This window comes from Leopardus geoffroyi, chromosome A3 (assembly GCF_018350155.1).
Source record: "Leopardus geoffroyi isolate Oge1 chromosome A3, O.geoffroyi_Oge1_pat1.0, whole genome shotgun sequence".
NCBI classification, from domain to species: Eukaryota; Metazoa; Chordata; class Mammalia; order Carnivora; family Felidae; genus Leopardus; species Leopardus geoffroyi.
In genome coordinates this window covers 84,814,401-84,886,489 of record NC_059336.1, presented here as the reverse complement: position 1 = coordinate 84,886,489, position 72,089 = coordinate 84,814,401, and the positions used below count along the sequence as shown (strand labels likewise).

Sequence of the window (72,089 nt, the reverse complement as noted above, 5' to 3'; positions counted from 1 at the left end):
CTGATCTCTGGTGAGTCAACTAAAGAAAAGACAGCTTGCACAAGAGGTCAGAAACAAATGAGATGAAAATTCAGCAGAAGCCAAAAACTAGAACAAGAAACGTTTCAGAGGCTCCTCAAAGAGACACACTGTGGTACACACTCAGTTTCCCACCGTAGGGAGATAGAGACTCACATTACTTGAATTTAATGGTGAAACTCATAAGGCTAGAAGACTGAGGCTTATCTCTGAGTTATATTGCATACATCAAAAAATTGTTTAATCTGTTCCTCGTTGTTTAAGATAGCTTGAAAGGGAAACAAATCCCCAACAATAGATGATTAAGAAAAAAATGATAATCATCTGCTAGATGGAAAATTATGTAATCAATAAAATAATATTTACAAAGGATTTAAAATAAAATGAAAAGTTTTGGTATGTTGTTTAAGATGAAAATAAATATGTAGTATTATTGGAACTCTGCATTACCTAAATTCATCCTAGGAATACAGAGGTGACTTGATTCTAAGAAATTTATTAATATACTTCCACCAGTTAGTAGATCAAAGGAGGAAAATGCATTCATCTTCATAGATACTAAAAATACAACATCCATTCTTGATTTTTATAGTTCATTAGCATAATAATAGATGGATACGTCCTTACCATGATTTTCTATCTAAAGCCAAAGCTAGAATAGGCTAGAAAACTAGTGCGTATATATGTGTGTGTGTGTGTGTGTGTGTGTGTGTGTGTATGTAGTATATGTATATATACTAATGTATTATTATGTATGTATTATGTATTCCATTGATACATATGTATGTATGTATGTGTGTGTGTGTATATATATATATGTACATGTACATATATATACATACAGGAGAACATACATTGTGTACATATGTATATACATATATATACATATATGTGTGTATATATATATATATATATATATATATATATACACACACACATATACACATACAGTAGAATACCAGAAGCTATCTACAAATAAAAGCTATAAAATATTTAAAACATTGTATATAGCATGCTTCTATCTGTATAAGGAAAAAAAAGCAAGTTTGTATATACACAGACTGTTTAGAAAAGGAAGTTTGAAAAATAAGGGGAAGAGTTGGAATCTGGAGGTCTGAGATGGGAAGGAAATTTTTCATATAAACCCTTTTTTACTATTTGGATTTTTGATTTGTAAGTATTATTTTACAACTAAAAGAAATTAAGAATTAAAAGAAAAAACTTCAAAGATAAAAAATGACAGAAAATTAAATGTTTAATAATAGTTGCTTAAATAAAGTATGATAAAGGTACTTGGATTTAAGGCAGGCATTAAAAATTATATGTATGGAATTAAAGTTAAATGAGAACATATGCCATATTGCTCAATGAATATTTGTTGAATGAATGAAATGATGAATCCCAAATGGGAGGAGAAAATAGGATAAAAATTATGGATACTGAATAATCATAATTATATAACACCATAAATAAATAAATAAATATATATATTTACAGAGATAGAGAGAGAGAGAGAGAAATGTAAAAAGGAAAGAAAGAAGGGGTGCCTGGGTGACTCAGTCAGTTAAGGATCTGACTTCGGTTCAGGTCACGGTCTCATGATTTATGAGTTCGAGCGCCACATCAGGCTCTGTGCTGACAGCTCAGGGCCTGTAGCCTGCTTTGGATTCTGTGTCTCCTTCTCTCTCTCTGCCCCTCCTCCACTCATGCTCGCTCTCTCTCAATAAATAAATAAATAAATAAATAAATAAACATCAAAAAAATTTTTTAAAAAGAAGGAAAGAAAGAAAAATGTAATAGTGATATCTTCTGCTTGGTGGTATTATAGTGTACAATTAAAAACATTCCTTCTATTTTTCTGATATTTCAGAAATTTATGTAATAAATGTGCATTGTTTTAAAATGAAAAAGACTTTTAATTTAGAAAGCAAGATGCTCTATCTGCTTTTCTGAAGAAATGTGGAAAATAGCAAATAGATTACTCCCTACAGGCGGTTCATGCAGACCCTACAGTGTGGGCACAACTTCCTTAATGCTCACCCTGAACTACACTGTTGATTTTGAGTTGTACTTACAAAATAAACAGTGGGCCAAAAGTAAAAACACTGATACAATTGAACGTGATCTGATTTATTCTAAAATCACAGACTTGCCTGAGGCACAATTCTTTAGGAAAACATTCCAACAGCTAAAAGAAGCTTGTACTTAAAGCAGGTAAAGTTTCATTCATAAAATTATTTCCTGCTCCTATTACAGCATTGCAAAAAAATTAGAAACTGCTGCTCCTGGACTTTAAATTTAGTATGTATATATACTATATATACACACTTTATTTATTTATTTATTTATTAAATTTAGTATATATATATATATATATATATATACACACACACACACTTTGAAATAAGTGGTTATGTGAAAAATGTCTAAAGCACTCAGATGATGTTTGTTAATGATGGTAAGTTTTAATAAATTTATTTGAAGTCCGATGGAATCACTATTGGAAATCAAGTCTTGGTAAAGTAAGGGATTTTCTTATCTCTGTAATACATATTTAGATATTTTTAGATTAAGGACCAAGCTATTGGTCTATGGTATATAAATTTATTCTTTGCTTCAGCGTTTACCAGTAATTGATAAAAGTTACCTCATATACCAAATCTCCTAGTCTACCCAAACCCTTTGCCCACTTAAACATTTTTTTATAAGAGTGGTGCTCATCTTTTTTAATACGAGACATAAACTAATTTTTCTTTTGCTAATTTATAAACAAAATATTTTCTTTCCTTGCATTTGAATTACCATGTTTTTAAAAATATGTTTCCAAAATTTTGAAAGGAGAAATAAAAGCTCAGTGGTTCCGTATTCCCTTTCACATTAAGAGTTTAGTAAATTTTTCAATAACCTCAATAATCTGTGTTCCCCCCAACACACGCATATTTCCTAGGCAACATAGTTGTGTGTAGCCAGAATAGTCCGTTGGAATCATTACCATTTCAGATCCACTTCATTCCTTTGCTCATTTTGTTCTTGCCAAAGTCTTGTCTTCTATCCTTGGCCTGAACTGTTCTGCTTCAAGGTGACTCAGGAGGTGGCAGTCAAGCTGTCGGCTGATGCTGCTTGATTGCTGTTAAAGACTTGACTGGAGTTAAAGAATCTTCTTTCAGCTCACTCACATGGTTGTTGTCTGTTAGCCAGCACCTCCATTTCTCCCCACACGGACTTCCGCATAAGCTGTCACTACTGGCATCCTCCAGGGTTATTAATAAGAGGGAAGGAGAACAAGAGGAAAGCCACAGGATATGAATACCAGGAGTGGGGAGTATTGGAAGTCATGTTGGAGGCTGGCTACCCTCAGAACTACTACACTTAGAAGCCCAGATGAGGGGCAGCTGGGTGGCTCACTTGGTTAAGCAGCCAACTTCGGCTCAGGTCATGATCTCCCGGTTCGTGATTTCAAGCCCCACGCTGGGCTCTGTGCTGACAGCTCAGAGCCTGGAGCCTGCTTCGGATTCTCTCTCTCTCTCTCTCTGCCCCTCTCCTGCTCTGTCTCTGTCTCTCTCTCAAAAATAAATAAACATTAAAAAAAAAAAAAAAAAAGAAAGCCCAGACGAAGTCCCAGCTTCTCTTGGAAGCTTTCTTTAATTGCTACACCTCTATGATTTCTTTCTTCTCAGAACACTTTTAGAAGCAATTCTCTACCATAGTTGGGTCTTAATGTCATTTAAAAAAAATTTTAAGTTTATTCATTTATTTTGAGAGAGAGCACAGGGGAAGGGCAGAGAGAGGAGAGAGAATCCCTAGCATGCTCTGCACTAGCAGTGTGGAGCCCCATGCGGTCTCCAACTCATGAACCATGAGATCACGACCTGAGCTGAAATCAAAAGTTAGATGCTTTGGGGTGCCTGGGTGGCTCGGTCAGCATCCAGTTAAGCATCGGTTAAGCATCCGACTTCGGCTCAGGTAATGATCTCACGGTCTGTGAGTTCGAGCCCCGCGTCGGGCTCTGTGCTGACCACTCAGAGCCTGGAGCCTGTTTCAGATTCTGTGTCTCCCTCTCTCTCTGCCCCTCCCCTGTTCACGCTCTGTCTCTCTCTGTCTCAAAAATAAATAAACGTTAAAAAAAAAAAAAAAAGAGAGAGATGCTTTACCCACTGAGCCACCCAGGTGCCCCTCATTTTTGAAATTTTTTACGTGTTTCATTTTAAGTAATTCTTCCCAGTGCAGTGTAAATTCCTTAACTACAGTAAGACTCAATATATTTGATAATTACTATCTCAATTTCAGCAATATTGGGCTTAGTCAATATTGGGATGAGTCTATTTGAGGATAGTGGTACTGAACACCGCATGCTGATTAAAATGGCCTACAGAGCTTTTAAAAAATACCAATTCCTAGGTGATATCCCCAGATGGGCACTGGTATTTACTTAGATGCTTCCCAGGTGATTACAGTGAGCAGCCAGTAGCTTGGAATATTTCCTGCCTTGGTCATAAAATTAAGAGGAACCTATTTTGAATTGTTTGTTGTTGTTTATCATCTTACAATTCCACCAAACAAAACATTTGCTATTTTTGATACAGTTCTCTTAATTAAAAATATTGGGAGACTGATCAAGTAACCATAACTCCATTAGTGAATCTAGTTTTTATACATATATAGTTTTTGCTTCATACTCTGTCCAAAATAGAAATATACATAATTGCTTTTCCAAAATGTGCAATTATCATGTCCTCTAATAGAAAAATTAAATCACTGAATATAATAAAAAATTGCCCAGGAGTCATGACAATCAGCTGAAATGGTTACAACTGCAGGTCATAAAATTACTTCCAATAGATAAAATTTATAGTCTGAAGATTGTTTTCCACCCAGCCATTTAAGATCTGTCAGGAAAGGAAGTGTCTGTTTCACTTGATGTCCTTAAATCTTTTCCCTTCTTTTACATTGTCCATGAGATTTTTAAATTCCTTACCAGCTCTGTTTCCAAAGGTTCCCCACTATCCCACCTCACCCCCACCCTTCACCCCTGCCCCCAACCACAATCCACAATCCTGAAAAGGATGGAGTGAAAAAAGGCCTTTCTGATACAAAAGAGTTTTTCAAATACATGGCTTTCATGACTTGAGATGTCACAAGGGAAAGAGATTGTTTACTGCCTGATTAGAAAAATCAACTGTTTTCAATTGCTTATTTAATGGTATTAGCCTTAGTTCTTTTGCCACTCTAATTCCCATCCTCTAATTTGAAGAAATAAGTAGTGAGCTCATTTACCTCTTAAGAATAAGATGCTTCTGTGGTAGGAGAAGCTCTTTTTGAAAAGGTTAGTTAACTAATTCAAATCAGAGACTAAAGTTTAGGACAATGATTCTCAAATGTGGTACACATCCTTTACATTTTTTTGTAAAGTACTTATTTGGGACCTACACCAGACCTAATCAGCGTCTTACAATGTAAAATTTGCACTGATGAACACTGAATGAAACAAAGACCATTAAGCTTTGCTCCTATTTCTGAGACCCTTCTCTCTGTCCAGCATAAGTAGATTAGACTAACAAAAAAGTACATGACTGTTGAAAGTAAAACAAGGGAAGGTAAAATTGCAACATTTAAAGACAAAATAGAAATTATGATTATCATTGAGGTTCCTGATTAATAGATGAAATAATGCAGAATTATAGAGGGCTTATAACAGTGCTTAATAGTAGACCAAAACGGAACAAACCCAGAACGTTTTTCCCTACCGTCACAAAGAAAAAGAAATCAGAGCCCCATGATAAAAAGTTTAAAAGCCAAATTTCTACCCCAAATTTCACCCATTTCTGAGTGAAAATAACAGGACTTCACAACATACACTTTGTATCCTAACCTTACCCCTGGCTCAGTATCAAACTGTGTTGCAGTTTCCTCTTATATTAGGCCAGATTGTTTTGGTTGCAAGTTATAGTTTAATTTTTAAAAAACGACTCTATACACTTCCTCTAAATGCATATTTTAGCAATTTCATTCTTTTTCTTCCCACTTAATTTATAAAATAGAAAAATATGCAATAAATTGTTTACATAATTGTTCAAATATTGTTGCACAAGATGGCAATGAAATCCAAATAAAACTATAGCCTGCAAAACAGGTCCAGAAAGCAAGTGCTCTAATTGTCCATTCAACTGTTAAATGAAAATATGAGTTGGGCAATAGAGTTCTAGGAGTAGTGATGCAAAATATAGCAAAGTACGTACTTTCAACCTGTACCCTGAAAAGAGGTTTTTCCCCAAATAGTTGAAATATAACTTCCTATAATTAAACATAACTAACACTTTACCTAAATTTATTTACTGTGTATTTTAGGTCTAAACATTTCACTGGTTAAGAAAACTTAAAGGAAACAATTGTGACTTAAATAGTGAGAAGTCAGAGATATGACTGAGAGTTTCTTCAAAGGCAAAAAAGCAAATGAATAACTCAAATGAAGTTGTGTTTGAAAACTATATCTCCTGAAGTACGCTTTAATAATTTCTGTAAATTGGAACAAGCCAAGGGAGATAACCTCTATAGTGTTGAATATAATATCTCAAATGAACTGGCATCAAAGATGAAGATGATGTTATAAAGTCAACATTTCCCCCATTTTCTTCCTGGATATCACCCAAAGCAGCACAGAGAAAGAGATAAAATAACACAAACTCCTCTTTTTTTTTTTTTTTTTTTTTTCAGAACGAGTACTAAACGATAAACTAAAAACTAAGTGTAGAGTTCCGGATAAGGGTGCAGGGATGCCTGTGCCAGAAGAACAAGGGGGAAAATACGGATTCAGATTTAAGAATGATTCAGCAAAACACACTTCTTAACAATGAGGGATACCCTCTGAGATGCCAAATCCAATGCCTTGTTTGCAACAATGGAAATAGGCTGCATGTGCTAGAGGCAGGAACTACTCTGGATCTGGCTTACTTCTGGGAATCAAAAGGATGGCAACAAACAAGGAATCATACAGATCGGCTGTATTTGCAGGGAGTATTTGCAGAAAGTGAGTGCAGAGATCTGGCATTGTGAGTAACTTCCTATCCTTATTGACTTGGGAAAGTTGTAGAGAGACAAACTGATCCACAGAATTCTGGATCCTCAAGATAATTCCAGCTAACCTGGAATATAGCCATCAACTTTCCCAAACATAAGACTCCTGAAAATAACTGACCTTGGGGAAATTCATTTGCTTTGAAGATGAGTAATGGAAAAAAAGGAAGTATCACCAGAGATACACGAATATACTGCGAGAAGGAAACAAATACGAGTATCTTACCAAGAATATTAAGCAGAAATTTTATGGGTCGCCTGGGTGGCTCAGTGGGTTAAGCGTCCGACTTCAGCTCAGGTCATAATCTCACAGTCTGTGAGTTCCGGCCCCGTGTCGGGCTCTGTGCTGACATTCCAGAGCCTGGAGCCTGCTTCAGATTCTGTGTCTCCCTCTCTCTCTGCCCCTCCCCTGCTCATGCTCTGTCTCTCTGTGTCTCAAAAATAAATAAAAACATTAAAAAAAATTTGTAAACAATTTTTTTTCTATTGTATCAGATAAATTGGGGCCAAATTTTTCAACAGAATTTAAAAACCTCAATCAAGCAATACTTCCTATGAAGAAAGAACATGGAAAAGATATTTTAAAGCTCAAGGAAGAGTTAAGACAGTAGGAAGAGATAAATTATAAGTTCAACTATAAAGTGAAAGAAAAAAATGACAAAACCATCCCTCAAATAAAGGTGAAATAGAAAGAAGCACAATGGAGAAAAGATTGCAGAAAACAATAAAATATAGATATAAGAAAAGTAAGGAAATGAAATAAAGAGGTAAAAGGGAATAGGGGCAAATTGACTCAAGATTCGCATAGAGTCCAAAAAGAAAAAAAATGAAAAAGAACAAGTAATTTACAATATAGTTCAAGTTTATTTCCCTGAAATAAAAGATTTGGATTTACATAGTAAAAGAAAAACTCTGTCAAAGAAAGGTGTATTCAAAATAAGGAACAATAAAACATTCCCTAGGAAATTTTTTGAGGAGTTCAGTGAAAAAGAAACAAGTATTTGGGTAATCAGGCAAAAAGCTCAAGTTACTTTGAAGGTATGGGGTGTGGGTGGGGGATGAAGTTGGTCCCAGACTTTTCTATAGAAAAATTCAAAGCCAGAGGGGCTCCTGGGTGGCTCAGTTAGTTGAGCTTCCGACTTCAGCTCAGGTCATGATCTTGCGTCCATGGGTTCCAGACCTGTGTCAGGTTCTGTGCTGACAGCTTAGAGTCTGGAGCCTGCTTTGAATTCTGTGTCTCCCTCTGTCTCTGCCCCTCCCCCGCTCATTTTCTGTCTCTGTCTCTCAAAAATGAATAAACGTTAAAAAAAATAAAAAAAATTAATTCTATGTGATGTGATGTTCTTATTAAAAAGGTATTCATTAGAATGAAAACAAAAATCTAATTATCAGGAAAAAATGAAAAATATATGCATGGGAGGGGATAAGGCTAATTTGAAAGGCTTTTTTAACAAGTGTAAAAAAAAGCAAAACATAATATGATGCTGACACCAAATATATTTATCGTCATAATAAATATAAATAAATTATCTCAACCATTAAGAGAAAGTGAAGCCTAACTCTGTATAAAAGACATAACTGAAACAAAGTGATTCAGAAGGGAAAATAGAAGGATGGGCAAAATTGTACTAAGCAAATACAAGTAGAAAGGGAAGGTCATAATTTTAATACCAGACAAGATTGTATTCAGGCTCCAAATCACTAAATGATACAAAAAAGTTTACTTTCTAAAACAAGATGATAAAATTGAAAGTGAAAATATACTAGTTATGAATCTATATTGTATACCATATAACTTGGATACACTGTTCAAAGACAAAAACTATTGAAAAAGATTCCTGCTTTTCGTTTGGATACAGGAAGTGACAAGAGAATGTTCCTTCCCTCCTAAAAATGAGATACAGCTGGATAACCTAATAACAACAACAATAACACTTTTCTTGAACCTATCAGAGAGTTGAGTTGCAAGGCAACCTATTGAACTGAATTTTAAAAAATCACAAGTTCCTCTAAAGAGATGGAACACATGAAATGCTTCACCTTTGGAGAGAATGAGAGGAAGATGTGACTTCCATTAAAGCAGGTAAGAAAACAGTGCTCTATTTGTGTCATCCGTTCTTTATGGTTGTTTTTCCTTACCTGCCTTGTTTTGGATATTTTAATAATGTTAAGCTACCTAATTCCTTATTGGCTTGTTTTCCCTTTCTTACTTTTACTTGTTCTTCCAGGTTTTGCAATGTATATCTTTAACATCACATTTTACCTATATAACTTTGTGTCCACTTGTGTATGCTGTAAGAAATTTGTAACATTTCATACTGTATATAATTATTGCATTATATTTTAATTCTCCATATTTTGTAATCCCTACATCTTGTTACCATTTTGCTTGAGACGTTCAATGATCTTTTCGTGAATTTTTCTACAACTACCTAAGAAAGAAAATCTAAATGACCAATTATCATAAAATAAATATAATTGTCAAATAGCTATTCCTCCATAGTACGAGACTGTGAGGGTTTCAGAAATTAATTCTAAAAGAAATAGATAAATCTATATTACCTAACTTATTCTAGAATATGGTAAAAAAAAAAAAAAGGCACTCTTCTAAATCCTTTTTATAAGCTGACCATGTCATTGATCCAATGTATGAAACAGATTTCACACCCACACAAAAGAAAACTAACAATGTACTTCACTGAAAAAATCCTAAACAAAATGTTAGCAAATGGAATCCATCAGTACATTCCAAGAATTGTACAAGAATATAACTGAGTGGGGCTGGATTATTTTAGTACTACAAGGATGAGTTAAGATTAGGAAAACCAGTAATTTAATATAAGATTGAAAACAAAAACAAGAGAGAAAACTCACAGGGTTACTTTATTAATTAGGCAACACATTCATTGGCTATAAGAAAGTGTTCAAATAACAGTGGTTTAACGAAATGAAAGTTTACTTCTCTTTCCTGGAATAGATTGAGCATAAGCAATTTAGAAATGATACAGTGATACCCTAATGTTAGGGACCTTATGGCCCCAACTAACATTAGAGAATTAATAATGAAGAAAGGGGGAATAGATATTGGGCAATATAAAGTAGTGTCTCCCAGGGGCGCCTTGGTGACTCAGTTGGTTAAGCATCCAACTTCAGCTCAGGTCATGCTCTCTCTGTTCATGAGTTTGAACCTTGTGTCGGGCTCTGTGCTCACAGCACAGAGCCTGGAGCCTGCTTTTGATTCTGTGCCTCCCTCTCTCTCTACCCCTCTCCTGCTCATGCTCTGTCTTCCTCTTTCAGGAATGAATAAACCTTAAAAAAAGCTTAATAAAAAAGAATAAAAACATAAAGTAGTATCTCCCATAGCCATCACCACTAATGATGATAATAAGATTTTTTTTAAGCAGAAATCCTTGATTTAAAAAAATAAGATAAATCATAGGATAAAAATAATAAAAAACTATTAGCAAGATATGTGTCTCATTCTAAAAGTCTGAAATGTAGATAATAAAAAAACATACTGGAAGCATTCTTATTAAAATCAGGGGTAAGATGGGATACCCTCAATGATGACAATTATTCAACAATGTTCTTGCAGATATTAGCCATTACAAATAAAAGTATATGAATGAGAGAAATAAAATTTGTAAAGGATGAAAAGAATGTATTGGTTGTGTTAGTTATCTGTTGATGCATACAACCTACACCTAAAAATCAGGGACTTAAATAATAACATTTACTATCTCCCATGATTATGTGAGTTAATTAGGCAGCTCCTTTTTTTTTTTCTTTCTAATTTATTTATTTAAATTAAAGTTAGTCAACATACAGTGTAGTATTGGATGCAGGAGTAGAACCCAGTGATTCATCACTTACATATGACACCCAGTGCTCATCACAGCAAGTGCACTCCTTCATGCCCATCACCCATTTAGCCCACCCCCACCATGTACCTCCCCTCCAGCAACACTCAGTTTGTTCTCTGTATTTGTCTCTTATAGGAGGAGAGAGAGGGGGGTGGAGAGAGAGAGAGAGATTGAGAAGGAGAGAGAAACCAAGAAACAGACTCCTAACTATACAGAACAAACTAATGGTTACAAAGGAGAGTGCATGGGTGAAATAGGTGATGGGGATTAGGAGGGCATTTGTTGTGATGAGCACCCGGTTATGTATGGAAGGGTTGAATCACTAAATTGTACACCTGAAACTAATATGACACTGTATGTTAACTAACTGGAATTAAAATAAAAACTTAAAAAAAAAGGATAAATAAATAAATAAATAAATAAATAAATAAGAAAATAGGGGCACCTGGGTGGCTTAGTTGGTTAAGCATCCGACTCTTGATTTCAGCTCAGGTCACTATCTTGCAGTTCATGGGTTCAAGCCCCGCATCAGGCTTTGTGCTGACAGCATGGAGCCTGCTTGGGATTCTCTCTCCCCCTCTCTCTCTGCCCCTCTCCTCCTCACTCTCTCTCTCTCTTAAAATAAATAAATAAACCTGAAAAACATTAAAGAAAATAAGATCTAGTTTTTCTGGTATAAATATGGCTACTCCGGCTTTCTTTTGACATCTGTTAGCTTCATAGATGGTTCTCTATCTCCTCATTTTCAATCTGCAGGTCTCTTTAGGTCTAAAATGAGTCTCTTGTAGGCAGCATATAGATGGATCTTTTTTTTTTTTTTTTAATCTATTCTTACACCCTGTGCCTTTTGATTGGAGCATTTAGTCCATTTACATTGAGTGATTATTTGAAAGATATGAATTTGGTGCCATTGTGTTACCTGTAGAGTTGGTATTTCTGGCAATATTCTCTGGTCCTTTGTAGTCTTTGTTGCTTTGGTCTTCTGGGTTTTTTGTTTTGTTTTGTTTTGTTTTCTTTTGTTTTTCCTCTTCTCAGAAAGTCCCCCTTAAAATTTCTTGCAGGACTGGTTTAGTGCTCACAAACCCCTTTAGTTTTGGTTTGTCTGGTAAGCTCTTTATCTCTCCTTCCATTCTGAATGACAGCTTTGCTGGACAAAGAATTCTTGCCTGCGTATTTTTCTCATTTAGGACATTTGATATTTCTTGCCACTCCCTTCTGGCCTGCCAAGTTACGATGGACAGGTCTGCTGGTAACCTTATGTGTCTACCCTAGTAAGTTAAGGAACTTTTTCCCTAGCTGCTTTCAGAATTCTCTTTATCTTTGTATTTTGAAGTTTCACTCTGATGTGTCATGGTGTTAACATATTTTTGTTGATTTTGAGGGAGTTCTCTGGGCCTCTTGGACTTGAATGCTTGTTTCCTTCCCCAGGTTAGGGAAGTTCTCAGCTATAATTTGTTCGAATAACCTTCTGCTCCTTTTTCCTGCTCTTCTTCTGGGACTCCTATGATACAGATATTATTTTGTTTTATAGAATCACTAAGTTCTCTAATTCTCCCCTTGTGATCTAATACATTCCTTTCCCTCTTCTTTTCAGCTTTATTTTCCAGAATTTTATCTTCTGTGTCACTCATTCTCTCCTCTGCTTCTTCAGTCATCTTTATGACTGTATCCAGTCAGTTTTGCATCTCAGTTAATAGCATTTTTTATTTCAGCCTGACTAGTTTTTCGTCCTTTGCAGCAAGGGTTTCTCTTTTGCCTTATATGCTTTTTTTCCAAGCCCAGTTTTGTTCTAAATTCTTGTCCAGATATATTGTTTATATCTGTTTTGAGCAAGTCCCTGGCTGTGATTTCTTCTTGACCTTTCTTTTGGGGAGAACTCCTCCATCTTGAGATGTTGGCTAAGTTTCTGTCTTTTGCATGTTTTAAAAGCTTGTTTTGTCTCCTGCACCTAAGAGTCCTGCTATATTAAAAAGGGGTCATACACTGTCCAGAGCCTGGCACTTTAGGAAGTGTTTCTGGTGCATGCTGTATGCATGCTGCTGTTGGATTTTGGCTGCCCTTTCCCACTGATCAGACCTCTGCCGAGCTCTTCCTTGCAGTGGGAAGTGTCTGGACGTTTAATTAGGTGTACTTTGATACGTTTGTTGAAGTAAGCCTGGAAAAAGGGAGGAGGGGAGAGCCTAATCGCCAAACAAGAGAAAAGAAAAAGAACAACAACAACAAAACAGAGAATCAAAAACTATAAAGCCAATTACAAAGAAAATAAAAAAGAGAAAAAGAAAAAAGAAAGAAAATCAATAAAAAAAGTCTGATCCAAAAAAAAAAGAGAAAAAAGGAAGTGAAAAAAAACAAACAAGAAACTATGATCATGTTTCTAAAAGAGAAAAAAAAAAAAAAGAGGAAGAGGAAGAAAAAGGGAAACAGAGTGAGAGAGCATGAGCAGGGGAGGGGTAGAGAGAGGGGGAGACACAGAATCCGAAGCAGGCTCCAGGCTCTGAGCTGTCAGCACAGAGCCCAATGCGGGGCTCGAACCCATGGACCATGGGATCATGACCTGAGCCAAAGTCGGACATTTAACTGACTGAGCCACCCAGACACCCCTAGAATGTATTTAAAATGATTAGCCATATCTCTTATAACCTCTTTTCACCTAAGTAAACACAAAATGGTAATTTTGAAAATTTTACTTGAAAAATTTCTTTTAATTTAACTTCAAAATTTTTAGTTCTTTTAATATATGTATTAATTAAAATGATACAGGTGCTTTATTATCTAGTTAACAACAAAAATTATCTACTTGTAAAAGTCAGTAACTCTATACAACAAAGCTTATAGGTTATGCTACCTCAAATCATAGCAATAAATTATATGGTTATTTCTAATATTTCTAACTCAAAGCATGTAATCAGTTTGTGTGTGTGTGTGTGTGTGTGTGTGTGTGTGTGTGTGTGTGTGAATATACATCTATACAAAAGTTAAATTAGGAAGTGATTGTTTTAACAAAAACTGTCATAACAAAAGAATAATCCACACAGTTCCTATAAATGACAGTCATCTACTATATACTCTAAATATTATATAGTATTAATTTATATATACTCTTTCCAGGAACTATCTATTATATAAAGTTATATAATTAAAACGTCCTGATTAAAATTATGATTTTCAAAATATGTTAACAATAATAGCACACAAACATAAAACCTATTCAAACCTATTTCTTTTAGAAATACAGAACCTTGAGGATCTTAGATATCTAAATTAATTCCTTCATTTTCATAGTGGGTATAACAGATATCCAGAGAAATTTAGTTGGCAATTAATTATTGACAAAAACAAGAATTAATGACAAAAACAAAACAATAATTAATGACAAAAAATTCTGGCTAGTTCAGAAGTTAAAATATGGATTTCTGTATCTAAATATTTTGTGTTATTTTGGGGCTGTGTGAAATATGACATATTTATGCCTACATTAGGAACCTCTCATGAACAAAATCTCCATATTAGTTCTTTCTATTCCAAATATCTAAAATTGACAGCTCTTTCTCCAATTAAAAAATAAACATAACAAACTCTTCTCCTTCACCATATAGTTAATAACTAAAAGTCTGGACAGAATTAAAAGTTCAATCACCTAAGGGTTTTAAAGAATTGACAAAAGCAGGCAGATTTTAGAGGAAAACTAAAGGTTGGAGGCAATAATCTTCAGAAGGTGAATTTTCTCTATTTGAGAGACTTTACTGCAAGGTCAAGCACAGTTGTAGTACAGTGAAAAGTGGCTAAAATGCTGAGAGAAAGTTTGCTGTCTTTTTGTCCAGAGGAACTAAGGCTAGGAGACACAACAAGCAGAGTTGTGTATGAACTCAGAAAGGAGAGAGCTAGATAAGGCAAATCTAAACATTTGGGCAGACCTGGTTGACTCTAGAACCACACATGTGCTGAGATGATTGAAAGGAGTGTGAATTGAGATCTGAGCTGCTACTCACCACAGGCAAGGTAGAGGTTTCTGTTTGAATCCAACGAAACTAACCACCTGCTCAAAGAAAAATATGAAGACTCTTAAGAGGAATATAACCAAATTCAGAGTCTCTACAATGTAACTGATACAATGTGCAGGATACAACTCAAAATCATTTGATGTATGAAAATCCAGGAAATGTGATCTAATCTCTAGGGAAAAGATAATCAGTAGAGGCCAATTCTAAGATGATCAATAACTTAGAATAATCAGACAAGGGTTTTAAAGCAGCTCTTAAAACTGTGCTCAGTGATATAAATGAAAATATTTGTAATGAACAATAGGAAAATTAGTGGAGAAACTATGAAAGAAGAGCCAAATGGAAATTTTAGAACTAAAAAATGGAATATCTGAAATTAAAAAAATTCATATGATGGGTTAAAGAGCTATGTGAAGATGATAGTGGAAACCCTCAGTTAACTTGAAGATAGATGAATACAAATTATTCAGTCTGAAGGAGAGAGGGGAAAGGGGTAGAAATAAAGTATAAAGAGCTTCAAGTACTTGTAGTACAATATCAAAGGGTAATTAGAATTCCAGAAGGAAAGGAGAGAAAGAAAATGGGGCACAATAAAATATGAAGAAATAATGATCAAAAACTTTCCAAATTTGGTGAAAGACAAAAATTTACAATCCAAGTACTTCAGTGAATCTAAAATAAGATAAGTATGAGGAAAACCAAGCCTAGAAATATCACAGTCAAACTGCCTAAGACCAAAGTCAGAATACCCCAAATAGTTTTTGATCAAAGTTCTTAATAACCTTTATTGATTTAAAAAAATAATTCTGAAAATATAATTGAACAGAAAACTTTCTGTCCTGAATTTCAGTTACATATTTATGTATAACTTTAGGTAAATTTAGGAAATTTCATTAAATAAAGTGTGCCAATAGGATTGTTATAAAAACAGGAAAAGCTTTAATCATGGGCTTAAAGTAACAATTTACTAAAATATACAAGTAAAAAGAAACTCATAAAAGATATTTTTATTTTAGTGTTTTGGAACATAGAAGTTATATTTTGGGCTTTTGAATATAGCCAAATTATTTACATTATTTATTGCATATTTTAATTAAATATGTTTAAAAACAGACTCTTCAGCAGTGAAAATTCAAGAGCCTTATAGATATATAAGCAAATTTTTACATTTCCTAACTCTAAACAGAAAATTGGTTCATCTAGTGCAAAATTAAGTAGGATGTGATTGGGAAGATCTGGGTCCTAGTACTGGTTCTAGCCTAAAATATAGCCTTGACTGAGTCACTTAACCTCATGTGAGTCTCAATTTCCTCATATTTAAGATGTGGGTTTCATATTTTCTATGGTTAAAAAAATAGAGTAATGGTTAAGAAAGTGAACACTTGTGCCAGACTGGTTTGAATTCTGGCCCTCCCACTTTTAGCTATGTGATCTTGAATAATGAACCACTTTGTTTCCTTATGTTTATGTATTTCTTTATCTACAAAATGAAGCAATATCCTCTTCATAGAAGTATTGAATTAAATAATGCATGTTAAATTTTTACATCAGTGCTCAATAAGTGTTAGCATTAGTTTTACATTTTTTATTTTTCATTAAAATTTTTTAAATTTTTTATTTATTTTTGAGAGAGAGAGAGACAGAGCTGGAGCAGGAGTGAAACAGAGGGAGACACAGAATCTGAAGCAGGTTCCAGGCTCCGAGCTGTCAGTACAGAGCCCAACACGGGGCTCAAACTCACAAACTGAGATCATGACCTGAGCCAAAGTCGGTCAGTTAACCAACTAAGCCACCCACGTGCCCCTAGCATTAGCTGTTTTTTAAAATGACCCTGAAATTTGAGGTACATATGAAAGTACATATTAAGTGAATAATAAACACAATTCCTTTTTGCATATTAGAATTTTGAGGCAGGAACATAATAAGGGTATGCCTAAGGAAACAGTAATTCTGGGGCACCTGTGTGGCTCAGTTGGTTAAGCATCCAATTCTTGATTTCAGCTTGGGTCATGATCTCATGCTGACAGCACAGAGCCTGCTTGGGATTCTCTCCCTCTCTGCCCTTCTCCCCACTCACGTTCTCTCTCTGTCTCTCTCCTAAGTAAATAAAGAACCTTTAAAAAAAAATGAAAACAGTAACTCTGTAATGGAAGCAGAAATAATAAGATATTGTTTCATGTATAGGTGACAATTCACAAAAATAAATCTTCAGACATCAAAAAATCAGTAATTTTTATGTTTATTGTTGCTTCAAAGATACTTGGAAGTATTCAAGTAACTGACTTGACTGCCTCTATTTGGTAATTTTTTTTCTCTACAGTTTGTTCTAAATGAAAGTAAACTATACTTCAGCTCCGTACCCCTCAAAAATATTTTTCTTTTGAACCACTAATAACACTTTCAACATCACAAAAAGTGCACTGGTAGAACCAAGCAAAAGGTGCAATTTATTAACATAAACCTTTGAGTCTGAAAGTGTACTACCAGATTATAGAAAAATATTGTCAAGTGAAATCTAAAGCAGAGGATTAACAGCTTGACGAATTACTTGAACAAGCTCATTAGTAAAGGACATATTCACAAGTGCTAGAAATGTCTAGAGAGCTCAGAACTGTGGTTCTTTTTCTGAGTAAACATTGCCAAGTTCTGAAAATGCCATTTCAATAGTTCTGGCAATAATTACAGCTTAGAGATGTGGGATTTTTCTTCCTAAGGGTTGAAAGCATTATTGTCCCTGTGGCTTAAATTTTCTGTGTACTGGGATGTAGAGATAATGATTTGCATGTTTCATATCTTAAAGGTATAAAATGTATATTTAAATGTATTTTTTCCTCTAATTGTAATACACTTTACTCAAATGTTTCACCTATTTTACTAGATACCTTATTTCCCTTCCTTGGCATTTAAATACTGCTTAAAAAAATAATAATTACAATGCTAGGCAGTGAGGCAAGTAATTAGTTGTTTTTAAGACTAAATTTTAAAATATTCTTAAATGTCTTACCACGTGAAAATACCCCTGATTTTAAAGCTCATTTTCATTGTTCCTCCCTTAGCATTTTCTATTTCTTGCATGTCTTTTGGGATACTGAACAGCTGAAACTACACTAAACCACAAAGAAATCTGAGGTTACTAAGTAGTGTCAAGGAATGTTCTGCATCTCTTTCTCTCTGCCTTACAGAGAATACTCCCAGACTCAGAGAAGTAATAAATGGAACAGGATCTTCAGCACTTAAACAATGTTGTCTATGTTTGCATTTAAAAGATACTAAATCCTTCATACCAAAGGACATGTTTTCTATTAAACATTTAAAATTTTCACTTTGAAAGAAGTCCAGTTGTATTGAAAAAACAAAACAAAACAAAAACAAGAAGCCTTCAATAGCACCATAAACCAATATCATAGCAAAAAAAAAAAAAAAAAATATATATATATATATATATATATATATAGAGAGAGAGAGAGAGAGAGAGAGAGAGAGAGAGAGAGAGTAGAAAAAATTATTGTGGGAAGACAATGAGATATGGAGTCAGCCTGCGCTGGTCTTAAAACTGAGTATAGCTCGTCATAGAAAAACTGAGCCCCCATCTCCTTAGCTCTGAACTGGGAATAACATCAACTGGGCAGTTGTGACAATCAAGTGACATGATTGGGCATGCATCATAATCCACATCTGTTACTTATGTAGTGATTTGTGGTCTGATCTAAAGTTTGTACTTTATGCAAGTAGTCACAGTTAAAATAGTATGTTGACAGAAATTTGAACTATGTTGTTAGGGGACTAGTGTTATGTAACTGAAACCCATGCATGTCAAAATGTGCAAAATAGGACTGTCTACTCTCAATTTTTTTTTCCTACTGGCCTTTTTGCTATTGTCATATATTTAACTTTTACGTTGTAAACCCAACATTGTTATTTTTGTATAGTCAATTATCTTATAAAAGATTTAAATAATTTTAAGAATCTCATACATTAACCCATGTGTTTATCATTTCCAGTGTTTATCATTTCCAGTGTTCATCATTCTCTTCTGTAAGCCCACATTTTCATTTAATATTTTCTGTCTGCTTGAAGGACATCCTTTAATATTTCTTGTAGTGCCAGTGATGAATTAATTCTTTCAGATTTGGTATGTCTGAAAACAACTTTATCTCATCTTTGTCTCTGAAAGACATTTTGCTGGGTATAGAATTCTAGGTAGACAGGTTTTTTTTCCTTTTAGTGTTTTCAAGATGTTTATCCATTGTCTTCTCAGATTGTTTCTAATAAGAATTCTGACATATTCATCTTTGTTCCTTTGTTCTTCTCTTTTTTGACTGCTTCATGATTTTATCACCAGTTATATGGTTTGGTAGTTTTCTTCATATCTCTTATGCTTGGAGTTCATTGACTATCTTCTATTTGTAGGTTAATAGTTTTCATAAAAGTCTGGAAATTGTTAGGCAATTATGTCTTGTATGCTATCCTCTCTGCCTTCCTCCTTCAGAGACTCAAATTAATCATACATTAGGCTACTTGAAATTGTTCTACAACTCACTGTTCTTTTTTCTCATTCTAATTCCTATTGATATGTCAAGTTCATTAGTCACTAATCTGCAATGTCTAATTGCCATTAATCCTATCTACTGTACTTTCACCTCAGACATTGTACCTTTCATCTCTAAAAGTTTGTGTTTAGTCTTTTTAATATCCTCCATGTTTCTACTTAGCTTTTTGAATATATGTAACAACTGTGGCTGTTGTAACGTTACCTGTTAATTCTAACATCTACATCACATCCAGGTTTCTTTGTATGCCTAGCCATCTTTAGAGGGCAGCCACTGTGAATTTTATCTCGTAAGTGCTGGGCATTTGGGGGGGGGGGTTTATAAGTATTTTTGAGATTTTTTCTAGGATACAGTTGTAATATGGGAATGGTTTGATCCTTCTTGACCTTGCTTTTATGATTTGTTGGGTAGGGGGTACCATAGTAGTGCAACCTAGCGCAAAGCATTTCCTATTACTAGGACAAATTACTACCCAGTGACTTGTGGTTGGTGAGAACTGGCATTGTTGCTAGACCCTTGTGAGCACTGGACAATGTTTTTTCTCTCTAATCCTTTTGAATGTCTCTTTCTTCAGCCTCCATTTCCTCACATGTATGTGCTGATCAGTACTGAGTTTAATAATCTTAAGGGGGATCATCTGCAGATCTCTGGAGTTCAGTGTTCTCTTCTCAGTGGTACTCTATCCTGTGAACTCAAGCTAATTTGGTTTCCCTAGACTCTCAGCTCCACTTTTTCACTCAGTAAGTCTACTGGGCTCTTCCTCAGTTCTGCTTCCTTGCATCATGTCCTGGAAACTCCCTCAAGGCAGTAAGCTGGGAAAATCATAGGGCTCCATTTGTTTGTTTCCTCATCCTCAGGAATAATTTTCCTTATTGTCTGAGGTCAAGTCTTGAAGTCCACTTTTTTTTTTTTTTTTTTTAATTTTTTTTTTCCAACGTTTATTTATTTTTGGGACAGAGAGAGACAGAGCATGAACGGGGGAGGGGCAGAGAGAGAGGGAGACACAGAATCGGAAACAGGCTCCAGGCTCTGAGCCATCAGCCCAGAGCCTGACGCGGGGCTCGAACTCCCGGACCCGAGATCGTGACCTGGCTGAAGTCGGACGCTTAACCGACTGCGCCACCCAGGCGCCCCTTGAAGTCCACTTTTTGATGTAGTTTGCTTATTTCGTTCTTTCAGTAAGACAGGTACATGCAGTCCTCAATATTCCATCTTGGCTGGAAACAGAAGTTATATCTATCTTTTAAGAAATGACCACTTCTTGAGTTTTTGTGTAGTATCAGAGAAGAAAATCTAGAATTATCTGAAAACACTATTACTTTTTCCTTTTCCCAACTACAATCTGTGTGAGTTGGACTTAACAACAACATATTGTAACAAATGCAGAATACCACTCTTCTATATAATGTGAATCTAACCAGAAACCTTAACTTTATTACCTGGATCAGAGTTTTACTAGCAGTTTGAGGTATGTCATTTCATCTTAGACTAGGCAATTAAGCTTTCCCCAATAGAATTAAAACCAGAACACCCAGAAGTTACAAAATAGTGAAGTAAAATGAAGACATTTTAAGTAGCTATACATTTTATGTATTTCTCTACTCTTTTGTTTAGAGGTTGAATGAAAAAGGTGATCCCTATGTGGATTCATATAATCAATACCCACCCACATGCTCACATAAAAGTATAGGAGTCATCTGTAACAGCAACTGGGATTGGGAAAAAACTCTCCTCTGAGCTATATACAAGTAAGCTACAGAATTCCTGTGAGTTTTTGGCACACGTGCCTGAAATGTTAGAATTCTTTCTTGTATATATAATTTCCATAGACAAATGATTTTTATGAATAGTTTCCATGAATGATAGTATGCTCAATAGTTAAGATCACAATATTTGAAATCAGACTACTTGGGTTCAAACTCCAACTACTTTCTAATTGTGTGACCTTGAGGAAGTCACTTAATATGCAACTTCAGTGTCCTTTTTTTATCAAATGGTAGTAAAAGTGTTATTTAAATAGTTGTTTTGAGAAGTAAATTGGTTAATGTAAATTTCTTAAAACCATGCATGGTAAATAAAGCATTTAGCAACTTATATAAATTTTGCAATTATGGTTTCTTTTCAACCCTGTTGGCTATTAGTCAATGAACTTTAAATGCACACATATCTGAAATCTACCCCTAGAGGTACTCATTTATGAAGTCTAAGAGAAGGCACAAGTTTGTTGTTTTGTTTTTCAGTCCCACAAGTGATTCTGATCACTACAACCTGGCAAGAACTGAAAATCATAATCAGACTTTAAATTATCACTTACAGTAATCAGTGTTAGGCTAAATTTAAATTGTTTCTTGAAACATTTTCTAATCCTGGGGAGCTCAGGGAATCAGATTGCTTCAAGTAGGAGGAGGCAGAATCTGCCATCAGAATATTTCTAAATTCATAAAATATTTGATAAGTAACCACTGAATATCAGTACTGGGTAGACAGAAGTAGGGTGCCTCTGTTCTCAGGAATGTAAAAGTTAGTGATAACAGAGTAGCATATAAGCACTATTTCCTAAGGTGTGGTACATGCCTGCATACCACTGACTCTTTGTGTAATAAGCAACCCAAGTCTTCCTGGGATCAGGTTTGCCTATCTGCAGCAAGAAAGAGTAGTGACAGATGAACTTTATTCTGTAGTAGACTTTCCTGCAATAATGGCATTATCACTGTCAGCTTTTCTATAGCCAGCCTGAGCCGAACTTGAGCTGGAATAGAGCTGCCAGGCCTACCAATTGCCCTTTCTTTGTGTGGAAACAGATTTCATAGAGACTGGAAAGAGCCAAGCCAGAGAAACTACGCAGCCCTCTGTGTGCTCACCGAAGGGCCAATGACTCCACTATTTCCAACAATAGCTAAGAGAAGAATCGGGATAGGAAAGGAGAATTTGAACAGGAGTAACCCTAGAAAACCAATCATGTTCAGGTTGAAATGTGCTGGGCCATTTACTATTCCACCTACCAGCCATAAGTACTGTAAAGTTTCCTTTTAAAGTGAAAAGTCATCCCTTTAAGAAAACTATTCAGTAAATGGCAGTATAGGCTGTGTGAAAATATGGCAACACTAGGAAGAAAATACAAAATAAGAAGTTGTAGAAATATTACCAGGACACATATACACCTGAATAACATATATGACATTACAGGATTGCCCCCATGAAACATCTAAGAAATGTTACCACCATCATCAGAAAGAAATCAATTTCAGTGAGAATGGTCAGGTATGAGTTTCAAAGAAACTGAGATTTATTAGGCTGAGTCTTAAAGAAGGGAAAGAATTGGCTAAAGGCACGGGCTATAGAGGAAGCAAATGGCAGGAAGGGAAGAACTTAAACAAAGGAAGAGATATCCAAAGCATAGTAAGAACACAGTGAAGCCACTTTAGAAAAAATAAAGAATCTCAGTTCATCATTTCTTACATAGAAAATTTACCTATATTTATTTAGGGTCTTTATTATATATTTTTGGACAAATAATAAAGGTTACCTAGAATATGTTATTTCACTATATACATGAATATACAATTTTTGAAGTGGTATATCTTTATATAGCAATACCTTAAAATGCATTAATTATATTGATATTATCATATAGCTCTAAGACACCAGAGTAGTGGTGAACATACTAATAAGTGTTTCACATCTATAACTTTCATCAGGTCTCCTAAAGCCATTTAGGATACATAAAGCATTCTTACTGCCCTTATGACTTCCGCTGAGATTTTCAATTCTAGTTTAGAGAATTTTAGACAGGCAAATAGAAACAATAGAGTAATAGAGAAAAACAAATTGGTAAAAGTCAGAAAATTTAATCAAAGGAAAATTTAATAGTTGTAGGAAAACTGAAAAGAGAAAGATTCTCATTTTTATATCATGGAATGATAAAATTCTTTAATACAAGAAACAATGAGATTATTAAACAGAACTTAATGTACTTTTTGTTACTATTTTTTTAGTTTTATACTATGAAATAATTAATGCTCCTACAAACAAGTTATTTTAAATACTGATTAATACTCTGTAGCAATTGGCATAATTGTCTAGGTGTTCATTAGAATGATAGCAATCATTCTAATCACAGAACAGCTTTAACTTGCCTTGTGACTTTCAGAACAGTATCCATTTCTCACCCATACAATAAAGAAGCTGGACCAGATGACATCTAAAGTTTCTGACAATTCTAAATGTTAATATTGCTCTATAACTTAGCCAGTCTACTTTCTTTTTTTCTAAACTTCTTAAATCAGCATTTTCCCTAAAATTAGTGAAAGCTTTCCAAAATGCATCATGTTTTAGAAAATTAAAATTAAAATCTATTTCAGACTAGGAATTGAAAATAGCAATTTCCTTACAAATAAATCGAAGTCCTTTATTTCCCACCAACCACGTTTCTAAGAAAATGGAAGTATTTTTAAGATTCAGAAATCTATAAAACCTTTAAGAAACAGTTACTGAAAGTAAAACTAAAAAAAAAAAAAAAGTCTCGAGAGCCTAGGTGGCTCAGTTGGTTAAATATTCGACTTTGGCTCAGGTAATGATCTTGCAATTTGGGAGTTCAAGCCCCACAGTAGGCTCTGTGCTGACAGCTCAGAGCCTGGAGCTTGCTTCAGACTGTATCTCCCTCTCTCTCTGCCCCCTCCTGCTCGCACTCTGTCTCTCAAAAATAAACATTAAAAAAAATTTTTTTTAAGTCTCATTTCTTAGTAAGATGAAGCTTTGTATTAGGAAGTTATTACAATAAAAAAATTAGCAAATTACCTATTTTTGGATGATCCACAATATTTGAAAAAATAACTCCTTTATTCTGTATAATTTTATACCATAATTGCTAACTTTCCTGAATTTCTAAAACGTATATGCAATTACTTTCACATACCTCTTCAAGGAAAGGTTTCATTACCACTGCAAACACTGATTTATTAAATAAAATAGAAGTCCATGCTTTATAACTCAGCATTAAATTTCTCACAGAGAAATCAAGAAAGAATATTCCCTATCATAGATAGTTATTAACTGTCTTTGTTAAGTCTTCCAAATAATATTTCATAAAAGAAATCAAGTTAAGTGGGAGCTGCCTTTACAGATGATGCCTGTGCTTTGGCCATTCTTCGAACCAGTGCTTCTTGTCTTTTTCTTTGAATTTCTTCAGGAGAATATTTTTTATTTTTCTCTTCTTCCTCTAAAAATTAAACAAAATATAGATATTACTTTTATAGACTACACAGTCATCTTGAACATGAGTTTTAATTTTTTACTTTTATCATCCAGACTTGCCACATTGGTATAACTATTAAATCACACTAAACTACTAAATACGATATTTGATATACAGATACAGTGTTCTAGGCCAAAAGAAAATCAAGTCCTGATCAATCCGTTCCTATTTTATACACCTTTCACAGTGTGATAAAATTCATTTGATTAAAACTGTACATTTTGACTTCCCAGCATATAATTCTTATGAATAAAATCTAATTTACATAATTGACAAATGAGTATTTTTTAAGAACTAGAATTTTATTTAACTTTTTAATTGTCTTAATGTTTTATTTATTTTTGAGAAAGAGAAAGACAGAGTACGAGAGGGGGACAGCACAGAGCCTGATGCAGGGCTCGAACTTGTGAACCATGAGATCATGACCTGAGCCGAAGTCCAATGCCTAATAACATACTGAGCCACCCAGGTATCCCCAAAACCTGGGATTTTAGATGTTATATATAAACTTCAACAGAAAGGTAGTCAAAATATAATGAATTCAAATACCAACACCTTAAATAGTATACATTTACTATAAGCTGTATCAATGTTCATGCTAATTTTTTTTCCTCTAGAGAGCTCTAAGATTTTCATTTTAGCCATTCAGGAAAAAATGTTTTAGAGTGATCCAGTGAAATCTATCATGTCAATAAATATATAATTCACTGTCAAATGTTTTTATTTGGAGGACACATTTTATATAAACATTAGAAAATTATTTCAGGGGCACGTGAGTGGCTCAGTTGGTTGAATGTCCAACTTTGGCTCAGGTTATGATCTCATGGTTCAGTTTGTGAGTTTGAGCCCTGCATAGGGCTCTCTGCTGTCAGCACAGAGCTGGCTTCTGATCCTCTTTCCCCCTTTCTCTGTCTGCCCCTCCCCCAGTCATGCTCACTATCTCTCTTTCTCTCTAATAAATAAACATTAAAAATATTTTAAAAAGATTATTTCAAAGAGCATTAATATCTGAATGAAAACTTCAATTCGAATGTCTTTTTAATATATAAAAATGTGAAGCATTCTGACATTCCTATGCAGCATATTTTAGTATGCTTTTAGTATACTTTAGGTAAATGTACTATAAAATAAACAATGTGTTTTAAATTAAGTAAATGAAAATAAAATTAAGTTTGATTTTAGTAACATCCAATTCTACCTCTGCCAAAATACTGAGTTCTAATAAAATGAATTTAATTCCAGAGTTAAGTCACTTTGAGCTAAAATATTAGATTATCTATGTAATGCTAATAAGAATCAAACTTTGAAATTAGCAAACATATTTTCTCATTTAAATGATGTTTGAAAATTAAGACCATCATACTTAAGCAACCTTGTATTGGTAAAACTGTTTATGTTGTAAAATCTGTCTCTCATAGAATAACAATCTGTAGTACTGTTGGCAGAGAAATATTATTTACACTAACATCTAGACACAGGTTTAGAATTTGTTCTAAGACATTTCTCTTATTACCTAAGGGAGATTATTTGTCCAAAATACATTATCTGTCTCCCCTTCCTTTCTTGGTATAATTGGAAATGGGAGAGGGTATTCAGGGTAAGAGAGAAATATTTCAGATAAACTCCCTAGATGACTCTGATGACTTATTTCCTAAACTTATTACCTCAAAGATTTGTAGCTATTTCTCCCTATAGAAAGATGCTACAAGATACTTTATAATTAGCTTGAGTAATCATCTAATATTTTAGTCTCAAAGCTGAGAAATACAAGAAACTCAGAATTCACACATACACAGTTGCATTCAATTGACCACAAGTTTGGAAGGAAAACAGATTAATAATCCACGACAGCAGAAAAGAACATAGCTCCCTAAAACTGGGTTTACAACTAACATGGTGAAATTCTTGGAAAAATAATTTCAAATGATATAAAGTCACACCATGAAAATTTGATTTAGAGAGAGTCACCCTTTTCTCTCATCAGCCCTTCCTTTAGCTCATTCTGCAATAAACATACATGGCGAAGTTTCAAACTATTTCAAGGTACAAAGCAAGAGTGGCTCTTTTTTTTTTTTTTAAATGTTGGTTTATTTTTGAGAGAGAGATACAGACTGTGACCAAGGGCAGATAGAGGAGACACAGATTCTGAAAAAGCACACAGCCTGATGCAGGGCTTGAGCCTAAGTCTGACACTCAACCGACTGAGCCACCCAGGCGCCCCAAGAGTGGTTCTTCTTAATCTTTATTATAAGGCAGAAATCAGGAAGAAAAAAAAAACTCTGTAAAGGGCCAGAAAGTTAAAATATTAACCTCTGAAGGTCATATGGTCTCTTGTTGCAACTCTTCAGCTCTGTTATTGTAGCATGAAAACAGCCATGGACAATATAAATAATGTGACTGTGTTCAAACAAAACTTAGTTTATGGACAATGAAATCTGAATTCTATGTAATTTTCAAAGGTCATGAAATATTACTTTTCTCTTGATTTTCTCAACTATTTAAAATGTGAAAAACATCTTAGCATGCTGGCTGTATAAAAACAGGCTCTGGGCTGGATGTGGATGGGCCATGGTTTACCAAACGGGCTGCCTTAAAACAAGGGTTAAATGGGTTTTGTTTCAAAGATGTTCTCTAGAAAGTAGCTTGCTACAAAACAAAGTAAAATAAAGTGGAAACAATAGAAAATAGATTAATGTTAATTAGAAGATTAGGTACTATCAGTAAACTTAAAAAAATTGATAAGATAAACTGAAAGGCAGATTATCCACTCATAAAATATGCAGATAAGGTAGTAGATAGTTTTGGGAAAACCCAAATATTCCAGAGAGATCTTTAGTACTTTTTAACATAATTATAACTGTATTTAAATAATTTCATGTTGAGAGTTTGGTCCAATTAAATACATTTACTTAAATATAAATTTAAATTATTTAAATGATTTATTTAAATAAAAATAAAAATTATAGATTAACAACAATTTTTAAAGTTTCAAAATATCTAGGCTATAATATAGGGAAATATTAATTGTTGGTGTTGATAAGAATATAAATTGATGAAACTTTTTGGGAAGATTTAATGATATCCACTAAACTTCAAAACATTTACATCAATTTTTCAGTAATTAACAGATACAATCACAGGAGCATGCAGAAATTTATGTACAAGTATATTCACTGGAGTATTGTTTGTAATGTAAAAAATGCAACCAAACTGAACTTCCTGTCAATAGAGAGGCAGTTAAATAGATCAAGGTACATCCATATAATGACATACTATACAGTCATTAAAAGGACTGAAGCAAAACTATACATAGAACTGGAAAAGAGGGGCGCCTGGGTGGCTCAGTCAGTTAAGCATCCGACTTCAGCTCAGGTCATGATCTCACGGTACATGGGTTTGAGCCCTGCGTTGGGCTCTGTGCTGACAGCTCAGAGCCTGGAGCCTGCTTCAGATTCTGTGTCTCCTTCTCTGCCCCTTTGCCCTTCACCAAATTGTACTCTGTCTCTCTCTCTCTCTCTCAAAAATAAATAAACATTACAAAAAAACAAAACAAAACTGGAAAAGATAGCTATGTTAAGTGAAGGCAAAACCAAGTTGTCAAATAGTAGGTACATAGCATATGTATAGATGTATAGGCATACACACACACACACGGACATTTTTATATGCACAAAAATGTTAAATGATGTATTCTAAACTGTTAGCTATGGTTTTCCTGAGGCATGGCTGTGCAAAATGAGAAACTGAGAATTTAATTTTTCACTTCAAATTAATTTACTCTGCTTTCTTTCTTCTTATACAACGAGCATATTACTGTTACGAGTTAAAAAAAAAAAATCACTTAAATAGGAAAGTTGAGCAGTAATGCCAACAAAAGCACCATCTAGAATCTAAACAGAAAACAATGATGTAATGTTAAAAGAAGATAAAATCTCCCTCACCTTATTAGCATTGATCTACATAATAGATAAAAATCCTAATATTAGCCCGAAGTGAGGGAGACTGATTAAAAAACATCTGTAATTACAAGCTAGCATAGTAAATGCTATAACAGAAGTTAAAGCTGGGTATTGGAGAAACCCAGAGAAAGTGAACCTAAATTATTGAACTGAATAAAAACATACTGTGTTTTAAAGGACAAATGGAAAATGGCCAGGCAGATTTGGTATATGCATGTGGGGGTACTATGTTTCAGTGAAGGAAATAGCATCTGTAAAATTGTAAGGCTGTGAGAAAGAACTGGACATTAAGAAGTATAAGTAGTTATGCCAGATACAGTGCCTTTTAAAAAAGATTACAGTATCAGTGAATAAGATTTTTCACATTATATTACATGATATTCATTCAGATACTTACTAAACATCTTCTATGTGGGAGATGCTGTGGTAGGTCTAGGTATTCACAGATAAGACAGACAATAATCAATACTTAATTGCAAACTGTGATAAAAGAAATAAGAGAGATGATGGAAAATGACAAGGAAAAGACCTATAGATTGTTCAAGGAAGGTCTCTGTGAGAAGGTCATACTTAAACTGAGACCTAAAGATAAAAAGGCACCAACCAAAAGACGGATGGGGGTGGGGAGAAGGGGAGACAAACATCAGGAAGAAATAGTTTTAGTTGGGAACAGCATAGTCAGAGCTCCTGAACTAGGAAAGAAACTATGCTGTTTGAGAACTGAAAGACAGCTAATGTAACTGAAACTTATTTGGTAGGTGAGGTAAAAAAGAAGGTAGGCAGGCAAGGAGTGATAATCCAGGGCCTTGCAGATCAGTGTAAAGTTGGAATATTATTTGAAAGATGATGGCCATCATTGAAGGCTGTGGTTAAGCACAAGAATGCCATGTTTGCCTATTTGTTTTTAAAAGATTATTCTAATGTTTGGAGACTAGAGTTGAAAAGAGATAAAAGAACTGCAGGAATCTAGTCAAGAAATGTTAGCTTGGATAAGGGTAGTAGAGGTTGAGTGAGGAAAATGGACAATTTTAAGATGTATTTTTCTGAGATAGAAACAATGCAACTTGATAGAATTGTGGGAGAGGAATCAGAAAAATCAAAGATGACAGACAGGCTGTACTGAGTAAGCAAACTGCAATTCTAACCATCACAGCAAATGTGTTTAATTAGAATGCTCTGAATTTTCAAATATTGCTCACCTCAATGTTCTGCTAAACATAGGAGTATGAGCGAAGTTTTAAAACAATGAGATATTTAGTAAACATAATCTCTTGGAAATAAATAGATCTAAAAGTACAATTTCCTAGTAAATAATTCAGAAAACATTCAACAAATATTTACTGAATACCTACTATATGCTAGTCACTGAATTAAAAGCTGGGAATCTGATGCAGTCTTTTGAAAACATAAATCACCCCTCTTTGTATATTACAGCATAATTATTCCTAAGAGTCGCTTTAAGAATTCTAGTTAAATGTCATACTTTTTTAATCTTACATGTTACACAGATTCGATACAACAAATAACTAGGTTAGCTACTTTCCCAGGTGATAATTTTCAAACTACTTTATACATACCTTTTGAAGGTTGTTTCAAAGATTCAGAACGTTTCACCAAACACTGTTGTTGAATAGCCCTCCCACAAAACGAGTGGACAGGAGTTTTATTTTTCTCCAAACCCTGTGTAATTTTGGTATCAGAAATACTTCCTGGTAGACAATTTTGATTAAACTGGGAAAGAATTTGAGAATTTTTCATCTTTGTAAATGTATACTTAGGAAATCTAACTGTTTTGTTAAGGCCACTCTGATCTCCATCTCTTGTGCTCCTATGGGACAGATGCTGAGTACTTAATTTCTTCTTATAAGTAGCAGTTTCTGTATTCCTATAATCTGAACTCACATTCAAACTTGAACTTCCCGTAAGAACTGACTGTGGACTTTTCACTTGTATTGGAACATCAGTGTTATTCCAGGAGAAATGCAGATTATTGATATGACAATTTGAGTTCTTGGAGTATATTGTCAAATTTGTTGTAGCACCTAAAAAACTTGGAGAATTTCCACAGATTTCCCTTTTATCCATCTTCACTGGTTTATTTAATTGTGAGCTATTTGTGAAAGATGTGTGCCCTGAAATGCTGCTGAGATTCAAATGTTTTGATTGCACCAACTGACTTTCTTGTTTAGATGTAGTAAATATGTTTTTGGCTCCATGTTTGGAACTATTATTGACCTCAAGTGTACTTTCTGGTATCTTGCTGCCCTTTCTAATGTCTTGTTGCTGAGTTAGTCTTTCAATATCATCACATGCTTGGTATAATAAATCATCATCTACATCATCTGCTTCCCAGGTATTCTCTAATTGATGGCATGCTTTAACAATTTCATTGGCAAATGATGGATCATTCCAGTCATCAAAGAAAGAACCTAACTTTGATGCATTAGTCTGATTTGTATTATAAACACTGGTTTCGTTGCCCAAAGTTACAGAGCCAAAAGGATTTATATTAGCAGGTGCTTTAAAAGACTGATTAAAAATGGACTTATTTTCTTGTTCATTAGAATATCTTGTGTTCAAAGTAGACTTTTCAAAAGTATTTACATTAGAAGTAAATTTAGTATGCATATCTTCTTTTACTTTTGTCAGATTAGATGCAACTGGACAGTCTTGAACAATTTTATTGAAAGATTTCTCAAGTTTCATTATATATCCACTGGATGGCAATTTGTTTGGTTCATCATTTGGATTTAGTGAAAAACTGTATTTTCCAGAATCTATTAATTCCTTGTTATGTGTCTTTGAAGGGAGATCTTGTACAATTTTTGAATCCCTTAACCTGGCACCTAGGCTTGTATTCATTCTTGACTTATGTTTATCACACTTATTGTTAAAGTTACAAATACTCTTTTGATCAGCAATCTGGGCTGTTTTAGGAGCTGGGGAAAGTTCATACATTTTGACATTTTGCATAACAAAAGGTTCATTATTTAGTAAGTTTTCCCAATCATCCTCAAAATCACTGGTAGGAAATGCATCAAGGTGTTTATTAAAAGCTTCTGGCTTCTCGGTGTAAGAAGTCACACATGGATTTGTCATTCCAAGAGTATCTACTTGACAAGAAAGTGATCCTGGGGTTTTATCTGGCAGTTTTTCAGTGACCAGAGTTTCATTAGTAATGATTTTCTCCTTTTTCAAAGCGCTTTTCTTTCCAAAGGTAGTATTACTTGTGTTCAAAAAAGCATCTGACAGATCTTGGCTGAACTGTCCACTACATTTCTGAGTAGAGCCATCAAAAATGGCATTAAAGGCTGCTTCAGCATTTTGGTCAAATGGCTTCTGACTGCTATTTTGATCATTTATCGCAGACATTTTGGTGTTTTCTTCCATTGGGTTCTTCATTATAGCATTATCTATTTCTGGAACTATATCATGTAATAACTGCATCTGTACATTATCTTTATAATTACTTAAAGTCTCTGCTTCTGAAATTGTCTGGATAAAATCGTGATTTCTCTTCTTTTGCTCTTGAATCACATCTAGCTCTTCCATATTTTTATCAAATTGCTTAGCCAATTTCATAAGTTCTTCCTCTTGATTTTGTGTTTTCAACCTATTAAACATTTAAAAAGTCATAATTAAGAAAGCTTGAGTCATTATAAATATTCAGTTGTTATCAAACATATTTTAATATATTAAAACTCAAAATTTCAACACAATTATTTTAAGTCTAAAGTTTTACATGTCAAAACTGAAAAAAGTAATTTATAAATATTTTAATAGATTTACAAAATCAAAGCAGAGTATTATTAAATATATTTACTCCACTGAATGTCAGAAAAGCTGAAAAGTTTGAACTTACTTTGTGCAGCTGATTTTTGCTCTTGATTTGCCTTTTGCTACACTAGGAGTACAAGGAATAGCAGAAGCACCAATCCACATGCCTAGCATGGAGTTTGTTGTTGGTTTTTCATCCTTTGGCAGAAGGGAAAAGAGGTATGTTTACAAAGGAAGGAAAGAAGGGAAGGAGGGGGAGGGAGAGGGAGGGAAAAGGAGGGAGAGGGAGAGGGAAAGGGACAGAAAGAAAAGAAAGAAAGGGAAAGGAAGGAAGAAAAAAAGAAAAAGAAAGAAAGAAAGGGAAAGGAAGGAAGAAAAGAAAAAAAGGAAAGAGAAAGAAAGAAAGAAAGAAAAACAAACTTTAACTACATTGAATTATCTTCCTAAAGCAATAAACTGTGGTAAGGTGATAATTTACTAAACAAGCTCCAGAACAATGAGAAGTTGGAGGATGGCAATAACAAGTTGCAAGAAGTGATCCATTTATGTTTCAGGAAATGAAAATATTCAGAATTTGTATTTCCTTATTTTCAAAAAAAATTAAGTTCTAAGAATTTAACAAGTGCATATTTAATGGCAAAGGCATAGTTATTATCAAAAGAAAACTGACTTCCTAAGAATAAAGAGAGATTCATATGGAATTCTTTCTATATCACCTGATTCTCCATATTTTCACTATCCCCATCATAATCTTTATCTAAAGTTGGACAATCCATGTTGACCTGAATTGGGAACACTTAGAATTCAGGTCAACAAGACTGCATTAACTCACAAATGAGTTAGAAAGTGCAAGGTTAGAACTAATGCTAAGAATAAGGCAGGAATAAGAACAAAAATAAGTAGAGAAAGGAGAAAGAGAAGTTTGACCACTATGAAGGATAGGAAAAAGCCATTTTAATCCTGGATATTTTTTTTTTTTTCAACGTTTATTTATTTTTGGGACAGAGAGAGACAGAGCATGAATGGGGGAGGCGCAGAGAGAGAGGGAGACACAGACTTGGAAACAGGCTCCAGGCTCTGAGCCATCAGCCCAGAGCCTGACGCGGGGCTCGAACTCACGGACCGCGAGATCGTGACCTGGCTGAAGTCGGACGCTTAACCGACTGCGCCACCCAGGCGCCCCAATCCTGGATATTTTTGCTATGTCTTTCAGTCATCTGATCAAGCAAAAAATTAGAAAATGAGTTTATTCATTAGTTACAAACCAAACCAACAAATCAAATAGGTTAACCATTTTCTACTCTATTTTTGTACTGAGAATGAACACAGTACTCAGAATGAACATAATATCACACAAGGTAAAAATAATCTTATCACTAGATTATAGGATACTTGAAGGCATGGAATGATCTTATGATTATTATAGTTTAGCATCTAACAAAATGCTAGGCATAAAGAATATGTCAGTTTACAGGGGCGCCTGGGTGGCTCAGTCGGTTAAGCGGCAGACTTCAGCTCAGGTCACGATCTCGCGGTCCGTGAGTTCGAGCCCTGCGTCGGGCTCTGTGCTGACAGCTCAGAGCCTGGAGCCTGTTTCGGATTCTGTGTCTCCCTCTCTCTGACCCTCCCCCATTCATGCTCTGTCTCTCTCTGTCTCAAAAATAAATAAACGTTAAAAAAAAAAAATTAAAAAAAAAAAGAATATATCAGTTTTCATTTATTTGCTAGGTTTAGGTGAAAAGATCCCTACAACTTGATACTTTAAAATCCTCAATCAACAAGCAGTTTAGCCGTTTTCTTAGATGTCCACTTGAACCTAGTAGATTTTAGTTTCACAAAATACTCCAGTAAATCAGTAAGTTTACTTTTAGACTCTATACATTTCCACTTTTGTTTCAACAACCTTGAATTTAGGGAAAATAACATTCTTATTGATTTAATTATGGGCACTTTGTCCATTTACCAAGTATTTTAAAATTAATTAATTTAGAGAATAAAGGTAGGACAGCTTTATATGTCCAATTTTATGTATACAAGGGCCCTTGTATGTTTTTATATTAATTATATTTTTAAAGTGTCTTTAATAATAATTGCATAATTCATTGATTTCCAACTATAATCCAGGTGTTATAAGGTATCTGAACATATTACTTCATTTACTCCTATATACAGTGTGTAGTTGTATAAAAATGATGAAACAATATACATCTTCAAACAAACACCATATGAAAAGTATCCCTGAAGAAAGTGAAATGATTGTCCACTGAATATGGAAGTGCATATTTTAAAAAAATGTCACCTCTGAAAATACCAAGGTGACTTAAATAACTATTTGAGGGAGTAACTCACCTAAAAATAAAAAGCATGACTATGTCATTATGAGAACATGTCAGTCTTTTTAAAAGACCTTGATACTACCAAATATCTATAGGCTTTAAAAGTGCTTAGTCGAAAAAAGTAACATTTAAAAGCAACTAATTTCACTGTATTTTTTCTTATATACAAGTTACGACTTGCATATTGTTGCCACTTCTTTATGTGAGCTATTATTTCCAGCCCACTTAGGTAAAGGGTCCAGTAATTTACTCAACTATCTTTTTATCACAATTTAAGCTGGCCAGCCCAAACACATTTTATATGCTTCTTTCATGTGAAATCCACAACTAATGAAGATCTATTGTTAACTTATGAAGTAAATAGTATCGTGGCATAAAAGCTATTTAACTACTGAACCATATGTAAAATGAATTTCTATGACATGCCAAACATGGAATGCAGAGCTAGTAGCAACATAGTTGTTTTGACTGTGCTAACTGTAATTTCGGATGTTTTATAGCCACTAAAGAAAACTTTATTTCCTGTCTCCTTCACCTGGATGACGGTGATTCCTTGTAACCACAGTTTGGGCCAGTGCCATCTATTGTTTACCATAAACAATAAACCCTTGATAAGGGTATGTCAAGGAAAAAATCCCAAACTAAAATGTTTTCTAGACTTAAATATTGTTAAATAAGAAAAAGAGAGAGAAGAGGATCAAAACAGAGGTTGACTTAAACTTTATATTTCTTTCTTTCTTTTTTTTTTTTTTTTAAAGTTTATTTACTTTGAGAAAGAGAGATAAAGCGTGAGCAGGGCAGGCACAGAGAGAGGGAGAGAGAACCCAAGCAGACTCCATGCAGTCAGCAGAACGCCATGCAGGGCTTGATCCCATAAGCATAAGATCATGACCTGAGCCAAAACTAAGAATCAGAAGCTTAACTTAACCACCTGAGCCACCCAGACGCCCCTAAACTTGTATTTCTATTTCATTCAAGCAGTACAGGAACTGAAACAAAGAGAAAGAAACTTTTGAAGATGATTCTATGATAGCAAATAATTATCATAAACTATAATATAACCTTACATTTATAGTGCTCTTTAGTTTACAAAGAATTTTTAACTAATTTATTCCTCCTAATAGTCCAATGGAGAGGGCAAGACAAGTACTAATTCTAGTTTATAGCTGAATGAAGTTCTGAGAACTTAAGTGATTTGCATATGGTCACTCAGTTTAGGAGGTGGACTCAGAACTGACTCCAAATCTAGTGTTCTTTCCACTTATATGAATGTTGCTCAATGATCTTATTAGTCCACAAGTATTAAGAAGAGCAATTTTAATGGGGAAAAAGTAGGCTGTAGACCGTAAACAAATACCACTCACAAAAAACTCAAAAGTTTAAATTTTTATTTTTTGATTCTATTATTTTAGTAACTTTAAAAATGAGGCCATATATGGTTGAACAACATTAAAATAAGCACAGGGGCACCTGGGTGGCTCAGTCGGTTGGGTGTCTGACTTCAGGTCATGATATCACGGTTTGTGAGTTCAAGCCCCGCATCAGGCTCTGTGCTGACAGCTCAGAGCCTGGAGCCTGTTTCAGATTCTGTGTCTCCCTCTCTCTCTGCCCCTCCCCCACTCACACACTCTCTCTCAAAACTAAATAAAAGTTAAAAAAAATTATAAAAAAAATAAACGCAAAGCTCTAGTCGAATTTCATCACTAAAAAAATTAAAGTAAGATACATTCTTAGGAAAATATATATTACCAATTATACATTATGTCCCTTTTTTCAAAACCTACATTTCAGTAGTAGAAAAGGTAAAAGTAAACTTTACTTCTCTATTTTCAGAAGAACTGTAAAAGACCAAATATTTCTCATCCAAGTGAACTATATGTGGGCCTAGTAGCATAATTTTCACGGTGTTTAAATAAACTACAAACCTAGTGATATTTACCTGAGGAGCAATACGATTAACAATATGTGAGATTTCATCACTATCAGTAGTGTAAATCTGTTTTCTTCTTCCTTTACCTAAAGAAACAAAAACATTTCTATAAATTGTAAACAAAAAACTTAATTTTTAAAAACAGCAGTCACTTCTTAGAAAACAATTTTAATTAGCATGGCTTAGATCACTGTGCACTGACATCACAAGCATATCATAACAATCACGGAAGATTCTCAAAAAACTTCTGTTGTATAAAAGTTCCTGCTACTACCTGACTGAAATTCTATAGTTAAATCCTAATCATTTGCCAAATATTTACCCAGATAAAAATGCTAATTAATAATAAATTACCTAACTGTTTTGTCATTGGAGAATTTTGATCCCAAAAGATATCATTCTGTCCATCTGGATCATTAGGAGAACTGAAGGTAGATGACAATAAATCCATTTTCAGCACTCTCTTTGGTGTTTCATACCTTTCTAAGTAAAATAAGATTAAAAAACAATTGTTGCATTGCAAAGCATTACTTTACTTCATAATACCCCAATGTCAAATATCCCTTATATTACTTTTTATGGTACAATTATAAAATTTTCTGAGATGATATTACTCTAACCACAACTGAAATATTTCACATAAAAATCCTTGTAATACTTGACAAATTTGACATTGTAAATAGCAAGCATTTTAAGATAGACTAGTAGCTCTATGAATGTGTAACAGTGTATGATCTAATCACTTCATTCATTACCACTGGAACTTGGAGGCTTTGGGAACCACCTATAATTTATAGATATATTTCAAAAACCAAACGGCTCCCAGCAGTAAAAGTCTGTTTAGCCCTCTTTCATCAACTCTATCCTACTTACACTAATTACTTTAAAAAGCTTTAACGACCCATTTCTTGGTTAGTTTTGTCTAGTTAATACTTTTACATTTCTACAAAGAAATGTTGTTGTTCTTTCCAAAACTGCTTTATGAGAGTAAACTAAAGACAAGGTAACAAAAGCCGACTTTTAAGAACACACTGTAAGAGCATTTGTTTGAAGTGCAGTGCCTACCAGGATTTATTAGAAATCCTTAAAAAATGGAACACCAAAAACTGACCAGAATATTCGGGGGCCCTTAGTTTCCTACTTTGAGGGCCAGCATACACAGGAACTTCCGGCTTATTCGTAATGAGGTGAGACATCACCAAAGCTTTGAGTTAAGAGATAGATACGGCTTTTCATATGACCCCTCCACTTAAGCAAGTCAGGGCAAAAGTTTAAATGAGGAGGGGAATAAGTCTCCTGGGAGCAAGGTGAAGGCAGCAAGTCTATCCGATAGCTCTCCTCACTCTGCCACTGCTGATGACTGGAGCAGCAGCCTAGAAATAGCTGCCCTTCCTCAAACAGGTAAATCACAGGACCTATTTCTGTAGCGGCGGCAAGGGAGTGGTCAAACCGAACGGGGCAGAGCTCAAACTCGGGGGTAGTGGCGTCGTGTTCCTTTCGGATTCACGAGGGGAGAAGCCCAGAGAAAGGAAACACTTCAGACTCCACCCCCACCCGCACCCCAGGTTTCTCCTTGGCAAGCGGGCTGTGGGGCTGCAGCGCACAAGCCCGGAGAGGCCGCGTTGCCGACGTCTCACCCTCGGGGTTACTTTTACTGCACGAAGCGGCTGCTGGAGGCTGCTCTTGTTGTGGCACGGGCCGGGGAGACCTCTCTCCGGCCCTGCGGAGCCCTGAGCCGCGGGCCGACCTCAGCCGCCTCTTCCCTGGCTCGACCACCGAGCTGCATTCCTCAGCCGCCGCCGCTTTGGGCGGCGTGCTCTTCAGGCCAGGGCTGTCCCCATGTTTCCTTCGCCGACTCATTGCCTATAACCCCCTCCGCCAGCCGCTCCTCCTTTCACATTTTGTAACGGGAGGAGTAAAGCAATGAAACTACAAGCTGGTCTCCGCGCCAACGGCCGCCGCCATTTTGGCCGATGGGGCGCTCGTAAGAGGCGGCCGCTGATTGGCTGCGTCCGGGCGCGGGGTGGAGCGGTCAGAGTGCCAGGGCTGGGCGCTTCCGCAGCCCGCCTCCAAGACCGCTAGGCTCTGCTAGGTCTCCTGGGATTGGAAGTGATTGTAAAAGGGGCAGTGATCTGGTCGCAGTGTGAGCGCGTGTGAGGTGGAAAGGAAATGGACTCTACTGGCATTTCTTTACTGAATTGACGACAGGAATTACACATTACTCAGATTTAGATTATTGTGGGTTTTATTATTTTAAAGAAGAGGTAATTAGGAAGGAAAAATTAAGCTATTTTTTCATAGGTGATATGTGGTTAGAAAAATCCAAAAACTGGGGTGTCTGGCTGGCTCAGTCGGTTAAGCATCTGGCTTCGGCTCAGGTCATGATCTCTGGGTCTGTAAGTTCGAGCCCCTTGCCGGTCTCTGTGCTGACAGCTGAGAGCTTGGAGCATACTTCAGCTTGTCTCCCTCGCTCTCTGCCCCTCCGCCACTCATGCTCTCTCTCTGTCCCTCAAAAATAAATAAACGTTAAAAAAGAAAGAAAAATCCAAAAACTGTAGGAAAATTATTAAATTTGTAAATTAATGTAACGGAATTGCAGGTACGAAGTAAATATTCAAAGATCGGTTATGATTGAATATATTGGGAACAAGCATAACATTGATTTTTAAAGAACTATGATTTCTAATAGCATACAAAATATCAAATAACTAAAAATAAATTTAACCAAAATTGCAACACCCCTACGGAGAATTATGAAATATTTTTGAAAGAAATTGATGACCTAACTACAGTTGACCCTTGAGTATGACAAGTGTTAGGGGTGCTGACCCCTGCACAGTTGAAAATTCACTGTAACTTTTGATTCCTCCCAAACTTGTATTAGCCTGCTGTTGACTAGACGCCTTTCAATAACATGAAGCTGATTAACACATATTTTGTATGTTATTTGTATTATGTACTGTATTACAATAAAGTAAGCTGTAGAAAAGAAAGCATTATTAAGAAAATGATAAGGAAAATACATTATAGTATTGTCTTTATAAAAAAACAAAAACAAAAAACTATATGAGTGGACCTGCACAGTTCAAACCCATGTTGTTCAAGGGTCAACTATGAATGGAGGATTACACCATATTCATGGATTGTGAGACTCAATATTGTTATGTCAGTTCTTCCCAAATTGATTCTATGCAAATCCATTCAAAATTGCTGTGGGTGTATGTGTGTAGGTTTGTGGATTGGGTGTGTGTGAGTGTGTAATATGACAAGTTTATTTTAAAATGTATGGAAATGCAAAGCACCAAAAATACCCAAGAAACTTAAAAAAAAAATCCAAGAAATTCTTGAAGGTCCCTTGAAGATTAATAAAGTTGGATATGTACCCTGTATCAAGACCTATAAAGTTATGGTAATTAAGACATTGTGGCAATGGTGAAAGGAGAGGCAAACATGAAAGAAACAGGATAGATGGCTCAGAAACAGACCTTTACATAAATGGACACTAGATTTAAGACAAAGATGACACTTCCAAGCAGTGGGACGAGGACTTTTTCATAATAAATAGTGCTTGGGTGATTTGATATTCACTTGGGGGAAAAAAAAGAAACTTAGCCTCTACCTCAAACCATACTCCAAATCGTGTGCAAGGTGATTATATATTTAATTGTAGAAGATAAAATAATTAGTGTTCTAGGAGATGATATAAATTGTCTTAATAACAGGAATGATCTTTAAATTAAAGAAAAATGTCACCAATTATAAAGAAAATATATATGTATAATTTTGATTACATTAAATTGATAACTGGAGAACTTCGGTCTATCAGAAGACAACATTAGGGAATGAAAGGCAAGGCACAGATTGGAAGAAATTATTTTCCAGATGCCAAATTAGGGCCCATATGTAAAATATATGAAGAACTGATATAAATCACTGAGAAAATGATTGACCACCAATAAGAAAAACAGGTCAGATACTTTAGCCTGCTCTCCCAAAGAAAATCTCAGTGATCAACAAACTTGTATAAAGGTGCTCAACCTCATTTGTAATGAGGAAAATGAAAAATTAAAACCCTAACATGATACTCCTCAACACCCATCAGAATGGTTAAAATCAAGAAAACTGTCAATAGTGGTGTCAAGGAAGGGAACCAGAGAAGAGACTACAGCACTAGCCAATGCCTTGATTGCAGCCTGTGCAGGACCCAGAGCCTGTGGACCCAACCAGTGGGAACTGTCACATACTGCTGGAGAGAGTATTTTGGTACAACAACTTTGGAAAACAGTTTGTGGTCTAGAAATCACACTCCTAGAAATATAACCAATGGGAATACATGGACTGTGCATCAAGATACATTTTAGAAAAGTGTTTTTAGCAGTAAAATTTCAAAATTACCTCATACTGGAAGCCAACCAAATGCCCTTCAAGAGTACAGTGGGTAAATATATTGAGCTATATTTGCTCAACAAAATGCTGCACAGCAACTCAAAAGAATTACAACGCCTTGCAACAATGTGGAAAATCTCATAAAGTTGAGCAAAAGAGGCCAAACTCCCAGGCTCTTCCTTCCCAAGAATGCTATATAATTCTATTTACACAAATGTAAATAGGTAAGGTATTATTAGGGATGTAAGTTTATGTGTTAAAATTATAAAGAGCAATCAAGGAAGCGATTACCACGAAAGTCAGGATAAAGGTTACTTTGGGGAGGGGAGAAGGGACAAGGATCAGAAGAGAATGGGGGGCATGGATGATCTGGTGTGTTGGCTTTGTTGTCTTATTCTAATTGTGATTTTGTGATAATTTATTGAGCTGAATATGTTGTTCTGTGTACTCTTGTGTGTATACATTATCAATAAAAATATTTTTTAAAACTTAATGTGAGGCAAAAATCTTTGTTTCCACCCGGGAACTGAAATGCATTTCTTCTTTGTAATTTACTCTCTTTTCATTCTTCAGTTTGGCTGACAGAAATCCTAGAACTAAATCTGAGGTTCAGTTCTAGCAATTACATAAACCATTGTGACCGAGTATTTCCATTCTTTTTCCTCAGTCCTTGACTCTCTACTAATGTTTCCCTTGCCATGATTGTTTTTAATATCCATATTTTAAAACCATTATTTAGTTTTATGTATTTATACTTGGATATGACTGCTTGGAAGGTTACATCTCTTAAAATTCACATTAACTTGAAACTCCAATTGTTTAAATTAGTAGGAATAGTGATTTCTCTTGGGAATCTCTCCTACCTACCTATCAACTGGCCAAGAATCCCAGAAGCAGAAAAAAAAAAAAAGTTCATGTTCGTACAACACTTAATTAAATAGATGGCATCATAACTATCTAAAAGACTTGATTTATCAGAAAAATATCCAACTCACACTTAGAAAATAATTAAAAGAGTTTGAAGAATTTAATATTGCCTATAGGAGTAATAACCATGTGGTAATCCTTTAAAGCATATTAATACTGCAAATAGAATAACAATGAATAATTGCCCATAACTGTCCAAATTCTATTGTGCCCAAGTAACCCTTGTAAAAAGAAACAACTGGAGCCCGAAAAACAGACATGTGTTGTTGCCTTAGCATGCCCAAGATGGCTGTGATTGTAGTCATTATGCGGTAGGAAGCTCTCATAAGTTTTAGCTTGGAAGTTACTTAATTCACACAATCTGTTACAGTTCTAAATGTAGTTCAAATTAAATGTACTTCCTAAATATAGCTCTTGAAATAAGTACGGTACAATTAACGGCTTGATAAAAAGGTTTTAAAAAATAAAAGATAGCTCTCCTAGACCTTTGAATGCAATATGATTAAACATGCCCAAACTTAGCATTTCTAGGCATTTGAGTATGATGCGCATATAAGTAAGGTTGAATACAACCAAAAACTTTTTAATAAACCAAAGTTGAACTCTTAACTTGTTTACTTGCAGGAATTATCCATAAACTTGGCAGTGATTATTAAACAAAAAATAATCAAGAATCTACGTGTAGTAATTGCCTTGTCACTTATATCACAATGATAACTATCTGCTGGATGGATGGCTAATTGTGAGAAGTCTTTGCATCAAGAAAAAAAAATAATAAAAATCATAACATGCTATCATGTAGCACAGTGTGTGTGTAGAGCCCAACCCCAGCTCAGAAAATATCAGATACAACTGGAAGAATCTGAACAGACAACAAAATGAGTAGAGAATTTTCTTTACAGTCTAGTCGCTATGTTTCTAAAATATACCCCCAAATGAGCCTGGGTACATATGGGGCTTATTTTTCCTCAGTCCCGACCTACTAGCAATTGTAATTAAAATCACCTACCATGCCCATCCTTCTGAGGGAACTGCTTCATCAAGAGCCTCTGCTGCATTTAGTCCCACCAGGTGGTCCCCATCAAGTAAAACTGACTGGACTAGAGTGGGCACTTGATTTTGGGAACCAATCCATAGGCTGGCTCTCCACCTCTGACTATCCCCAAAAATACATTGAGACAATCATATTTCTTGGAGATTTGAAGTGAAGAATTTGTTAGAGGACCTTGTACCAAACCATGGTGGGGCTGCACAAACTATGAGAAAGCCCATAGATAGTGGAATAGGAAAAAGGGGCAGTGTTATCTGACAGGACCACTGCAATGAATATGTAGACTCCAGATACTTGGAAACTGAACATTCAGCCCCAGTGTCCCAAAGCCAGGTTCTATTGTAATTCCAGTCCTTTTCTTTTTCAGAACAGGCCCATACAGTGAACTTCCTTTCCTTGAGCTAGCTAGTTAGCCAGTTAGTCTGTATTCCTTGGATCCACAAAAGCTGAACTAAAACAAAGCTTGGGATCAACAGTTAACAGTCTAATTGTTTCTCAGTTTTTATTAGAAGGCACGAATTGGGAACACAGAAATGCCAGCTGCTAAGTACATTTACTTTAAATGCTGTTTGCAAAGCACGATACCAAAACTATTTTCAAGGACAAGATGGTTGCTGTAAACTTTGGCAAAATCATGCTTAATTATAAACGATTTAGGCAACTTTTTATAATAAGTTAAAGGAATATTATTTTGAAAAGTTCAAAACAGAATGTAACAGAATCCCATTTAAAGATGGAGTTGGGAGCTAAAATATTTTAGTGATTCATCTGAATCTGAGACAAATTATAGTGGGCACTGTCATCTGAAATCACTTTATTTTTATTTTTATATTTTTACATCTCTTGGCTCACTATTGTTAAAAAGACTTAAAAGTGTAGAAAATATAGACTGTATTTGCTTGCCTTTCCAACCCATACTCCAGGATGATGTTTCAACCTCTGTTTTAAAGCTTTCCACAATTTCCTTACCTTCTCAACCCGCCAATCCCCTTTCCTTGCTGGCCTCCAACTTTGAATCAATTATGCCACTTGCTTTCTTAGCTCCTACAAGTGAGCTATTCACTAGGTTGGAGAGGTTTCCAACTGTGCCATCATGAAGCAATAGTCACCAGATGAACTTTCAGTGGCACAAGACAAAGTATCACTGATCAGCAGAATTCATGCTTCCATTCTCTGAAAAAGTGATTCTGAATTTCCACCACTGTCTATGTAAGAACAGCTACCATGAGAAAAATGAAGGGTTTAAGTACTAAGAATGGGTTCCTTTAAATCTTACATAAAATTTCATAAGGAAATAAACAAGATTTGGGATGTTTTGGTAATCACTCTACAGTACCTTACATACTTCCTGAAATCTTCACCACAATCAAGGTAATGAATATATCCATCACTCCAAAAGTTTCCTTGTGTCCCTTTGTATTTCTTTTGTTTGTAATATGTAAGATTATAGAATTTACTTTTGATTAATGGCTGTGTTTAACAATTAGCTAGCATAATTCCTAAAAATTTAACAATCAGCTCTTAAGAGCTAAGATCAGCTGGCTATAGTACATCACTGATATTCTTACCTCTCATTCTCCTCTCTCTTAGTGAGTTTAAGTAAATCTCAGTTCCTTCAACTTATCTGCATTATTACCTATTTGTCTAAGCTTTCATCAGTTTTAAGCCTCCCAATTCAGTGATTGAGCTCGGAACTGGACCTAGAGAGTCCTACTCTGTATGTTACAGGATTAAAAATGAAACCAAGCTGTAAATGTTAAAGGAAGGGAGAGCCTGGGGCATTTTCCTAGGGCTGAGAAATTAGAAAGTTGCTGGGAAGACTAGCTCCAGGTAGGAAGGGACCCTTTCTAACTGAGGGACCCTTGGGAGATCTCTCTGTAGATGTGGGAGGGAGGAAGAAAGCAAAGCAGGTTACTTAGTTCTGGAGTGGGACATATTTTTTGTACACCATGCTTTCTGCAGGCACCACTTAACAGTACCACTAATTGAATTCAATGCCACTGATTATTTCAGTAGCAACCCCCATTGGGCCTGTATCTACCCAGGAATAATGGTTGTGGGTGTCGAAGAGGTAATTTAAAGAGATATTTTCCTCTACTGCTTTAAGTGAAAACTTGGAGGGTGGGGACCTGAGCAGCCCCAAAATGTCTTATTCAGGCTTAATTCTTTTCCCTGACTATACTGGAATCTAATTGTCATCTATGTGTTTCTGCTTTTTCTAATTAAAAAAAAAATTTTTTTTTTTAATTTATTTTGGAGAGATAGACCAAGCAGGGGAGGGAAAGAGAGACACAGAATCTGAGGCAGGCTCCAGGCTCTGAGCTGTCAGCACAGAGCCCAACGCAGGGCCGGCACCCACAAACTGCTAGGTCATGACCTGAGTGGAAGTCGGATGCTTAACCCACCGAGCCACCCAGGAGCCCCTATATATTTCTGCTTTTATGAATAGCAGGAAGATGGCCTGATTTTTAAGATTGCACTTGGCTCTTTTTTGAGCAGCAGCATCCGGATCATTCACTCTGCCACCATAATTTTAACTTAAAACACTTCTAAACTGTACTTGAGACTATTACAAATTTATTTTGCAGTAAATAAAATAATAAAATCTTCTTAAAATTATTACAACAATTAATAGTGTTTAGATTAGCTCAGCCAAATGCATACTTTTGGGGATGCTAGAAGTGTCCTAGAAGCAAATGGTTCTTTTAGTGAATGGTTCATTTGTACAGAATACTCTGGCCAGAGCTGAAAATGACTTTTAATTGTTTAGGAGTGAGATTACAGCATTTAAAACATTAAAGTTTTAAATAACATTTTAGATCGATGTGAATGTAAATGGATAGAAAAGTAGTTAAATTGCAGTTTATATTACAAAGTAACTCTCCTCATATCAATTCAGTTACCAGCATAAGAAAATTTTCCTTTCAATACAGCTTTTCCTGTCTTTCAGGCTAATGGAAAAAATGATTGGTGTATTTCAAGTGAATGTAAAGGACTCTTTTGGCTCTAGTCTAGTATCAATATTCTGGGTAACAGTGTTGGGGAAAATTGGGCCCTGGGGGTTGTCATCTCATTGGCATGAGACGTATGGAAAACACACGTACATTTATTCTGCTGTTGAACTATTTTCCTAAGCCTGTTACTATGGCTTCTAAGTGCATCAACAGGCAGGCCCCTTTACATGCTGCTCTTCACATCTCCAAATGCTCCCTGTCCTTTTAGTCATCGCTATTCAGAGCAATGTGGAAGAGCAACCCAGGTTTCACCTGGGAGCTTATTAGAAATGCAGAACCTTGAGCCTATCCCTGACTGCTGAATCAGAATCTGCATGGTTACAGGATCCCCAAGTCAGTCACGACCGCAAAAAAGTTTGAGAGGTGACCATCTACATGGACTTTCCCTAGTAATTTTGACCGCAATGATTCATGCCTCTTTTTTCTGAACTCCCACCTTACCTTTTGTCCATTCTGCATGATTTAGCATTTGATTATATGATCCTATGTTTCTCACTAATTATTGGACATATGCAAATATTATTTCCCTGACAATATTGTGAGCTCTTCGACCAGGGGTTGGTAAAATTCTCTAAAAGGGAGGCACCTGGGTGGCTCAGTCGGTTGAGCAGCTGACTTTGGCTCAGGTCGTGATGTCACAGTTGGTGGGTTCGAGCCCTGTGTTGGGCTCTGTGCTGACAGCTCAGAGCCTGGAGCCTGCTTGGATTCTGTGTCTCCCTCTCTTTGTGCCCCTCCCCTGTTCTCACTCTGTCTGTCTGTCTCTCTCTCTCTCTCTCTCTCAAAAATAAATAAACATTTAAAGAAATTAAAAAAAAATTCTCTAAAAGGCCACATGGTAAATATTTTAGGCTTTGCAAGCCACATGGTGTCTCAGTTGTATATTCTTTTTTGGACTTTAAAAATTAAAATATATTAGGTAGAAAGTCATGCAAAAACAGACCCTAGTATACATTTGATTTGTGGGCAGTAATTTGCCCACCCCTACCCTTGGCAAGGCCAGAGTTGTATGTTGGGCTTTTGGTACAGTGCTGCTATGGAGGTTTGCAACCAATGCTTATTTAGTGGGTTGTTACAAGTCATTTCACATTCCCTTCTGCCTTATGTTCTAAAACATTTTAAGGTTAGGTTTAGAAAAAGTTACAAAAAATTATACTATGTTGATAAAAAGAAATATTTACATATTTTAAAAAGAAGCTATTCATAAGAATGGAAGATTTTAGGGGCACCTGTATGGGTCAGTTGGTTAAGCCTTAGACTCGATTTCAGCTCAGGTCATGATCTCACAATTTGTGAGATTGAGCCCCGCCTCAGGTTCTGTGCCGACAGCATGGAGCCTGCTTCTTGGGATTCTCTGTCTCCTTCTTTCTGCTTCTCTCCACTTCCACATGCATGCGCTCTCTCTCTCTCTCTCTCTCTCAAAATAAATAAGTAAACATTAGAAAAATGGAAAATTTCGAATAAACTCATATATAGTTTTTATTTTCTTATGGGTGCTAAGACAAAAATAAACCATTAATTTGTAATTGACAAAAGAATATAATAATCCTTAATTTTTCATTAACAACATATTGCTAAAGAAATGCTGATATTTATTCCAGCCTAGTATGAGTACATCAATAGTAAAAAGAATAAAAGTAATATGCTGAAGTAGTTGATTTAAAATTTTTTATGGCAATATATTTTTTATAGCTTGACCACAGTATTATTCTATACTAAGTGCTTGTTAACTTGTAACCTGATATTATTATGAGCCATCCATGGTGTTTAAAGTATTTATACACCAGGATTCATTCTTTGATTTTTGATTCCATTAATACTTAAAGAATTGAAACAGTGTTACCAAGAGAGGAATGAAAAAGTATTCTAGGGAAAGCAGCAATATAACACATTTTTACAAACAGATACACACACACAAACACACACACGCACGCACGCATGCACACGCACACATAAGCTCAAGCCAGCATGCTGACCTGTGTTATTGCTCCAGGCAATGTTGGGAAGAGATGGGTTTTCTGTTTAGGAAAACTATTTTGTGGGTTTTGTTTTTTTGTTGTTTTTTTTTTTTTTTTTTTTGCTTTGTTTGTTTGACCCTTGTAAGAAAACCATAATAAGCTTATTTTGAGACCAGAAAAAAAATGTAATTCTCCTGGTAGGAAAGACCAAAAAACATTACTGTTATATATCTGATAGATTGTTTCTTTCATTGGTATCAAAAGAACTGGCCTGTGTTTGGAGATCTGAATTTAATGAAAGGCTACACAGAACATATTTAAAGTTGTGAAACCATTTGCTATTAACATGATACCTAATTTTTCTTAAGACATTGTTCATCCACAGAGAAAGAAATCATATCATATTCAAGATTTAAGAGCAGATTATTTGCGTTTATATCCTTTTAAGCTTGATACGTTCATAAGAATAGGGCTTTTAATTTTCTTATGCTTTAAGAGAATAAGAGCTAATCTATAAATAGTCAATTAAAAACTCATTTTTTTTTGTTTGAACATATTTTTATGTTTCCACTGAAGGCTTTCCAAGTTTTATTTTATTTCCATGTCTTTTTTCCTGTCTGGAGTTATGTTTAATAATCTAAGAACACCACTAAACTGAATGTAGTTAACCTCACATCCCCAAAACACTAGATAATTTTGATCATTTTGAGGTGCTGCCCCTTTTTGCAGTTTTCTACTCGGTTTCCTGGGAGTGAAAGCTTTTACATTTCCAGATTGGCATAGAGAAACTTACTCTGAAATATGTCCAGGATAGTCAGGATGACGGCTTCACAGGAAGTCAGGTCTAGGGAATCATTCGTTCAAGATGATCATGTTTAGGTAGTAGAAATCAGTGAAGGTAACTTCAAAGGTCAAAGGCCATGAGCCTACTTTTTGTGTGTGTGTGGGGGAGTGGGGGCAGGAGCAGAGAGGGAGAGAATCTTAAGCAGGCTCCACACTCAGCATGGAGTCCAACACGAGGCTCGATCTCACCACCCTGAGATTATGACCTGAGCTGAAATCTAGTCGGACACTTAACTGACTGAGTCATCCAGGCACCCCGAGCCTACATTTTAATTAGTGGATTTATGTTTGAAAAATTCCATGTTTCCCTTTTGCACATGCATGTGATTGTATGGATTCCCTGAGACGTGGCTGTGCATATTCAACCTAGTAAGGTGGAGAAGAGAGTAGGTACTGGGTTTTTACTGCTGCTATCTTTGGCCAACTCCCTTTATGGCAGAAACACAACTCGCCTCAATTCCTGCTTACATGCAGAACCCCATTCTTCTACACGAGGGACCATGTAAGTTAACACCCAAATTTGGATACTTCTGATGGTGAAAAAGGGTGCTATTAACAATGTCAACTGAAAACAGATGTACAGCAGGGACATTTGGCTAATGGATTAATGAGGAATGTTAAAGAATGAATGGATACCATCCAAGTATTTATTCGTGGGTTCTCAAAAGCCCTGGATCTCCAGATTTGAGGAGCTGGTATAACAAAGCACTGGTTTTGGAGGTACACCGCTAATTAACATCCTAGTTTATCACTTGCTACATGTGTGACCTTGGGCAAATTTCCTAATTGCTCTCTTCAGTTTCCTGGTTATAATAATCCTTGCCACTCAATGTTGTTTTAAGGATTAAAGAGATGATGTGTGTATAGTATTTAGCACGATGTTTGGCACAGCATAATTACTCAGCACAGTTACTTGTTATTATCCCTACTGGACCAGAATCTAGTTCTAACTATATGAATAATGATACAACCACAGCAAGGTGGAAAAGAACCTTTGTGACTGCTTGCTCCATACATTCTTTGGCCTTCTAAGACAACTCCAGCCCAATGTCCCTTGATCATTCAGTAAGCTCTTACCATGGTTTCCCTTCATGAACATGGACCTCTTGCAAATATTTAGGCTGAACCATGAGGGTCAAGGCCTACTGCTTGAATAGATTACATGCAGCCACAATGACCCATTTTTTTTAGGATGTTTCCCTAATGCTCTGCAATATTTGACTTCTTGGAAGAGCACATTAGCAAGGTGGAAGATGTTCAGCCTACTTGTGGATGTATAAATTCCACAGTTCTGTTTTCTGAGTAACACAAGAGAGCTGAGGCCAGCAGTTTGCACATGAAAACAACATTTCAGGATTTCGAAAGCTGTTATTAAAAATTAGTCTATGGTGGGGTGCCTGGGTGGATGAGCATCCGACTTCAGCTCAGGTCATGATCTCACAGCTTGTGAGTTCAAGCCCCGCATCCAGCTCTGTGCTGACAGCTCAGAGCCTGGAGCCTGCTTTAGATTCTGTGTCTCCCTCTCTCCCTGCCCCTCCCCTGCTCGCACTCTCAAAAACAAATAAACATTTAAAAAAATTTAAAAATTAATGTGAACATTAAATTATATTGAAAACAAGGTTAATAAATACTCAAAATTCACCAGCTTCTAATTATTTTACTACATTTAACTATTATCTCTGCTTTTGAGCTTATTTGTGTCCATTGTGTTTATATGGTAGAATACTATATAATGGTCTGCTACTATCATTGCACATCTGTTCTCAACTCCACATTCAGTGATGTTACTTAGGCAGCTTGAAATCAGCCATGATGGGTATATTCACATCATGGAAGCAGATGAACACTACAAATCAAGGCTTGATTTAATGTTTGTTGATTGTCTAGACTTTAGAAAGTGATGGGGGAAATGCAGATTAAATCTACAGGTATGCTCTGACTGCAACCAGTATAGTGTGAATATTACACAAAATTGAGGCAGTATACTCCCAATATTCAAAAACAATTCTCTGATTGAGGAAGGAAGTCAGTCAGATCATTGAAAAACTAGTGAAGTTCCTACATATATCTTCATTGCTTCACTTTCTCACTAATGTAAAGGAATGTATCAACCAACATTCATATCAGAACCACACTCTTGTTCATCTCTTGCATCCATAGTTTGGCGATGAATACAAGAATTTAACAAAAAATTACAGGAGTCTGGGAGGTTCAATTAGCTTACATAGAATTCACAGTAAAGACTATTGTGTATTTTATTATTTGCAAATCATGTGATGTGAAATATCCTCTATATTTCACTGATATATGTGTGTGCGTGTATGTGTGTGTGCCTACCTAGCTGTATCAATATTAAATATGTTCTTTGTTTTTGTTTTGATTTATTTTTTGGTTTTTTGCAGAGGGAGCTGGTTGTTAAACACTTACCAGAACATCACTTGTTGGGACGTATGGAGCTACTCTTATCTGATGTCAGAACTGCCACTGAGGTCAGTATTTAAGTATGGGAAATTCAGGGCTTGGCCATTGTTGCACTGCTAATCCATGGACAGTCCAGATCAGTAGGGGTTAAAGCCAGAGAAGAGAAGCTTGACTGGAGGGTAGAGTGAATGGTAACTGAAGGTAGACACTTGAAAAGGGACACAGAGTAATTCAGGATGGGAAAGGAGACAGCCAGAGAGAGAATGAGATGAAGGATGAGGTTAGTTCCTGAATTTGCTCCTTTAAAGGCACTCATTTAAAGGATACCTATTTTATGTGAGGCCCCCAGACTATCCACTGTTTTGAGAATACATCTAGAAGCGCTGTGCTGTCTCTCAGACAGGTTAGAGGTCTCTGAGGTTAGGAGTATTGGTAAGGTCAAAAGTGAACTTTGGTTTGGGTGAGCTTCCAACTCGAGGAGATTAGGGAGAAATGATAGCCATTTCGGGGAACATATTTCTTTAGTACAGTAGGATGATTATTAGAAACACTGCAAACCTTGTTTCTTTTATTCTACAATTTTATGTCATATTTCTTGGAGTCTCATGCTTAGCCATTAGATCCTCACATGGTATTCTTATGCCTGTTATCTACATCTACTACATATAATGTTTTTGCACATTTTTTGTGATTTTAAAGGCAATCCATATTCATTATAGAAAATTTGGAAGTCACAAGAATATTTAAAAAGTTACTTAGTCAAATGCCATAATTCAGAGATAATGATTGTTAATATTGGAATGTTTCCCTTAGGATATATGTGTATATATGCGTACATATGTATGTATGTGTTATATATATATAACGTATATATGTGTATATATATATAACGTATATATATATAATGATATATGTGTATATATGCGTACATGTGTATGTATGTATATAACACATACATACACATGTACGCATATATACATATATATACATATATATATACACACTCATATGTATATATGCATAGTATATATATTAGCATGTGTAGTCTTTTATTTGCTACTACATTATGTCATGAGCATTTTTATTTGCTCTTAAAGTTTTTTACTTATCTATACTATTGTTTATATGAAAAATGCTAATCCTTTGTTATATTTTCTAAAAAATATTTATTAATGTGTCATTTTCCTTTTGAATTTGTTTTGTGTGTTTTTGCTTTAAAATTTATTCTAAAACTTTAGATAGTTCAATGTATTGATATTTTAATTTGTTGACTGATTTTCCTCCCTTTTGTTCGTGTAATATCTTTCCACAACTCAATGACAAAAGTAGCCACAAAATATCTTTCCAGGTACACGCATATACGTGTAGGTATGTGTATATATTTATGTATATAGGCGTACATGTACAAAAAATGTATTTTTTAAAGTTTTTTTTAATTTATTTTGAGAGAGGGAGAGAGAGAGTGCAAGTGGGGAAGGGGCAGAAAGAGATAGAGACAGAATCCCAAGCAGGCTCCATGCTGTCAGTGCAGAGCCTGATGTGGAGTTTGAACCATGAGCCATGAGATCATGACCTGAGCCGAACTCAAGAGTCATACACTTAACCAACTGAGCCACCCAGGTGCCCCAAAAGTATGTGTATTAAATCTTGAATCCTTCTGAAATTCAATTTTGTGTAAAGGATTTAAATATGACTTAATTTTTTTCTGAAAGCCAAGTGAATTTTTTCAGAATGCTCATCAGCAGAATATATTTTCAGTTAAAATTAAATTTGGCTTTTAGAGAGACTTGAAAGACAATGGATTAAACCAGAGGTTCTCAGACTTGCAAACAAGCATCAGAGTCCCCTGGAAGACTTGTTAAAATCCAGATTGCTGGGCATTTTCTTCAGAGCTTTGAGACAGTAGGTCTGGGAAAGTGTCCAAGAATTTGGATTTCTAACAAGTTTGCAGGTGATATTGATGCTGCTGGTGTAGGGACCACACTTAGAATAACTGGTTTAAACAGCTAAGGGATTGATGAATATCAATGGATCAGGGATTGATGGTCTGTCTAAAGCTAGGCCACGCAAGCCAGGTACTTTGGTTGTGTGATACCTTGGAAATCTAGGCTCCTTGGATTTTTCTGTTCCTTAATCCTTAGATTGGGGCTTTAGACTTTATGGTCCTGTGATTGCTCCTGCAACTCCATGTTCACTCCAGTAAGAGGAAGAACAGGCTTTACCTGTATCTCCTCCACCACCCCTCCCCTCTCTCTACACCCTTCCCAAGCTGGACCTAGAGATTTCTGCTTAGAGCTTTTTAGCTAGAATTGTGTCACATACCAACCTGTAACAGCAATTGGGATACAGAGATTTTTTTTTTTTTAAGCTCATTACATTGCTACCCTGAACAAAACTGGATATAGAAGGCATTTGTGTACTGTTTGTGATTTCAGTGGCAATTTTCTAGTGTTTCATCATTAAGGAGCTATCTTACTTTCCTTCCTCACTTATAAGGGGCTATCAGGCATAGGATCTTTAAATGTGATAATACGTTTTTCTTAATTGGTGTATTGATGTAGCTGAACTCATTGCAACAGCACATGTCCTAATACTAAATTGTCCTTGCATTTATGCCTGATTATTCTCTAATAGTCTATTGAATTTGATTGCATATATTGTATTTAGATTTTTACATTATTTCTCCTTTTTTTCCTTCAAATTTTTATTGCATTCTAGTATTAACATAGTGTAATATTGGTTTCAGGAGTAGAAACTTACATATAACACCCAGTGCTCATCCCAACAAATGCCCTCCTTAATACTCATAACCCATTTGGCCCATTCCCCCGTCCACCTTCCTCCATCAACCCTTGTTCTCTATAGTTAAGAGTTTCTTGGGGCACCCACGTGGCTCAGTTGGTTAAGCCTTGGATACTTGATCTCAGCTTGGGCCGTGATCTCACAGTTTGTGAGTTTGAGCCCTGAATTGGGTTCTGTACTGACAGTGCGGATCCTGCTTGGGATTTTCGCTCTCTCCCTCTCTCTCTGCCCTTCTCTTGCTGTGATGTTTTTCTCTCTCTTTCAAAAATAAATAAACTTTAAAAAAAGGGGGGTTTATTATGGTTTGCTTCCCTCTCTTCTTTCTCTTTCTCTGTGTTTATCTGTTTTGTTTCTTTTTTCTTTTTACATTTCTTTATTTTTTGAGAGACAGAGAGAGGCAGAGCACAAGCGGGGGAGGGGCAAAGAGAGAATGAGACACAGAATCTGAAGCAGGCTCCAGGCTCTAGGCTCTGAGCTGTCAGCACAGAGCCCCGAGCGTGGCTCGAACTCACGAATCATGAGATCATGATCTGAGCTGAAGTTGGACACTTTACCGACTGAGCTACCCAGGCGCCCCTATCTGTTTTGTTTCTTAAATACATTATTTCTTATTAACTAAATTAGTATGTTGTTGACTTTAGAGTTATACTTAACAAGTTTTTATATCAGGCTTATTCTAGCTTTAAAAACAAACTTGTTGATAGTGCACTGTGTTCCTGGGAATCTGCTAAGCTGAGATTTACATGAATTGTCCCATTTAAATTTCATAGACATTTTGTGAGGTTCATACCTTACCTATCCCCATTTTACAGATGAGGAAAGTGGGTTTGAGAGCAGTCATATAAGGTCATCTATCTAGGAAATTCTAAGCCCCTTATTCCTTAGATTAATTCTTGATTTATTTGGTATACTGGGAAGCCTTCCATCTTCTGTTATGTTGTAGAATAGCTAATGTTGTATGGGAATTATTTATTTCTGAAAAGATTAAAATAATTTCTCCATCAAATAAATTCAAATATTAATTATCTGATCCTGTAGTCTTTTGGGAAAGTTATTTCATGATAACTTAAAGTTTTTCTTCCAGTTAATTTAGATTTTCAGTTTCTTCCTTGTCATTTAGATTGTCAAATTTATTAGCATACAATTGAACACAGAATACACAGATGAAAATTATCTCCATATTTGTCACAATGTCTTTTTATTAGATTTATTGAAGAGTGCTAATTGCATTGTTTTTTCAAAGAACTAGACCTTGGCTTTATCTATCAGTTTTCTACTTCTTTTTTTTGTAATTCACTATCTATAAACATAACCATCTTCACTTTCTACCCCCTTTTTCCCTTAGAACATTATTGCAGTTATTTTTTTTCCAGTTTCCTTAAGTAAATGATTAGTGTAATTTCTCTATTTATTTTGTTATTTTTTAAATTTTGACTTTATTAATTTGTCTTTAAATACAGCTTTTGGTAGAATACCTTACCTTTTTATATATATCATTTCATTTTGCATTTGATTTTGTGTTTAGCCAATTTAGGAGAAATTATTTTAACTCCCAAAGGATTATAAATATATGTCTGTTTTTTTACTATTAATTTTTGGTAGTTTTGTATTTTTTGTTATTTTGTTTTGTTTCATTATGATCAGAGAAAGTGGCCAGTATAATTTTCATTTTTTTAAAAATTTATTTATTTGTTTTGAGAGAGAGAGAACAAACCAGGGAGAGGCAGAGAGAGGGTAAGACAGAGGATCTGAAGCAGGCTCTGTGCTGACAGCAGAGAGTCTGATGTGGGGCTCAAACTCACGAACAGTGAGATCACGATCTGAGCTGAAGTTGGACGGTTAACCGGCTGCACCACCCAGGCGCCTCTAATTTTCATACTTTGAAGTTTACTGGGACATTGTTTGTTTCTAGAAAATGATCAAATTATATTTTCAAAGACATTTTAAGGTTAAATATTATCTGCGTTTTTTTGTAGATAAAAATATGTGACTTCATCTTTCTTAATTATTTTGTCATCAATTAAATCTTTTATTTGATGCTTCATAGAGTAATAGTGGTTTATGAAGAATCCCACTATAACCCTATTTCTGTCCATTTCTTCTATTTTCATCAATATAAACTTTTTATATTTTTGTAACCTGACACATGATTCTTATGTCTCCTTTTAATCTTATAAATTCATCCTCTTTAATCTCATATGTGCTTTTCTTTTTCTTCTTGGGTGTTTTATTATATATATAAACATTACTGCCTCTGCTTTTTTTTTTTTTTTTTGACATTTGTTAGAAATATTGTTGACCATCTCATTCTCTGTAAGCTTTTTGTTTAATTTTGTTTTATATATTTGTCTTCTAAGCAACAGTTAGTTGGATTTTCATAAAACTAAATCCAAGTATTTTCCTTTAATAACGAATTTTAAACTGATACTCATTAAGTGTTGTAATCAATGTTTTTGATCTACTTTTGGAATTTTATTTTATTTTTCTAAGTTTATGCTTCTTGTTCCTTTTCTTATTATCTGCCTTGTACTAGATAAACTGTGTTTTAAAAAAAAATTTTTTTAATATTTATTTATTATTGAGAGACACAGTGTGAGCAGGGGAGGGGCAGAGGGAGAGGGAGACACAGAATCTGAAGCAGGCTTCAGGCTCTAAGCTGTCAGCACAGAGCCCTACGCGGAGCTCAAACTCACAAACCGCGAGATCATGACCTGAGCCGAAGTCAGACGCTTAACCAACTGAGCCACCCAGGCACCCCGATAAACTATGTGTTTTTTAATTTTTATTTCTTTCAGAAATTTGGAAGATATCATCTTACCTTCAATTCTATTTAAGCATTATTTTTTGGTTAAAAATACAGAAATTTGTTAATCTTTAATTATTCATTCAGTGGGCATTTTTTGTTGGTTTTGTTAACGAGGCACCATTCTATGCCATACGTTACCATAGCTGACAAATAAATAAATACATAAATAAAAATGGTATCGTCTCTGCCTTTATGAATTTTATGCTCCAGAGAGTAAAACATTTGCCAAAGAATCACACAACAATGTTATAAAAGTCAGGGTTCAACCAGAGATGTAGAACCACTGGAAGATGTATATTAAGAAATTTATTACAAGGGTCTGACTTACTCAATTCAGTGTGCTGATTAGGCAAGTCTGAAATTTGTAGGGCAGGTTATCAGAAAGAGTGAGCTAGAATCTCTTAGTCAAGGGCTTGAAGCTGTTGTCCATATACAGAAATTTCTTCTTCTTTAGGGAAACCTCAGCTTTCATTTTAAGGCCTTTCAACTGAGTGAATCAGGTCTACCTAGATGATCTAAAAAAAATCTCCCTTGCTTAAAGTCAACTGATTATAGACTTTAATCACACCTACAAAATAATCTTCATAGCAACACCCTGATTAGTGTTTGATTGAATATTGGGGGATTATAACCAAGTTGACATATCAAAGAAACAATTAAAAATGTAAAATGATCAATTGAGGGAGTATAATAAGGAAGAGGTACATAGTATTATGAAATTGAACAGAAAGGGAAAAGTTGACTTAGGGAGGCTGTGTAAGCTGTGGCCCCTTCATGGTTCATCTTGTTGCTTTGCCCAGTACTTTATGAATACATGGAAGTCATGGGCCAGGTTGATCACAACATGCTGAGTAGGATCTTAAAGGGAGTTATTTACCTCATTTATCTGGACCCAAATTATTTTCCAGATGAGCCACACCAGAAGAATCTCCCCTTTAAATTGGTTCTCAGACTGTTCATTGCTTTAAAAATGTAAACCTAAGCAAACAAATACTTCATCATCATCATCAACAACAACAACAACAACAAAAAACACACCCAGTCTTCAAACAAGCATTTTAAGACTTTTCTGAAATCTAACGAACATGCGGTAGTGAAGAACTTAATATTTTACCTTCAGTTCTTGACAAACCTCTTGAAAAGTTAATAAATTTATCTATCCCTTGGGTTGACTTTCATTGCAGATGATACGTTTCATATATGATGTAGATAGCCCTCTGGTGCCAGTGTAGTCTAGTGGAGAACACAGTGTGCCTCAGTACTGTGAACAGCTTCCATCTTCATCATTGAAACAAAAATAAATGTGTGGCTAATCATTGGAGGCACTTCATCTGCACCTTGGGTGCTCAGATGTTTTGTCCAGTTGAAGTTTTGCACAGCAAATAAGCTTTTACTTCTTCCTTTTTTTTTTTTTTTTTTTACCATTTCAAAGGTGCTGGTAGTCTGTAGAGTTTCCAAAAGGTGTTCATAAACTAGGAATTTTTAGGAATTTTTCTTGAGTGACATCAGTGCACATATACTTGTTAAAAACCAGGAGCCATGCAGAGAGATGTCAGGATCAAATTGCATCCTGAATATAAAAAGAATGACTGCCACCATGGAGCACCTGGGTGGCCGACTCAGGTCATGATCTCACAGTTTGTGACTTGGAGCCCCACATCAGGCTCCGTGCTGATAGTGCAGAGCCTGCTTGGGATTCTTTCTCTCTCTCTTTCTTTCTGTGTCCCTCCCCCAATGCATGTGTGCAAGTGCTCTCTTTCTCTCTCAAAATAAATAAACTAAAAAAAAAAAAAAAAGAATGTCCATCCATATCTTGCTTCAAAACATTGCCAGGTCAGGGGCACCTGGGTGGCTTAGTTGATTAAGCATCCGACTTTGGCTCAGGTTGGAATCTCCTGGTCCATTAGTTGGAACAGCCCTGTATTGGGCTCTGTGCTGACAGCTCAGAGCCTGGAACCTGCTTTGGATTCTGTGTCTCCCTCTCTCTTTGCCCCTCCCCCACTCACGCTGTGTCTGTGTCTCTGTCTCTCTCTCAAAAATAAATAAACATTAAAAAAAAAAAAGTTAGAAGGCCAACAGTTCTGGGAGTGGATGAAATCAGTTGCCAAAGACACTGCCTCACCTTTCTCCTCTTCTCCAAGACAGACCCAGTTCCATCTTTTCCAGGGCTCATGGTTTTCCCATGATCTCCATAGCAGTGAAAACCTTCCTTTCTTTGAATCGGATTTGAGACACACAAATACGGAGGATGTGTCGAATCCAAGTTTTGGTAAAGTTCTTGTCTTTGCACGTTGAACCTCTGTTTTAGGTAAAGACTACACTGGGGTGTTGTTAGGATGGATGGTTGTAAAGTTTGGCACCAGCCTTATAATCCTCATGTTTCTGTAATGAGAATGTGATGTGTTTCCTTGAGTACCCTTTGCTTTGGTCTTCAAATTGCATTGAGGCCAGAATCAGCGATTTATCCAAAAGAATCTTATCCTATCCAATTTAATATCATCAAGAAAGGCTATTTCTGGATCTTTTCCTTCTTGCTCCTCACTCTGTTTTCCCTGGCAATTAGGCTGTTTACTTAAAATTGCATTTTCCACTTAGCAAAACGACAACAAAAAATTCCACCTAACCTGAGGTGAAGCATCATTCAGAGCAGTGTGACTATAGAAAGAAGAAGGCATGCTAAGGCATCACCATTCCATGTGAAAGGGCAGTACCTTTAACATGAAATTAGTAAAAGCTCTACTGGAGACTGTGTTCCACAAAAAATAAGGAAATAAACAAAAAAGAGAAAGTCTTGAGATTCAGGAGACATAATCTAAATCAGGAGATAGATGAAGGGAATTCCTAGGATAATTAGGAAGTGATGTCTTAAGATATTAGTGCAATTAACTTACACTGTACATAAAAGCAGAATGGAAGTTCTCAGGAGGAAAGACTCTGAAAGTAAAGGGGAGATTTCTTTCTGGTGAAAAATTATTTTGGCTATTGGCATGTGTGTGGAAAGTTAGCAATAAATATAAGGAAAACCCACATAAATGAAAACAGACAGGTATCTGGGATGCCAGGTGGCCTGGGAAGGGATTTATGGCAAATTATGGCAAAGTGAAAAGTATGGCAAAGCCTCTTGCCCCAAAATAATTATAAAACTTGATACATTTTTGGGGAAAAAAAAACTGCAGGGCTCTAAACGTCAAACAAAGACAAAACAGTAAATTAAGAAGCTTTTATTACTGAGAGCAATTTGCCGAACTTCAGATAAGAGCAGTAGAAGTTGTCGCAATCCTTGGCTATTCCCATTTAGTCCTTTAGCTCACATGGTATGGTTTTTGTACCAGGATAGGGCTAGCCATAAAACCAGCAGCTTTTTTTTTTTTTGACTATCACACAATTATGCTAATATTTTATTAATTCAAAACCACTTTACAAGAAAATGTAAGTATGGCTTCCAATAGGAATGTTATATGAGGACTTGATACTAAGCTCACAGAGTTTAGTTCTCTAAGGAAAAACAGGCTTTCAGGTTAAACAATATTTTGTAACCAAAACTCTAATCCCAAGGATTCTCATAAACGTATTACAAATGACAGCATGAAAAAAAAATATCTTGCACAGCAAACCTCTTAATTCCTGCCCAGCTAACGTGTGACATTTAATATTATGAAAACAAAACTGGCAAAAATTGAACTAAGACTTTTTTCCATAGCTGGGATATGGTATGCAGCTATAGTTGAACAAGAAGTCTTTAAAAGTTGTGGTGAAAACCAGCAGCTTTGTTGTTGAAGGGGCTCATGTGATTTGGAGCAGAGGGCATAAAAATCCCTTATCCAGTAGTATTGCCAGTAATAGTATCAGTCTTAACAGGAAAAGAAAAATGAAAACACCAACCCTGTAAAGCAAGCCTGAGGTTGTAATCTTGTTTAGAGTGAGTTACAGACCTGTAGATTCCAAAATAATTAAGAGAGCCATAGAAGAGCTAGCTAAAGTCCTTGCACATCACTAGCTGACTGGGAGGCCATGCAGAGAAGAGCATGACTGAGTAAAAGCAAGGTCAAGTTGCCTAAAGTTTGGATGTGCTCCCAACCAACAGACCTATGAGCAGGATGTAAACCTTATTGCTTCCAGGACCACATCTGGTCAATCATGGGCTGGCCACAAAGCTATCCATACTGTGTTGACCTTTGATCTAGTTTGACCAAGAAAAAAGAGAGAAGCCACAAATTAGGGAATTAAGAATGAAAGAGAGGACATCACTGCAAACTCTGAGAAATTTAAAGAATTATAAGGAAATATTAACAATATGATGTCAAAATATTCGAAAATTCAGATGAAGCAGATAATTTCCTAAACAAAGTACTGAACACAAACTACTGAAACTGACCCAGGAAGAAATAGAAAATCGAATAGACCAACAAGTTAAGAAATTGAATTAGTAATTAATAATCTGCAAAGAAAAGCCCAGGCTCAAGTATCATCTCTAGTGAATTCTGCAAACATTTAAGTCAGAAGTAATACCAACCCTTCTCAAATTCTGCTGGAAAATAGAGAAAGGATTGATTACCAATGCTATGAGGCTAGTGTTATTCTTATATTAAAGCCACTTATTGATATCTCAAGAAAAGAAAACTGTATATTAATATTTCCTTTGACTATAGATGCAAAGGCCTCCAAAAAAAATTACCAAGTGAGGGGCGCCTGGGTGGCTCAGTTGGTTAAGCATCCAACTTCAGCTCAGGTCATGATCTCGTAGTTCGTGAATTCAATCCCCGCATCAGGCTGTCTGCTGTCAGTGCGGAGCCTGCTTCAGATCCTCTGTCTCCCTCTCTTGTTGCCCCTCCCTCCCTCAAGATAAATAAATTAATAGTTTTTTAGAAAATTACCAGATGAAATCTAGTAACATATGAAAAAGATCCATAATGACCAAGTTGAATTTATCGCAGAAATGGAAGATTGTTTTAACATCTGAAAATAAATCAATGTTATATACCATATTAATTTTAAAAAAGATAAAAAACATATATGTTTCCTTTGCAAGGAACACAGAAAAAACATTTGAAAAAATACTGTGCTCATGGATGATAAAAACTTCCAACAAATTGGGAATAGTAGGGAACTTTTTCAGTGTGATGAAAGGCATCTGCAAAAAAACTATAGCTAACATTATACTTAACTGTGAAAGATTTAGTGCTTTGTCCCTAAGATCAGGAATAGGCCTAAGATGTCCACTTTAACCTGTGGTATTCAACATTGTACAGAGACTCTAGCCAGTAGAATAAGAAAAGACAAAGAAATTAAAAGTACATGGATTGAAAAAGAAGGAAACTGCCTTTTTTGAAGACAACATGATCCTGAATATAGAAACTCCCAACGAATATAAAAAAAACATCCTGGAACTAATAAATGAGTTCAAGTTTACAAAATACAAGGTAAGTATACAAAAATAAATTTTTTTTCTATAGTCTAGCAATGATCAATTGGAAAATGAAATTCCATTTCTAATAGCATCAAAAAGAATAAAATACTGACTATAAACATACTAAAAGTAGTACAAGTCTTGCTCACAGAAAACTATAAAACATTGCTGAAAAAAATTAAGATTAAAGGGTTCTTGCCTGCTCAGTTGGTAGAGCATGGGACTCATGATCACAAAAAAATTAATATGAAATAAATGGAGAGATATTTTATGCTCTAGACTGAAAGACTTAATATTGTTAAAATGGAAGTTCTCTATAGATTCAATATAATCTCTATTGAAATCCTAGGAGGCTTTTTTTTTTCTTTTTGGTAGAATTTGACAAGCTACACCTATAATTATATGGCATCACAAAGAACCTAGACTAGCCAATGAAACTTTGGAAAAGAATAAAATTGGAATTCCCAATTATAAAACTTATTATAAATCTATGGTAACCAAGACAGTAGAGTATTTGGGTAAGCATAAACATATGGATGAATGAAACAGAATTGTGAGTCCAGGAATAAATTCTTGTATTTATAGTCAATTGCTTTTCAGCAAAAGTGCCAAAGCAGTTCAGTGGGGGGAAAGGAGAATCTTTCCAGTAAATGATGCTGGGACAATTAGATGTCCATATATTTAAAAAAATGAACTTGGACCCTTATCTCACACCATACATACACATTAACTCAAAATAGTCGATACATTTGAATGTGGGAACTAAAACTGTAAGACATCTAAAGGAAAACAGGGGAGAAATCTTTGTGACTTAAGAGTTAGGCATAGATTTCTTAATGATATCAATTGAAGAAAAACAATAAAATGGATTTGAAGACACTGCTCTTTGTATTAGTTTTCCATGCTGTATAGAAAAATACTTTAAAATTAGTGGCTTAAAACAACACATACATATTACTTCCCAATTTCTGTAAATCAGAAATTACAGCAAAGTTCAGCTGGATCCTCTGCTTAGGTTTTTATGAGACTGCAGTCAAGGTGTCAACCAGGGCAGAGGTCCATTTCCCCAAATCCCCACAGGATCGTTGGCAGTATCTGTTACCTGGAGCCTATAGTATTTATGGTGGCTTGCTTCTTCAAAGCCAAGACTGAGAAAGAGAGAGACTAGCTGGAGAAAGAGAGACCCTAGCAAGATGGTTGCTATTCTCTTTAGTTATGTACATGGAGCCACCCTTGCCACTGTCTCATTGGTTGAAGCAAGTCACCGGGACCCACCATCCTCAAGGGGAGGGATTATGCCAAAGCACCAATACCAGGAGGAAGGGTTTATGAGGTTTATCTTAAAGTCTGTCCACCACACTGGTCCAAAGACATCAGTAAGAAAAAATTAAAAGACAGGTCACCAATTTGGAGAAAATATTTGCAAATCACACATCTCAGGGCTTGGCAAAACTATGGCCTGTGGCCTGTTTTGGTAAGACTCATGAACTAAGAATGGTTTTTATATTTTTAAAGGGTTATTTAAAAAAAGAATATGCAAAAGAGACTCTATGTGGCCCACAAAACATAAAATATTTGCTACCTGTCCTACAAAAAAAACTTACAATTCTCTGATAGATCTGCTAAAGAACTTATATTTAGAAATATAAAGCACTTTACAACTCATTAATAAGGAGGTAAACAATCCGCTTAAAGAAGAGAAGGAATTCATGTAGCATGTAGAAGCAAAGATTAGCCCCTGGGTGACAGTACAGAAAAGAGATTATAGCTACAAGGAGCTGAGTTTGCCCAACAACCTGAGTGGGCTTGAAATAGGATTCTTTCCCAAAGCATCCAGTAAAGAACATGTCCTGATGATATTGTAATTTCGATTTGCGAGACCTTAAGAAGACCTAGCTGAGCCCAAGTGGACTTCTCACTTACAGAAACTGAGATAATAAATGCACATTATTTTAAGCAGCCACATTTGTGGCAATTTGTTGTAGCAGCAATAAAAATCAAATGCAATGGGCAACAGATGTACATAGACATTTCACCAAAAAAAATCACGGGCCAATAAGCCCATGAAAAGATGCTCAAAATAATTAGTCATTAGGGAAATGCAAATTAAAACGAAATACGGCTATATAACTACTGAACTGGCTTTAAAGAAAAGGCTGACAATTTCAAGTGTAGGTATCGATATGGAGTAACTAGAGCTCTCAGACATTGCTTGTATGAATGTAAAATGAGACAGCTACTTTGGAAAACAGATTAGCAGTTTCTTAAAAACTTAAAGGTAAACTTACTGTACATCTCAGCAACATTATGTCTAGGTATTTCTCCAAGGGAAATGAAAATGTAAGTCTACACAAAGAACCGCATATATGTCATCACAGCAGCATTATTTATAGTAGCCAAAAAGTGGAAACAATCCAAATAGCCATCAAGTGATGAGTGGATTAACAGAGTATTCTATATCCATAAAATAGAATACTATTGATCGATAAAAAGAACAAACTCCAAATACACGCTACAACATAATGAATCTCAAAATATTATGCTAAGTGAAAGAAGCCAGACAGAAAGCCCTACATACTGCATGATTCCATTTAAATGAAGTTTCCAGAAAAAGGCAAATTTATAGAGACAGAAAACAGATGAGTGGTTGCCTAGGGCTGGGAGCAAAAGCAGGCGTTGATTGCAGACAGACGCAGGAGAGTTTTTTGGGGTGATGGAAATGTTCCAACGCTAGATTGAAGTGATAGTTTTGCAATTCTATAAATTTACCAAAATTCAGTGTATTGTACATTGATTTGTAATGATGGGTGCATATTATGGTGTGTAAATCATACCTCAATTAAAAAAAAGAGATGTTAATAGTTCGCTTTGGCAAAAATATAAGGAAATGTAATCATAGTACGGTGCTCAGCTGTGAGTAATATTTACATAGATATAACTGCATATTGATTTATTCTACAAAAATGAATACAGCTACATTGGAATCACAGATCAGGGAAAGCCGAGGGGATGGGAATGTAAGAGTAAAATGTTCAACTACCATAACAGGAAGTAAATTATGTACAAAATTTATGTATCTAAACATAGCAAAATACACCTATTATTTAAACATATAAATGCCAACAAGAACAGCTGAAAGAGTCAGGTGATTGCCTCTGAAGTCACCAAGTAAGGAGTAGGAAAAAGTGGGGAGAATTGATCTTTTTTTTTTTTTTTTGTCATAAGCCTTGTAGTACAATTTGACTTTTAAAAACATACATGTAGGGGTGCCTCTGTGGCTCAGTCAGTTGGGTGTCCCATTATGGCTTCGTGGGTTCCAGCCCCGCATCGGGGTTTGTGCTGGCAGCACGGAGCCTGGCTTGGGATTCTCTCTCCCTTCTCTCTCTGCCCCTCCCCAACTCACACTATCTCTGTCGCTCTCAAAAATAAACTAAAAAAAAAATAAAAATGTACGTTTACTTATTAATGAAAATAACAAAGAATTTAAATAAACACCAAGTTTCCTTGTTTTTTTTTTTTTCTTCTATTATCTATTTCTTTAATTTTTACTCTTCTCTCCAGGAAATTTCCTAAATTTTCCCCATATTTTATTTCCTAACAAGTCTATTGAGTTTTTTTTTTTTAAATGTGCTCTCATATTTAAAATTTCTTGATCTTTTTTGTTCCTTGAATCTTCCTTTTTATAGTGTCTTATTAATAACTGCCCTTCACTCTATGATTATTGAGTTTTTCTCAACCTTCCTTTAAAATCATGATTTTAAAAAATGTGTTGTTTTTTTTTTTCCTGTTTGCTTGATCTCAGTTATTCCTATTATAAACTTTTCTTGGCTGTTTGGGAATGTTGGTAGCCCACTTATGTTTAAGAGGGTCAGATTAAGATAAATTTCCAGAGAATGAACTACTAGTCTTCTGTCTGGTGACTGGGGAGAATTAGCTCGGCTTTACATAGTGGAAGAGGCAATGTGATCTCTAGCTGCTTCTTAAGCTGCTGTTTGCCAACTTGCTTTATGTTAGCAACCCATTTCTGGAAGTACTTAGTACTTCCAATACCTGAGCCTTTGGAGGATTCTATGCTCACTTTCCAGATTAGGACTCATCTTTCTCCGGGCTTCTAAATTACTTATTGCTCCTCTATATGCTTTACCTTTTCCAAAATGTTGAAGTTGTATCCTTCTATTCTGTCCCTCCCTGGAGATTTATATCTATAAAAGCAAAAATCCTGGGGTGCCTGGGTGGTTCAGTTGGTTAAGTGTCCAACTCTTGGTTTTGGCTTATGTCATGATCTCACGAACCATGAGATCAAGCCCTGCATTGGGCTCTGTGCTGGCAGTGTGGAGCTTGCTTGGGATTCTTTCTCTTCTTCTCTTTTTGCCCCTCCCCTGCTCATAGTCTCTCTCTCAAAATAAATAAATAAACCTAAAAAAAAAAAAAAGCAAAAATCCCTTTATTGACATATATGAATGGAGAGAAGCAAAATGAGAGAAATGTACTATGTCTGCCCTTACATAAGTCCCATAGATTTGAACATAGGGTCATTTTTAATGTCACATAAACAAAGAAACTACTCCATTTTCAGTTTTTAAGACAAACTGCTAAGTGATGTTTGGAATAGATATCCTTACCCTAGACCTGAATGCCCCAACTCTAGAAGAAGTCATAAGGTAGAGAAAGGTTAAGTCTGAGGATGAGGGAGGTTTGGGATGGGGTGGGTTTGGGCAGATGGTGAAGATGAGGTGGGTGTTAGGTAACATCCAGAAGAAAACTGCATAGGACCTAGAATTATATGTCTTCTCTGTCACAGGCTTTTTTTCCGAACCATTCTGAGAAAAATGGATCCTCTTTTTCCTGAGAAATCACTTGTATCCTAAATGGTATCCAAAATCAAATCCTCTCATTCTTCTCTTAAAATAACAATAGTCACACTCACTTAATTTTAAATAACACATGCATTTGTCAGCATGATGATGATACATATTTTACCATTGGAAAATTTAAACAAACCCTCTGCTTTTGATAGATTTCTTGATTATGATTCCCAAGGCAGAGTTTGAATAATTCAGGAATGCTTTTCTTAATGTATCCGTATTTATGATATAAATAAGGAAATGTCCCCCAACTGGAAAGTATGTTCTTTTTACCTTCAGTAAGGAGTGTTATCAATTTGTTTGTTTTTATATATAGTTTTAATTTTTATTTGGTATTTATTATAAAGTGGATATAAGAGAAGGGATATTTATGTTATATGATGCAGTCTTATTCTCAGCTCCAGATTACATGGGATATTCTCAATATTTCTTTCCATCAGTTCTTGTGGTATTCAATATTATACATACATTTAATTGGATACTTTAGGCTATAATAATATAATAATGATTTACGGGCTATTGACATATCCTCTGAGGCTAATTCAGTTATAACACTTAAAAATTATTATTGTTAGTTCTAAAATGAATATATACTTGGAAAAAATTCATGTCATATCAAAAAGGAAAAAGTAGAAGGTGAAAGTTTCCCTTGATTGGAATGGTTATGTCTGCCAGGCATCTTACTTGCTAAAATAATAATATGCTAGAAACATAGCAATGATTTTACATTCTGGCAGACTAATTTAGATAGTAAAACAGTCAGGACAGTAGTCACATTGGACAGTAGTCACATTGGACAGTAGTCACATTAGTCTGCCTAGATTGCCCTTATTGATTCCTGTACTGTTGTATCCTGAGAGGAATGGTATCTGAATGCAGATGGAAAAAGAGCAGCTTTGAAAGAGGTGAAGGAGGAGAGAGATGTTATTGGATTAGAAGATAATCCCAAGGACACCTGGGTGGCTCAGTCAGTTAAGCATCTGATTTCAACTCAGGTCATAATCTCACAGTTTGTGGGCTTGAGCCTCGAGTCGGGCTCTGTGCTGACAGCTCAGAGCCTGGAGCCTGCTTCAGATTTTGTCTTCCTCTCTCTCTCTCTCTCTGACCCTCCCCCACCCTCTCTCCCAAAAAAATAAATAAACATTAAAAAAATAAAAAAAATAAAAAGAAGATAATCCTTAGGGGATGAGAGGTGAGTTTATGCAACCAGACCCCTTTGAGTTGGGTGTGGTTAGTGATGTGAGTCAAAGCCTTTTCTACCTTCCAGGCAGCCCTCATTAATCTTCTGAACCACAGCGTAGAGTTTGAGCAATTCAGGAATGCACTCCTTAATTTATCATTATTGTTTATGGAGATATTGGAATTTTTTTTTTTTTATGCCTTCAGTCAGTGTAGTTGCCAGTTTGGTCTCTCTATGGATTTTCATAAGTCTTGTAATTAGAAGTCTGAGGAAGGCAAATTAGGCACTGCTAGTCTTGTTGCTATGATAACAAAGAAGGCCTTAAATATTTTATAAATCTTTGTCATGGAGGCTAAGACCAGAATTTAAATGGAAACTTGTAGGATATTTATACAAACAGTAGATTGAAACATACTACACTTGTTTTATTTCGGCTCTCATTTGTAGTCTATAGCTTCCACGTGGTAATTCGTTATGGCATAGAAAACACGATGCTATGGTTTCTAAAGCAAGGTTTTATAGGACTGTGCTCTATTTCTATTTGGGAGAATGAAGTGGTTCAAAGGAGAAAGCATTGGGCTTGAATGTAAAAGATATGAATTTGAATCATGGTCTGTCAGCTACTAGTTGTGTGTAAGTAGGACAATTACTTGAACTTAGAGCTTCAGTTTCCTTATCTGAAAACTGAGATTAGTGATACCTCCTGAGGGTTGTCGTGAGACTTAATGAGACACTATTAAGGAAAATACAACATCAACTGATATGTTTGCTTGATGGCAAACAAAGACAAGTGTGGCCCTTGCCCTCATAGATCTGACTATCAAGAGGCACAGGCAGTAATCAGATAATCAATATCACTAACCAATGTGAAATTTCACCTGTGAGAGGTGCTGTGAAGGAGAAGCTCTTTTTTTCATTCTCTCTATCCCATCTTCCAAAAAAATCTATTGTCTCTGCCTTCAAAATGCAGGCTGTCCTCACTTTGTGGTTCTGATAGACATGAATTTCTGTTACGAAGGTTTAGTTAAGTAATAACTGTAATGCCCCCGATTTCGAATCTGAGAGACCACCAAGGAGCCGATACGGATGCAAACGCACGAGGGTTTATTTGCAAGCTCGAGCTTGGGCCCAAGTATACCCGACACAGTGGAGCAGAGACTTAGACCCCTAGGTTAAGAGGCGTAGCAGTTTTATAGGGTCCAGTGGCCAATGAGATTGTAACACACACAGAAAGTTGCATAGTCATGTCAGTCCACACACAGGTGGCCAATTGAATTACAATTTACCCTATAGTAACTGTTTGAACTAGCCTATCACTCTGGTCAGAATTGGCACGCAAGTTTGGCGGGCAAAAGGCGGGGTTTACATTCTTTGACAGTTAGGGGTTCCGCATTCCTATATGAGCCGGTTTCCAGTAAGGGTGTGCTTAAGCAATAAGTAGGTCATGTGGGGGTTATACATGAGATGGTGGGTGTAGCACAAAATGGAGTTAGTCTTGCTCTGCTTGTCCAGGGGTAGGGGATTTTTGTTAAATTCCTTGGGTCCCACAATACCAGTTCTCCAACCACATGGTTCAAATTTCAGTTACCGCAATACGTGAATTATGAGTAAGTACATAAAGTATAAATGTTACTATTAGGTCTTCAGTCCACAAATCCCCACATATAAACAGATGTGCATCAGACGCTGTCTCCTCATTTAATGCCTGTGGGCAACTGGTCACTGCATATCTGTCATTCAGTTCATGCACAGACAGAAAAGTGTGTAATTATGTTGCTTCTTTGTCTCTTAGTGATGAACCCACTCAACATTTTGCGAAAATGGATAATTAAAAGAAACAATTGAGCCACAAAGATGAAAATGCTGTAAAGAAATGAAAAATGCCAATGCTGGAAATGAAATTCAAATCAAATATAAATGGAGGTATAGAAGAGCCCAAGGTGGGGCTTGATGCAGAGCTCAATGAGGGGCTCAACATGGGGCTCATCTCACAATAGCGAGATCATGACCTGAGCTGAAGTCCAGAGTCCAGAGCTTAACTGACTGATCCACCCAGGCAGATGCCCAATATTTCTAATGTTTTAAATTACAGTGTCCTAAATAAATAATAACTGTAATATTTTTTTATTTACCTGTATGCTTATAACTGACAGTAGAGAGTTTTTAATGTTTTGAGAAAGACTTTTTCAAAGTTGGGTAACAAATACAATTTTTTCCCACTAACTAAGATTATTATGAGATGCATGGTTTTAGTTTTCATGGAAAGATGTACAGTTCTGCAGTCTATTCAAGCAAGGATTACCTGGATATAAAAAAATGCACCCACCACAACTGCTACCATTTTGATCTGAACCACTTTTGCCTGGAAAGTTATTGCTATAATCCCTTAACTGATTTGTTTTTGTTTTTGTTTTATTTTCTGTGCTCCTGGACTTGGTCTCCTTATTTATTTTGTATTGAGTTTATTCTCAATACAAAACCAGAGAGATCCTGAACAACACATGACAGATCATTTTACGCTTCTGCTAATGGCTTCCCATATTACTCAGAGTAGAAGCCACAGTCCTTACTTTTACAAGGCCTCTTGTGATTTAAGTTCCTGGTACTTTTCTGGCTTCATTTGTTTTTATTGTTTTCTTCCTTGTTTCTCTCTGCTCTAGCCAAAGAGGGCAACTGCCATTTTTTTCAATTCATCAGGCATGCTTCTGCCTCAGGGACTTTGCACTCTCTGATCCCTCTCTGGAATGCTCTTTCTCCAATAGGCTTTATTCAGAGGATCTTCTCCATGATTACTTCCCTGGGAACTCTCTCTAAAATTCACCCCCTCACTGAACATTTCTCATCTCTCTTTCCTTCTTTACTATCACTTATTTTTTACCTTTATTATCACTTATTTTTACCTTAGCCAGTACTATATATTTTACTTTTTTATCTTGTTTATTTTTTGTTACCCTCACTACAGTGTAAACACAAAGAAGACAAGTTTTATTCTCTACCTTTTATCCCCAGTGCCCACAATGGTGCCTGACATGTGGTGGGTGGCTTCTAAATATATGTTAAATTAATGTTGAGTACATGATTGAGAGCCTACACTTTTTTAACATTTTACAGAAATAAAATTATTTCTGGATCATAAAGAGATTATGCATTTGACAAGTAAATGTATGTATTTTTTCTGCCTGAATATTAAATTCTACCAGAAGATGGAAACAACTAAATATAGCTTTGCCTTCAATGACAAATATATTGTCGTTTAGTTTACCATTAATCTTCTGTTTGTGTATATTGATGACAGTTATACCTGAGCCCATTTACAAATCTGGCACCATAACTTTAATTAATTCTATTATTCCTTTGCTGTCATCAATGCCTCAGTTCACCAGATGGTGTAGGCTCTAGATCACAGTGTGTCATATTATGTGCTGAGAGTGTCCTTACCAATATAAAATGGTGATTGGTTTTCAGTAGACTGAAAAAAAAGTCTATATTTTGGTAGGATGCAGAATATTCCATAACTACTCGGTGATAAACGAATAAATCTCCATTATCTACTCTTGCCCCAACACTACCATCTTTAGTAATTACTTCTGTGTCTCTCCTTTGTTTTTTGACTAAGAAGAGGTATTCAATCTCCAAGCATTTATTCCTTGAAATTTCATATGCATTAACATTT

At 35.6% G+C, this 72,089-nt stretch overlaps 1 protein-coding gene across 7 annotated transcripts; it reads right to left on the bottom strand.

Moving 5' to 3' along the window:
* Nucleotides 1–22,767: 22,767 nt before the first annotated feature.
* ETAA1 (ETAA1 activator of ATR kinase) lies at nt 22,768–39,028 on the bottom strand. 7 transcript variants are annotated; one of them, XR_006703516.1, is made up of 8 exons: nt 38,397–39,028; nt 37,871–37,963; nt 37,114–37,242; nt 36,769–36,845; nt 32,579–32,691; nt 30,294–32,329; nt 29,114–29,196; nt 24,609–24,721 (listed from the first exon to the last, which is right to left on the bottom strand). XR_006703516.1 is itself a non-coding variant. In XM_045446272.1 (7 exons), the coding sequence occupies exons 1-7, from the start codon at nt 38,617–38,619 to the stop codon at nt 24,603–24,605; spliced, it is 2,790 nt and encodes a 929-aa protein (XP_045302228.1). In that variant the 5' UTR covers nt 38,620–39,027; the 3' UTR covers nt 22,768–24,602. The 7 variants fall into 7 exon arrangements, 6 of the variants coding, with proteins under 6 accessions (XP_045302228.1, XP_045302230.1, XP_045302233.1 ...); XM_045446272.1 differs by lacking the exon at nt 29,114–29,196 and having other exon boundaries at nt 22,768–24,721; nt 38,397–39,027; XM_045446275.1 differs by lacking the exon at nt 24,609–24,721 and having other exon boundaries at nt 28,228–29,196.
* Between the last annotated feature and the right edge of the window lie 33,061 nt (nt 39,029–72,089).

Excerpts from the sequence above, each read along its gene's own strand:
- ETAA1 (XM_045446272.1), bottom strand. The coding sequence starts at position 38,619 with ATGAGTCGGCGAAGGAAACATGGGGACAGCCCTGGCCTGAAGAGCACG. Across the intron at positions 37,964-38,396 it reads CAGTAAAAGTAACCCCGAGG|CTTTGGTGATGTCTCACCTC; the intron begins GTGAGACGTCGG and ends CTTAACTCAAAG. Across the intron at positions 37,243-37,870 it reads AAGGGCCCCCGAATATTCTG|AAAGGTATGAAACACCAAAG; the intron begins GTCAGTTTTTGG and ends TATTTTACTTAG.